Consider the following 61,517-nt stretch of genomic DNA (forward strand, 5'->3'; position numbering starts at 1 on the left):
CACCAGGGAGCTGATATCATCTGCTCTGTCTTACCTGTGAAATATTCCTGGTCCAAAAATCTGAAATTCAAAATGCTTCAGAACCCAAAAGTTTTAAGGAGTGACATGACTCCACAGATGGACAATTCCACACCCCACCTATGTGACAGGTAGTTCTCAAAACATGAGGGGTGGGGATCTGAGAACATTGCATAAAGTTAGAGCAAAGCTTGTTGGGGGCACATATCAAACACAGAAGCCTGTGTGCACGGGCACACCACCCAGTGAGATTCATACGTTTCTTTCAGGGATATGTCCCCTTCTCTTTTCTTACAGGGAACCCCCCCATATATGGCCAGTCAGACACAGTTTATAGCCAATTAAAAGTCTTTATTCTAGCTAGCTGGGACTATTCTCCATTATTTGAGACCCAAGTGTAGCTCTGAGCATTTATGGTAAAGGATTTTTAAAGGCAAAAAACGACATCTGCCAAGTATTTCACTTGGCAGCCTCAGGGGGAGGTACGCACAAGCAGGAAGTTAACAGAGGCTGAGTTAGCTGGGGCCTCTTGACCTTGGGCCCTAGAAGAGAGTTAGCTCCCAAGCCACAGGATCAGGGGATCTAGTTAACCTGCTTGTTTGTTTGTTTGTTTGCTGAGGCAAAACTTTATGCTGTGTAGCCAGCCTGGCCTCAGACTCCCTGAGAGCTGAAATTAAGCTGGACATTTGAGGTGTTTTGTTGTTGTTGCTGGTGCTGTTTTAAGAGAAGAGATAGTCTTTTAGAATCCAGATTGTTGGAGTCTGAATTAAGGTTATGTGAGGATATGGATTAGTGACATGGGCATGGGAACATATTTGGTGTCATGGTTTGTATATGCTTAGCCCAGGGATGGCACTATTAGGAGGTGTGGCCTTCTTGGAGTAGGTGTGTCACTGTGGGCATGGGCTTTAAGACCCTCATCCTAGCTGCCTGGAAGCCAGTATTTTGCTAGCAGCCTCTAGATGAAGATGTAGAACTCTCAGCTCCTCTGGCACCATGCCTGCCTGGATGTTGCTGTGCTCTGACCTTGATGATAATGGACTGAATCTCTGAACCTGTAAGCCAGCCTCAATTAAATGTTGTCCTTATGAAGACTTGTCTTGATCATGGTGTCTGTTCACAGCAGTAAAACCCTAACCCTAACCCTAGACTGAATCTCTGAACCTGTAAGCCAGCCTCAATTAAATGTTGTCCTTATGAAGACTTGTCTTGATCATGGTGTCTGTTCACAGCAGTAAAACCCTAACTAAGACATTTGAGAAATCAATATTTCTTTTCTTTCTTTCTTTCTTTTTTTTTTTTTTTTAAAAAAAAGATTTATTTATTTTATATATTTGAGTACACTGTTGCTGTCTTCAGATACACCAGAAGAGGGCATCGGATCCCATCACAGATGGTAGTGAGTCATGCTCTGCTGGCTAGGAATTGAACTTAGGACCCCTGTAAGAGCAGTCAGTGCTCTTAACCCCTGAGCCATCTCTCTAGCCCTCGTTATTTCTTAAGAAGGGAATTTGGAATGCCAGCAGATGTGGGAAGAAACACAGGAATGCCTGTGACCTTCCTCGGTTTTGAGAGAACAGTTAGGGCTAATGAAATTCCTCCGATATTTTTCTGAAGACACTACTGAGCTTTATGTAACTTGAACATGTGAAGCAGGCTTCTCTACTGAACTGTGAACTCCCAACTCTTATCTGAGGAGCTGTCGTAATTAAATCAGCCTGGTCCTGAACAGTGCACTCAAGTGGCCATGCTGACTTGAGACCCCAGGTTTCCACTTCAGGACTTCCAACATTAATCAGGAAAGGAGGTTTAGCCAGCCTCTCCCACCAGAAAGAAGCTTACTACTCTTTAAAAAAAAAAAAAAAAAAAACTGGTTCTCACTGTGTAGCCCTGGCTAGCCTATAACTTGCTATGTAGTCCAGGATGGCCTTAAATTCACAGAGCTCTACTCCTAGAGTACTGAGATTAAAGCTATAGTCCACCACTCCTGGCATAGGTGTACATTTTAAAGTTTACATATTTATCATTTTAATTTAATTTATCTAGTTAGTATCAGAGAAACCAATGTGACCAAGGCTCCCAAGCTTTTGAGCTTTTGGCATCTGCACTGTCAGTTCAGGCTCTTGATGGAAGACTGAGTTTTATGGTTCTCAGAAGGAAGGGAGTTAGGAAGAAAGAGAAGCCCGAGGGGGCACGCCCAGGAGGGTGCATGCGTCGTCCATTCCTGGTTCTCACCTGGAGACACTTAGCCATTGTCGTGATGTTTTGTATTTCTAAAAGTTTAAAGAAAGGGGTCAGGAGGGACTGAACTTTATTCAAAAGCATTTCCTACGCCCTGGATTTGTGTTCTCGGCCTCCAGGAGAGGGTGTGGGGTCGGCTTTGTGTGTCTGTAGCGGGCATACAGCCATCAGTGGCAGCTGATGATTTTGCCCAATTTCAAAATAAAAGAGTAATAACGGATTTGCCATTGGCCTTAAGAGTAGGTTGGTGACATTGGACCAGTTTCTACTGCCATCTAGTGGTGAGAACACACACAGACCTTGGAAACACCAACTCTAAACCACCCTGGGGATCCCCTACAGTCTGATATAATAATCTTGGACTGTTTTCCCCAAAAAGCTCCTCAGGTAATTGTTTGTTTGCTTGTTTGTTTGTCTGTCTGTCTGTTTGTTTGTTGAGACAAGGTATCTCTGCATAGCTCTGGCTGTCCTGGAACTTGCTATGTAGACCAGGTTATCCTTAGACATCCTCTGCCTCTCTGCCTCTCTGCCTTTCTGCCTCAGTGTTGTGATTAAAGGTGTGTGTGTGCCATCACTGCCTGGCTCTGATGTGATATACCTTTGTAAAAACCCAGTAAGCCTTAGTTCCTTCCTAAGCATTGGCATGTGCTGAATGAGTTTTTCTTCTGTAGAACGTGAAGTTTCTGTGATTAGCAGGCTGAGGGTGGGGCAGTGGATGCAAAGCAGGCCTTATCTGGTGGCAGGTTTGGATGGACGCGATCTTGAAAATGTATTGATCACAGAAACAGTGTCGAAGTGTATTGATGTGCAGATCCATGAGTAGAGTACAGGATCTAGAAACAGAGAGCTCTGGTCATCAGACTCTCAGCAACAGCAGTGGGAACACACAAAGAAAAGATGCGGGAACGAATGTCCATCCCAGCAAGAATGGGACTAAATCCCAAATCTACCCCTGTACGAAGATAGAATCAAATCCAGCAAGGGCCAGGGGCGAAACATTTCCTGATGGATGCAGAGACAATCTTCTGTCCGGCATTCTAACACCTGCAATGGCTGCTAAAGTCTGAGGGAAAGAAAAGGCTCCTCACATCCACCTCACAACAAAGGAAGCAAGAGCAGAGGGAGGAGTCACCCCACAGAATGACACTTCTGTGTCAGCCATTCATCCAGTGGGGGATTTGTAGCCAGAATATGTAACAAGTGAAAAAAAAAAATTAAACATCCCCAGACAAATAATCCAATTGATCATTACATGATAAAATAAATTGAATGATTTTTAAAAGAACACAAATGGCCATCATGTGAAACACATGAAAATGTTCAATATCTTTAGCTACCAGAGAAATACAAGCTACGGTAAGACTCCATCTCACCCCCAGTCAGAACAGTTTTACCAAGAAAACAGCTATAAATGTTGATATTAAAACAAACGCAGCTCTTGCTCCAAATAAGAGATCATATAAGGCCGGGCGATGGTGGCGCACACCTTTAATCCCAGCACTTGGGAGGCAGAGGCAGGCAAATTTCTGAGTACAAGGCCAGCCGGATCTACAGAGTGAGTTCCAGGACAGCCAGGACTACACAGAGAAACCCTGTCTCGAAAACAAACAAACAAACAAACAAACAACAACAACAAAAGAGAGATCATTTAAAGCTGGGTATGGTGGAACATAGTATAGTGTTAGCATCCAAGAGGCTAGCCTGGGCTACAGAATGAGACCCTGTCTCAAAAAAAAAAAGTAGTCTATTTTGAGCCAAATTTGAGCGTTCATAATTTAAGAATATGGATTTGGATTGACCTGAATGATATGTTCCGATACAGTATAGTCTCAGGACAGAAGGCAGACACGAGCAACACACTGACCAATACAATGTTTCATGTGTGGCTCAGTGGTAGAGCACCACCCAGCAATGCTCAAGGCCCTGAATTCAATCCCCAAAACTTCAAAACCAAATTAAAAGAAAACACTTTGTTGTGGATTTCACGTAGGCAGCTTAAGGCAAAGTGGAGACGCCCTGGAGCTAAGCTCTGGGTGTTATCTGGTATTTCTGCTAGTCTTGAGTTCCTGGAGGCACACGGAGTTTAGGAAGACATTGCAAGTGTGTAATCTGAAAGTGAGGAGTTTGTCAGATCAGACACAGAAGGGGATGATAAATAGCTATTTTAGGAACAAAAGATAGCCTGAGATTATCTTGACTACCTACAACAGTCCCACAGCCATGGGGTTCTTATCAGTCTGTAGAAGCTTCAACACAGACGAAGCTTTTTCAGGAAACTGCAGTCCACAGTGGAGAAGATGCACTAGTTACTGAGTAGGGCTGGACTTTTCCTTAGGGGAAAGTCCTTTATCAATGCACCTTCAAAGTCTTCTCTCTTCTGACTGTAACTAAAGATTTTCTTGGGAAAGAAGTCAAGCATGCACAGAAGCATCCCTATCTCCTTTCTTTCTTGGATTATGATATGTGTGCGTGTACAAGTATGCACATCTTAGCACTGGAAAGGTCGCTCAGTGGGTAAGAGCACTGGCTACTTGCTGAGAATCTGAGTTTGATTCCCAGCACCCACTTAGTGGTTTAAGGTTTACTGACATTTGTAACTCAAGTTCCAGGGGATCCACACTGACAGAGAGGTGGTGGGGGGAGAGGGAAAGGGAGAGGGAGAGGGAGAGGGAGAGGGAGAGGGAGAGGGAGAGGGAGAGGGAGAGGGAGAGGGAGAGGGAGAGGGAGAGGGAGATCTGTGGTTTTATACAATGGTAGCTGCATTTATAGTTTTGAAACTACAAGCAGTGGGGCTGCTAATTACCTAATTCACCTACTATAGGAATCATAATCCGTGTGGCAACGGTTAAGCCAGTGCTAAGTAAGGGGATGGGTGTGTGCAGTCTCTGGGTGGTTTGGGGAAGAGCCCTGTAATTCAGAAGGTCAGCAGAGGTTGGGAAACAATGTTTCAGGAAACTGTGGTTTGGCCCAGTTCAAAAGTTCAGCTGTAGATGTGTCAGACCTGACTAACAAATGGCCTCCAGCCTGGATTCAAGTGCCCGACAGCATGGCCACCTCATTTTGAATGTCTTCCTTAACAACAAACATACCAGCATATTCATATAATACTAATATGTCTATTTATTTTGTTGTTCCTAGTTAGCATTATGCTAGGAGGAAGAGTAATGTTTCCAGATTGTTTTAATGTTTGTTTTCAAATAATCCCAAATTTACTGGAAGTAGGGGATAAAGTGTAGACTACCCTTCTCCCACTTTCCCTCAATGGCAACATCTTCTAGAAGTGCAGCACACAGTCACAACTAGGGAACCCGCAAAATCACAATGTGTGTGCATAATTGCCTGAGAACTTAGCACATGTGTGGACACAACCCTGAAGCCACAGGGCACAGACTTGTTTTGTCCCCATGATGTTCCCTTATGTGAAGTCTTTAGGGTTGGTCAGACCTATCTCCCTACCTCCTGCATCCCCACCTCATCTGTTTTCTACCTCCAACCTTTAAGGAGATACTGTTTCAGTGTGATGTGGGAGACTTTCAAGATGACTGCAAGTGCTGAGCCCTCTTGAAAACAGAAAAGGAACAGGGCTGGTAGCCTAGCATACACAAAGCCCTGGGTTCAATCCTCAGCACTGCCTAAACTTGGTGTAGTGTAGCATGCCCGTGATCCCTGCTCTTAGGAGCTAGAGGTAAGAGGAGAGGAAGTTCAAGGTGAATCTTGGCTACAGGTAAGAGGAGAGGAAGGTCAAAGTGAGGAAGGGCTCCCTGATCTCCATGCACCCCTCACAAATGTATCCCTGCTTCAGGGAGAGACTGGGAGCTTGTAAGATCCAGTTACTGAGGGCTACAGCTCAGCAAGAGAGAGATCTCTAGAGAGCTCTCCCCATCCACAGCTGAGGTGTCTTCCCCTAAGGGAAAGTGAGTCCCAGCAAACTACAGCTGTCCTGAAAACGGGATTTGTCCAGCAAGTTACTTAAACTCACTGGTGTTCTATACTGTAGACTGTCTCAAAACCAAAACCAAAACCAGTGTATTTGTGGAAATGGCTTGTCTGAGAGATGTGGCCCTTACACATCAGACTTCTCACCCACCCTGTAACTAAGTTACAGGCAATGTGCTCTGAGATCATTAATAACAAGGCAGTCATTCAGATTCCATCATGGATCCAGCGTGGCCAGAATTAACTGACCTCTAAGAACAATGTAACAGTCTAACTATGGTTTGGATGACACATTGTATTATGTTCCTGCTTCCTCTCTGAGAGTCTTTTATGTTCCTAACTCTCTCTCTCTCTCTCTCTCTCTCTCTCTCTCTGTGTGTGTGTGTGTCTGTCTGTCTGTCTATGTATGTGTGTGTAGGTGTCTATGTGATGTGTGTGTGTCTGTGTATGTGTGTCCATGTGTATGTCTAGGTGCATGTGTTGATGAGTGTGTGTGGGTCTGTGTGGTGTATGTGTGTGTGTCTCTGTGTGTCTGTATGTGTGTCTATGTATATGAGTCTGTGTATATCTATGTGTGTGTGTCTATGTGTGTGTGAGGGGGGTGTCTGTGTGGTGTGTGCGTGGTTTGTGTGTGTGTCTGTATGTGTGTTTGTCTCTGTGTGTGTGTGGGTTGTCTGTGTGATATGTGTGTCTGTGTGTGTCTCTGAGTGTGTTTGTGTGTGTGTGTGTATCTGTATGTATGTGTTTGTGTGTATATGTCTGTGTGTCTGTGTTTGTCTCTTTCTGTGTGTTTGTGTGTGTGTGTGTAATGCAGTAATCAGGTCTAAGACCATTTGCTGGAAGCAGCAATGCATTGAGAGCACAACTCTCCTGCCTCCGCCATCCCCTACTATGTTGACAGTAACCTGTGGCTATAGAGAGGATCTGAGGGTGCTCTGTGTGTTGTTCTGAGTTAGCAATATCAGAAACCCATTTCTCCCTCATGATGCCTGTAAAAGATCGATTGAGCTGAAAGTTCCTCGATCCCTCTGGTTGCCATATTTGCTGTGTGGATCAATGCCTGAGAGGGTGGCCTTTGCTCAGGACTTAACTCCAGCCTCTTAGATGAGCCCTCTCCTGGAATAGATGGCTCTGGCTCTCTTTTAGATCAGGTCGCCAGCTAATACCAACACTTCCCCAACTGTTCCATGAAACAGAAAGAGACAAGCACTATCAAACTCAAGCTACAAAAATAGAAGAGCCTGAAACGTCCGAATAAACCAGGAACTCTCCTGGGCAGACCACACTAACAGCTATTCTTCTTTAATATGGCATTGCCATGGTGTTTCCATGTTTGGGCATGTGGTGTGTTCAGAGTGGGGATCTATTTCTTTAAGTTGTAGTTTTTATTTGTGTGTGTGAATGTTTGTGGGCACATGGGCGCTAGGGTGTGCTAGAGAAAATTTTTTGAGAATTAGTTTTCTCCTTCAATGTAGATCTGGCACCTGCTTCTGCTCTCCACAGGCAGCAGGCACCCACTAAATACACAGACATACATGCGGGTGAACTACCCATACATACAATTAATTGATTAAAAAAAATAGACTCATAAAAAACCCACTACTCAGCACACCAGTGCTGAGTATGATCTTTGCAGAGATATGATCACCCGGGAGAACAGCTTCAGGGAGCAAAGGCTCATGGTTTCACAGACAACATTCCATCAGGGCAAGGAGGGCATGGTAGAGCAGAGCCGTTTGCATCACGGTGGGCAGGAGGCAGAAGAGCAGACAGGAGAGAGTCAAGAATAAATATTCTTACCACCACTGGCTTGCTTCTTCTAGCTAGGCTCCATCTCCTAAAGATGCTAGAATTTCCCAAACACTGCCATCAGCTTTTAAAACACAACTCAGTTTTTTTTGGGGGGGGAATGGGGGAAGTTTATAATCAAATCATAATATCTGGTCTGTGGCATTCAATGGAAAATGTACTAAGAAGACATCTTTCTTGGATGAATAAGTGTTTTCTCAGCAGAGAATAGGCAGGAGAGATGGCTTACATGTTAAGAGCACTGGCTGCTCTCCCTAGGATCCCAGTTCAATTCCCAGTACCCACATGGAGGCGTACAATTCTAATTCTAGGGGATTTGATGCCCTCTTCTGGTCTCCATTGGTACTGCATGTATATGGTATGCAGCCGTGCATGAAGGCAAAACACCACACACATAACAAATAAAATAATAAGAACAACAACAAAATGCCAGTTGCTATCAGAAACAAGGAGGTAGAGTCCGTGGCTGGGTTGGCTGTCACTGCGATGTGCTGCAGTGGAGACCTGTGACCAAAGGTTGCCAGTAAGATGTGAGAGCTCATCAGCCTACACAGCTCCTTTGCCCTCAGAGCCACTGATGCTGACATGGAGCTGTAAAAACCAGCACCCACTGGTTACCACTGCTGTGAGCCACCTCACACGGAGGCAGCCTTAGTCCCTCTGAAGTGGCTGGCTTTAGCAGCATGTTATAAACATTTGTATACGTTGGTATACCAGATTTGGCCACAGGGAATCAGGAATACAAATCTAAGAAGCCATTGGCAGAGTAAAACAAAAACAAACAAACAAAACAAAACAAAAAACTATACTGGGAGAGGACATTATCAATACATACATCTTACAGAGGAGTCATACCTAAAGTTTTAAAAATCATATGAGTCAATAAGAAAGAAGACAAGTCCCTTGCTTCCTGTTCTTGCTGCTACTATGATGAACTCTGCCCTCCGTACTAACCATGAGCAGCTAGAAGGAGACAACAACGCAGAGGCCTCTGGGAGTGCCATTTCTGCAAAGCGGACCCTTGGGCAGCTGTCCTAGAGTGGAAACTCCCTGTTTGAGACAAAGGTGGCATTCTTGATTCTGAGAATAAAGGTGGGAATGAAAAAAAAAAAGAAAGAAAGAAGACAAGTGTAAGAATAGGCTGAAGGCTGCGATGAGAACCCTGCAGAGATTACCACATGCCCAGCACCATATAAATAATGCTTCCCTTCAGTAGTCATTAGGTATGGTGGTTTGAATAGGTTTGGCCCTTCTCTCCACCATCCCCACCACCCCACCCTGCAGACTCGGTGTTTGAGTGCTTGGCCCTGGGATTGGCACTATTAGGCCTTGTTGGAGGAAGTGTGTCACTGTGAAGACAGGCTTATGAGCTCAGGTCTGACCAGAGTGGAGCACAGTCTCCTCCTGAATCAAGATATAGAACTCTTAGCTCCTCCAGCACCATGTCTGCCTACATGCCACCATGCTTCCTACCATGATGATAACAGACTAAACCTCTGAACCTATAAGCCAGCCCCAGTTTAATGTTTTCCTTTATAAGAGGTGCCTTGGTCATTATATGTTTTCACAGCAATAGAAATCCTAAGAAAGACATTAAGGAAGACAGGGTCTATTACAAAACTCTGGCTGTCCTGGAACTAGCTATATAGCCCAGACTAGCCTTGAACTCAAAGAGAGCCACCCAATCAGTCTACCTGTCTCTGCCTCCAAAGTGCTGAGGCCAAAGGAGTGAGCTACCATGCCTGGCTGGGAAGTAAAAATGAAAAGCCTCCTGGATCTTACTGCTCACCAGCAGGGATGGCTACAAAGTAATGTCTGTGGCCCCGGTATTCTCATGTACTGCTGGAGGAGGGGCGAACTTGTACACTGACTTTGGGAAGGTATTTGCTATGGCTCACTTGGGCTGCTTAACTTTTTGACAATTTGACTCAAACCATATCGCCCAGGAAGAGGGAACTTCCGTAAGAATAGTTTTTTTTTGTTTTGTTTTTGCAGCCTGTTTCAATAAACGTTCAACCCCTCCTCTAGCCCACCACCCAGCAGAGGTAGTAGAAGAGAAAAGTTATTAAGATATGGGGAAAGTGGACCTATTTAGCAATAGTTCTTTAGGGGACAAGCTCATTCTTCTTTGTCAGAAGTTCAGTCCTGTAGCAAACACCAAATACAACTCAGCAGCTGCAGTCCAGGCCTCTAGAGAGGCAAGACACCAGGCATGAACCAGCAGCTGTATAGTTCAATCCTGAAGAAACCCTTGCAAGACTTGTCAAATGGCCCAAGGCTGCTGAAGTGGCAAGGAGCCGCAGGAACTTCAGGAGCAGTTTTTTTTGGCAAGTTTCTCTCAATGTTGGCATTACCACAAGCAGAGCTCAACAACAGTATGTAAGGCAAACCAATACATGTGTATCGCAGCGAAGAAAAGTAAGGCAGAGCAAAGCAAACCAACGTTCTAGCTCCCACTGTCTGTGGGGTCATATTTATAGTCCTTTATCATGTGTCCTTTCACTTGTCTGCCATAGCAAAACATCCTTTCACCTGCATCTGCTTCAGGAAAACATTCTTTCACCTGTGTGTCCCAACAAAACATTTGACACAACTGACTTTCCAAAGAAACTACAAGTTTCCACTTCAAACCTCCATTTGAGGAGCTGCTTCCATCAGACTGGCCCGTGGGCGTGTCTGGGGGCCCATGTTTTTGATTGGTGATTGATTGGGTGGGTCCAACCAATTGTGGACAGTGCCAACCTAGGCAGATAGTCCTGGGTTGGATAAGAAAGCAGGCAGGTGAGCAAGTCTTGGGGAAGCAGCCAATAAGTGTAGGTAGAGGTGTTTCTGAATGGCCTCTGCTTCAGTTCCTGCCTTGTCTTTCTTAGGACTGTAACCTGTTGGTCTAAGTAAACCTTTTATTTGACAAGTTGGTTTTGGTTGATATTTTATCACAGCAACAGAAAGTACATAGTGTTAGGTCTTAAACCTCAACAAATGGCCAAGGTTCCTATTAACATATCAAAGCTGACACTGGCTGCCAGGCTCTCCCAGCATCCCTCAGTCCCTACCGGCTCTAGGGTCCTCCTGGCCAGCATACCCTACCCCTTATCTTAATCTTCTCTGACCCAGGGACTGGGTTGGGCTTTCCTTCCCCAGTAGCTCTTTCCTATATAATCCAGTCATTTTGCTATGCTGGTCCTTTTTACCCTTTTGGCCTCTTGATCTTCTGGTCTCCTGGCTCTCCCTCTCCCTTCTCCCTTCCCCCTTCTCCTCCTGTGGCCCAGCTCAGGGTCAAGTTCACTGTGGACTCTTCCAGGTGTCTCTGCCTCTGCTCCTCCTCAGACGGCGCTCAGTTGGCTGAGCTCAGTTGTAGCTCTTACTGCACACAGGGAGAAATGATGCAAACACTCCTCTCAGATGTGTCTTTGTTTTGTTTGTTTGTTTTGGTGTATTTCAAGATAGGGTTTAGTCCTGGCTGGCCTGGAACTCAGGGATCTTGCATGCCTCTGCCCCCGTGCTTAAATCAAAGGTGAGCACCACACTGCTCGGTTTACCTTTGGTTCCTCTTATGTCCCTTTCTATGGTGTTCGTGTCTTTCCTGGAAGATATGAACAATTATCTATTCTCCCTTGGCAGGGCACCAAACCTAGACCTCATGTTTAGCTTGGTGAATCAGCGAGTTCGGTTTGGGTGGATGCTAACAGGAGCATGGAGAGCTCACGGGCAACTACGCCACTTCAGTCTCTGACCCAACCACCAGTAACTGCTCTTCACCCTGGGAGGGTGAGTCGAGTGCAGCGCTTTACAAGCCCGAGAGCCCACTCTCCTTCTACAGTGAATGTCAGTGGGTCCAATCTTGTGAGGGTCTCATGTGGGTAATCCCAGCTGCTCTGACAGCAGCAACCATGTGGTGCCAGAGCACAGCCTTCCATAGCTGGAGGCTACAGGGAACTTAGAGGAGACACGCTGAATGAAGAAAAGAAATAAAAAGGAGAGGAAAGGATATGGCTGCTCCTACGTATGTATGGAGAGGGAGACAGTTTATCGTAGATAAAAGGGAGAGTGTAGGTAGAGGTGGAGACATCCAGAGTGGAAAGGCTAGACTGAGCTGGACCATGTGGGTAGAGGGGGAGATGGGGTGTAGCTGTCAGGAGTCCAAAGGGACAAAAGGAACTGGTAATCAAAATGTCGGTATTCTATAGGGATGAGCCTGTGGGGGAAGGGTAGCCCAGCCTCTGAGCTGCAGAGTTCAGGTTTGAGGAAGGGTTGTACCAGCCATACCAAGTCTGGTAGGAACTGAGGGATGCTGGGAGAACCCCGCAGCCAGGTCAGCTTTGATATGTTAATATGCACCTCAGCGGCTAGTCCCGGTTTGAAACTTAATAACAATTAAGGCCTAGTGTCAAAAGAAGCAGAGACTGGAAAGGTGTAGCTATACGCTAAGGGATATCAGGGACTTTGGATAAAAGCTAGAAGCTAGAACAAGACTAGAAAGGATTCTTCCAATGACGCTTCAGAGGTGAATGGCAGAGCTGATAACCCATTCCAGGCTTGCAGCCTCAGGAAGGGACAGGAAGTCGGTTTCTACTGTGAAAATGAACTCAGTTTGTGGTGGTGGCAGAGAAGTCCTAGAAACAAACCCAGTGGAAACAGGAAAGAAGCTCTTGGCACTGTGTTAATCTTAGTGAAAACCAACTCTATTTGGGGATAACATGCTGTGCTCAAATACCTTAAATATCTTGAAACACCCATACGGTACTAACATTTAGGTTATCAACTAACAATAAGTTATAACAATAACTGGCATGAGTGGGTTTTAGTATTGTAGACTATCTGTCATAGAGCATGCAATGTAAAAGTGATCAAAGAGAACGTAGTTGATTAATAATAATGATAATAATAAGGTAATTTGAATCATTTGCCACGTTTGCCAAGTTATATTTTCTGCTGATTGTAACGTTCATTGGTGGAACCCCTTCACAGGTTTAACAGTAAACAAAAGAAGCCTTTAAAATATGCGCCATACCCAAAAACTGTTCCTCAAAATTTCCTTGAGAATTTCAGCGGTAAATAGAAAATTCTTCAGCTGCTGCCATTATTTAGCGAAGGGTAGCTAGCAGGTGATGCTGATGACATTCCAACAGTTTCTGTAATTCTAGCGTGGGTACTAGTCACCACCCAGAGCGTGGGGGGTGGGGTGCGGACAGTGGTGTCTTTGAACACGAGAATCAGATCACAGGGGGCCAGGACTCAGAGGCTGGAATGTAAAGAAGTTTCCAGGATTTTCCCGTGTTCAGCCAAGGCGGTCAGAAAAAGCGCCCTAGGGCAGGGGCAGGCTAAGGAAAAAGAAGTACTGCAAACGATTCTTTCTTTCCCGAGACAGGGTTTCTCTATGTAGCTCTGGCTGCCCTGGAACTCACTCTGTAGACCAGACTGGCCTCGAACTCAGAAATCCACCTGCCTCTGCATCCCAAGTGCTGGGATTAAAGGCGTGCGCCACCACCGCCCGACCGTAAACGAGTATTTCTTAAGACACTTTCTCAGATGTTTGTTTGTTTCTTATTGAGACAGGGTCTGTCTATGTAGACCAGGCTGGCCTCGAACTCTCATGGGTTCGTCTGCCTCCATGGTGCCGGTAATCTCACCATGAACCTTCAAGGACGTTATATCAGACCAGTTAGCATCTAAGACCTATTTTTCAAATTATAACTTAGGCAATATTGACTGTTCCTGTTTGGCGCCACCGGCAACCCAAGGATCGTTCCCGAGGGCTTTAATAGCACTTTACCGCAACCTGAGTAATGTATTATCCAGGACCGGAAAGACTAGACCCACAGCTCTGGGATCACGAGGCCCCGCCCTCCTCGGGGGGCCCCGCCCACTTCCGGACACGGCGCCCCGCCCACCCGCGTCTCCGGAACCTCGGCTTGGCCGGGCTCGGTTGGTCTGTTCTGTTTCTCTGTTCCGCGTCTGACTTACGCGCTGTTTTGTTTGCGACGCTGTCGCAGAAGGGTGCGCTTTACGGCCGCGGGGGACGCAGCGAGCCGGCGCCAGGGCCACTCGGCCGGGAAACAGGCTAGGCGGGCGAGGTTGATGCCCGGCGGCGGGACGAGCACGGCGCCTGGCCGGCTTCTCTCCCCAGCGGATCCCAGAGGGGCGCGGGAGGCGGCGGCGTTCCGGAGCATCCCGGCGAGCTCGAGCGGAGGCCGAGGCGGAACAGGAGGCCCCGGGCCGGGGATTGGAGGCCCCGCGGGCAGGATGAGCCTGACCCCGAAGGAGCTCTCGAGCCTGCTGAGCATCATCTCCGAGGAGGCGGGCGGCGGCAGCACCTTCGAGGGCCTGTCCACCGCCTTCCACCACTACTTCAGCAAGGCCGACCACTTCCGCCTGGGCTCGGTGCTAGTGATGCTGCTGCAGCAGCCGGACCTGCTGCCCAGCGCGGCGCAGCGCCTCACGGCGCTCTACCTGCTCTGGGAGATGTACCGCACCGAGCCGCTCGCCGCCAACCCGTTCGCGGCCAGCTTCGCGCATCTGCTCAACCCGGCGCCGCCCGCCCGCGGGGGACAGGAGCCCGACCGGCCTCCGCTCTCAGGTACGTCCCGCAGCCAGCTGTTCTACGGGAGCTCGTCGCTAGAAATATTCAGCCTCCTTGGAGAGGATCGACCCTCCGTTTCCATACTTTCTTTCACTAAAGTAGGGGAGGGGTAGTCAGAAGTTTGCAGAAGTTGCAAGCTTTTTTTCAGATTCACTGCACTCCAGATGATCCCTCCCAATCAAAAAGCCAACGCACCGTACAACCCAATGAAGGGCTGGGCATGTTTTAGTATGTCAGATACGGTTCATTTATTATTGTAAGGTCCTGAAGTATGCGAACTTACAGCCAATGGCAGAGTCAACACCCTTTTTAAGCCTCGGTGTAAAGAAGTCGACATTTAGAACCTGAAGAAGTGGCAGGTTGCAGTCCACATTACACAACATCTAAAGTCTTTGCAGCCGCCACCTTCCTTGGTCTGCTGTAATACTATGCGAGCAGAGGATGAAGTCGTTTCTCATTAACTGTTCGAAGATGCATGTGTCCTGGGCAGTATTGTGGAATACTTACTTTTGCAGCCCTGCTAAGATCAGGCATAGATTATATCTGAGGATGCTCCCCCAACTTTGGCGCCTCGGATGGAACTCAGCGTCACTTCCTCTATACCACAAGCTTAGCCCAGGACTCTCGGACAGCTGTACTCCAGTCACAGGCTGCATTTTAGATTTTTTTTTAAAGTATTTTTAAACTGGCCTGTACACCAAGCCCTAGAAATCATTTTGAATGCCAACATATGTACGCTTTAGCCTTTGCAGGAATCGAAATATTTGACAACAGAAAATTCTCAACAGTTATTAAACCGTACGTTTCATTGACATTTCCATAGATGACAGAATCTCAAGTGACATATTTGTTTATGGAGTACTGTGTATACTAAATGTATATATTTGACTAACTGGAACTCAGTTACATTTAGTTCATAAAAATGGCTCGGTGTGGTAAGTAGCAAATGCTGAGTTTCAAGTTAACTTTTAAAGTTAAATTTTAAAAATTGAAAAGTAATCATTGGAAAGAAATCGGTATGCATTTTTATTTGCAGGGTTTTTGCCTCCTATAACTCCACCAGAAAAGTTTTTTCTTTCCCAGCTCATGCTGGCACCCCCAAGGGAACTGTTCAAAAAGACACCTCGCCAGATTGCGTTGATGGATGTTGGAAACATGGGACAGTCTGTGGACATTAGCGGCCTTCAGTTAGCCCTGGCAGGTAAGGAAGGGCCAGTGATTTGAACATTCTGTCTGTTCTTGACAACCTCTATTTAAAATCAAGATTTTTTTTTTTTTAAATTTACACTTTTGCTTGTTTTTGTTTGATCTCTCCTAACCCACCCTGTCCTCCTTTCCCGGTCTGTCTGTCACCCCCTCTTTTGTTAGTTACTTTTTTTTGAGGCCAGGTTTCTTTGTGTAGCCTTGGCTGTCCTGGAATCTGCTGTGTAGACCATGCTGGCCTCTAACTGGGCGCTTGCTGGCCGACTCCTGAGTACTTGGCAAATGGGCATGCAGCCCCAGGCTGGCTCCCATCACTGGTCACGACCTTGAACCCCAGTGTCCTCTTTCACTCTCCTTTCTTTTTTCTTTTTTCTTTTTTTTTGGTTTGGTTTGGTTTTTCGAGACAGGGTTCCTCTGTGTAGCCCTGGCTGTCCTGGAACTCACTCTGTAGACCAGGCTAGCCTCGAACTCAGAAATCCGCCTGCCTCTGCCTCCCAAATGCTGGGATTAAAGGCGTGCGCCACCACCGCCCGGCTTCACTCTCCTTTCTGTTTCCTCCTTGCGTGCTTCTGATTGACATCCAGCCCTGCCTCAGCCCTGCTCCTCCCCGCTGTCCACCTTTTCTGTTGGGTTATCTTAATATTATTATTGGTTTATAGGAGTTAAAGATACTTACTTTATACCTCCGCTCTGTTCATGGTGTTCTCAATTTTAAAATGTTCTGTGTGTCTGCTCCCACCTCCCCACCCCCTCCCCACCCTCACCCCACCCCCAGTTTCAAATAGCAAGGCTGGCCTTGGATTCTTGTTGTCTCCACTTTCTAGATGCTGGGATTACAGGTCTAGCTTAAAGGCTCTAAATGCTTGTTGTCTGGCTCTGTTCCAGAACGCCAGTCTGAACTGCCAACCCAGAGCAAAGCCAGCTTCCCAAGCATCCTCAGTGACCCAGACCCGGATTCCTCTAACTCTGGATTTGACAGCTCAGTTGCCTCTCGGATCACAGAGTCTTTAGTCAGTGGACCAAAACCGCCCATTGAAAGTAGGTATATGTGAACTAGTTTTATGTTCTCAGGTTTATATTCTAGCAGCACTCTTGAATTTTAAGTTTTTTTGCAGTACCCGTTTTCACTGATGACAGACTTCCTGCCTCGCCTTCTAGAATATAGCTGGTACCAGCCAGTTATACACTAGGATGTTTATTGCTTGTTTGATAAACACACACACACACACACACACACATACACACACACACACACACATACACGCCGGCCTGCAGATAGAAATTCAGATTTTACCAAAATGAATGTTTTTGTTCTAGTGAGACAGTCTCACGTAGCACTGAGTAGCCTTGAAGATTCCTGTGTAGTTGAGGATGACCTTAAAGTCCTGGTCCTTATACTTCTGTCTCCCAAGTGCTATGGTTACTGAGGTGTGCCATGGACAGCTTTGTTTGCTTATAGTGTTTGGGCTCAAACCCAGGAGTGCTTGTGTAAAAGGAAAGTACGCCCCAGCTAAGCACTATCTCCAGCCCCTTAGACGACTCTCCTGACTTCTGCCCTTTTATACTTCAGTGAGCTTATCAACACCTTCTGTCTTACCATTAGCTGACTTGACACTTTGTATTCTGCTTTAACTGGAAACAAACCAAAACCAAACTGAAACCCATGGGTACCATTTGGTTTTAGCAGCTTCTGGGTGGTTTGAGTGATGAATAGGGGTAGGAGCATCATCCCCTGATCTCAGGACTTCCAGGATTTTGAAGCTTACAGCAAATGTGACTTGCATTTGGTTTAATCTCTGTGGTATAAGAGGATTTACTGTTTGAAGTTTCAGCTTGTTACAAGCCTGTCTACAGTTATGTGATGGTTTTGGGTTTTTGAAGACAGGATTTCTCTAAGTAGCCCTGGCTGTCCTAGAACTCACTCTGTAGACCAGGCTGGCCTGGAACTCAGAGATCCACTTGCCTCTGGGTTTGATTGCAAGACCATTAGTCAGCTATGTACATAACTGAGTAGCTGCACCTCGGCATCTGCACTTCACAGGACAAGTGCTTCCTTGTTCTGAAGGCTGTCTTTGTAAGTGTGTGAGGACAGACACAGGAATTTACTCCGGTGATGCTGGTGAGTGGATCCTGGAGATGTTTACTTGGTGATTCTTTGCCAGGAAAAAGCCAACTCCCCAATTTGCCTGAGAGTAGGATCCATAAAACAACAAACCACCTTCTGTCCTATATGGAAAATGATCTCTGGAAGGCTGGTGATGAGACTGGGTAAAATCTACCCTCAAGACAAAAGGAGAGAACTTAACTGCTCTACACTAGAAGCAGCAGAGAGGGACTGGAAATTTCTGTTTTTATCTCCTGAGCCTTTTGTGGAGCTTAGCAGGCAGACAGGACCCACAGCTGGATAGATAGCTGGGTATCTATCTTGTTAAGTACTGAGATTTATAGTCTAAGTTGTCTTTCTTGAGAGTGGTCAAATATTTGGTATACATAGCATGGTGGGTCACTGGAGTTAGGGTTCAAATATTTATATAAGAACGTAATAAGGCACTGGGGCAGGCTGTGTGCTTGGTTGTCATGGCGGAGGCTTTAGCGTTTCTTTCTGGCTTTTCATCTGTGTAGCAACCAAATGAAGTATGATGTTAGTTCAGAAGTACTAACTAGTTTATTGTTAACTAGTATGTCAATAATTGATAACTTACACATCAACCTTGAGTTGTGGGGATAGCCCCAAACATTCTATATAACATTCCTAGGTCTTAGGGGCCAAACAAAAGGGGAAAAAAATTTTAGTTATATGTTAGATGTGGTGACAAATGCCTTTAATCCCAGCACTCAGGAAGCAGAGGCAGACAGATCTCTGTGAGTTTGAAGGTAGCCTGGTCTACATAATGAATTCCAGGACAGCCAGGGACATGAGACTTTTAAGATAAGACTCGAAATCATCATCACCTGCCAGTTTGACCTCTGCGTCCTCAGCCTAAGTGCATATGCTTGCGTTAGAACTCAATTCATGCTCATGCTTTCCTGTCTCTAAAGAGCAGACTTGGATCTAGCATCATGCTGATGGAGTGTGTGCATGCATGTATGCACACAAGCTCGGTTATCATTTGAGCAGAACTCTGATTTTACATCATTACTGTTTGAAGCATGTTTTATCATGTGTCCTTATTAAAGGCACCCTTGTACTTCATTAAATGCGTATAGGGTATGTGCAAATGTTAGCTTGCTGACAGTCATGACTTATTCTCATTATAGGCCATTTTCGGCCAGAGTTTATCCGCCCACCACCACCTCTCCACATCTGTGAGGATGAACTGGCCTGGCTAAATCCTACAGAACCCGAGCATGCCATTCAGTGGGACAGATCAATGTGTGTGAAGAACAGCACTGGTGTGGAGATCAAGCGGATCATGGCAAAAGCCTTCAAAAGCCCTCTATCTTCTCCCCAACAGACGCAAGTATGTGTGTATTACTCGGTCCCATCTGTGCCCATCACAGGGGGTTCTTCCCATGAAGTAGTAATTGAGCAGTCAGCCGTTGATGTGAGCCAGGGGAAGGAGCATCGGAGGTCTTCACAATCCCAGCCGTGTGCTCTGGCCTTTCCTTGTTTGACAGTTTTGCTCTGAGGGGATAAGAGGTCTAATGACTGAAAATATCTAGACTCTTGAGTTTTGTCTGAGAGAGGTAGGCTAGAGCAGGTCTCAGTCAGAAGCACTGCTCCAGGTGCACACCAGTCCGGCAAGTCATCTGCATCGCTGACAGCTGGACAGGCTGGACAGCAACTCCAGAGGTGTATGGAGTTAGTAATGCTCTAAAAAATGAGGTTCAGGGAATGCTCTAGACTTTAGCTACAATGTTTAGTGGCAGACTGAGGTTATCTCTCCTGCTACGAAAGGTGGTTACAACTAGCTGGATCCCCTGAGGAAGAGCAAAGATCCCAAGTGGTTGTAGATTTTATTAGATTCACACACTTTCAAGTTAGAACTGGTAGGAAGATACTGTTACCTCCAACCTAGTTTTTCATTTAAAATACGGATTTTTAAAAAGATGTGTTTTATGTGTATGGGGGTTTTGTCTGCTGTGTATCTGTACCGTGTGCATGCAGTGCCCACAGATGCCATAAAGGGCATCAGATTATCTGGAACTGGGCTTTCAGATGTTGTGAGCCTCCACATGGTGCTGGGAACCAAACCCTGGTCCTCTAGAGAGTAACAAGTGCTCCTGATCACTAAACCATTTCCCAGCCTCTCCCAAATATTTTAAGTGACGTAATAACAATTGTTTGTAGTTTCAGTTTGCTCTTAGATTATCATGAAACAGAGCAGTGTAGAATACACAAGTAGATGAGAGAAGATAGAGTTAGAAGGGAGGGTGTGATGCACTCCCTGTAACCCTAGCATGTAGAAGGCAGAGATTGAGCCTCAGCAGTTACAGGCTCCATGAGACAGGGAACTTGAAGCCAGCCTGGGCACAGGGGACCTAGCTTTAAAATAAATGCATTTGTAAAAGAAAGAGAAAGTATATATTTGGACAGAGAAATGTTTTCCCATCTCTTGTATTTGCAAGGTGTAGGTATGATTCGAGCTATAAAGTACTACAGGTGGAAGTCGGAAGTGTTTCCTGTTCTGTCCCTTTCTAGGGTATTTCTGTTATCTTTTTGGGTAAGACAGAGCATGACTCTTGCTCTGAATTATTCCAGTTTATGGAGTCTTGTGTGGCAGAAATAGGGTCTCGCCATATACCTCAGATATCCTTGAACTCACTGTGTAGCCCAGGCTGGCTCCCTCCTGCCTTAGTGCTTATGTTACATGTGTGACAGCACACTCAGCTTGGTTGTGTGTTTTGGGAGAAGTTGATAACTAAAATGTTTAAGAATGACACTATTGTCATTGTATACTACCAGACAAAACCAAGGCTGTATGGATTTAAATTGTCCTTATTTTTTGTATCATTGTAATTCAGATCTGAAAATATATGAAGACATAATAAATACTGGCTTTGAGGGAAGAAATTTAACAAATTAACAAAGATAGTTTTTGTAATTTATATAAATCACTTCCATTTGTACGCAGGAAAATTTTCTAATATGACTTAGAACCTCTCAACTTGGTTTTTTTTTTAGCTCCTCGGTGAGTTGGAAAAAGATCCCAAACTTGTTTATCACATTGGCCTTACTCCAGCAAAACTTCCAGACCTAGTGGAAAACAACCCGTTAGTTGCTATAGAAATGCTGCTGAAACTAATGCAGTCAAGCCAGATCACGGAGTATTTCTCTGTCCTGGTCAATATGGACATGTCCTTACATTCAATGGAAGTTGTGAATCGGTAAGTTCTCATGTTCCACCAGAGGTGGCATACAGACCCTGATCAAATTACCCAGAAGTTTGAAAAGCTGTAGTAGTTTCTCTTCCCTTTTCTGATTCTGTTACCTTGAACTAATCCTTAGTGTTCAATGGATGTGAACTTAATCTCAATTTGTAAGAACTCAGTTGTTTACTTCACTGTCTTGTGCCCCTTACAGACTCAGGTTTTATGTTCCCTGACAGCCAGGAGTGGCAGCATGCCTGTGTGGCTCTTAGAACTGGACCTCTAGGCATGCTGTCCTGGTTATTAGTATTCTCCCAGCCCTGACTGTCCTAGAACTCACTGTGTAGACCAGACTGGCCTCAAACTCACGGAGATCCACATGCTTCTGACCCCCAAGTGCTGAAATCAAAAATGTGGACCAGCACACCCAGTTTCCCAGTTCTTGCCCAATGAACATCAAGGAAAGAATGCATGCCCCAGTTGTGTTCTGTATAGTTTTCATCTTATTTTCCTTATAGATAGAGTTTAGGTAAATTGTGAATTAAATATAGTGAGGTGGGTGTGGTATTATTTTTCTGAGGTAGTTTTTTTGTTTGTTTTGAGATAGGATCTCAGTATCCTGGTGGCTTCAAATTCATAGCAGTCCGTCTGCCTCATTCTCTGAATGCTGGAATCATGGGTGTGAACCAGATTACAATTTTTTGAGCATCCATGTATAAGTTGGCAGTTGTTTCGAACTTGAACTAAGGAATGTGCTGGTCACCCACCTGGTGACAGTAGCTTGGCTGGTAGCTCAGTGCACCAGAAAGGGTGGGAGATGAAAGGAAGCATGAGTTTTCCAGTTACTTTGTAAGACTCTCACCGGCAGAGCTGCCTGCCTGCTTGTGGAGAACTTGCTGTTTGCTTCTACCTCTCCTTGCTGGGACCTCCTTTACTATAGTTGCAGTTGCTGTTTTTGCATTGGCAAAGTTCTACCTTTGGAATGGAGAAATCTGAGTGTTTGTGGATTCCCCCTCTCTGCATTTCTGTAATACTGCCTCTGTCAATCAAGTCCTACTTTTGCTTGTTTCCTAGCACCTTCATAATTTATGATTTCCAAGGATCAAGCGGCCTTGCTGATGCACAAATCTCAGTGGGTATAGTGGCTGGTTGTAGCTTTTTTTTTTTGGTTTTTCAAGACAGGGTTTCTCTGTGTAGTTCTGGTTGTCCTGGAACTCACTCTGTAGACCAGGCTGACCTCGTGGTTGTAGCTTTCTTAAAGTACTTTAGTGCCTTATGTTTAAGGATGAATAGATTTAGAAAGGTGTGTATTCCTTCACCTTTTCAAAGTTTGTAGTGAAAGGTTTGCAGTAGCCAGCCCAGTGTTGTAGTTTCTTGGGCTGAACTTCAACTCAGTGTGGAATTCTTACCTAATTTCTTAGTATTTCATTTACTCATTTGGGAAAACTCTCTTGGTTTTAACCACTCCAAGCTTGTTACATAGTTGCCGTTTCTGTGTAATGGCTGACTCCAAGTCTGCTTCCCTTACTCAGTTCTCAGGAAGGCCTTTTTTTTCTAGGGAACAAAAAGATCAGCGAAGTATCTTTTCAAGGCTTTACCAGGTTCATGTTACTTCTCCAACTGCCTCTCCGAGTGCTTACACGTAAAGGACTTTTCTAAGTTTTAAATGATGGCAACAACTGCTGGTTATTTGAGGCTTAGAAGTGGGGAGACCGTCGGACAGTGATCCAGCCAGGTGCACTGAGGAATAGGATACTCATTGCTTAATGGGTCATTACAGAGTATAATTGGTAATATAGACTTAACAGAAGCATTAGAGGTTTAAGCCCAAGGCTGTGGCTCTTGGGTTTAAAACTAGAGAACTGGGTCAGATAAATTATTAGATGATCACAGTGAAGTCTTGACTTGATGATTACAATACTTCCCAGTACTTGCAAACACAGCTAACAGTTCAAATTTTCTTTTGTGAAACAGACTAACTACAGCTGTTGACCTACCTCCTGAATTTATTCACTTATACATATCCAATTGCATTTCTACTTGTGAACAAATTAAGGATAAATATATGCAGGTGAGTAGTATAAATGCTTCTAACATTTATCATCTGCCAAGAAAACAAGTTTCTAAAACTTTGTTCCTTTTTCTTTTCCAGAATCGTTTGGTGCGTCTTGTGTGTGTGTTTCTACAGTCTTTGATCCGTAACAAAATTATTAATGTGCAGGACTTGTTTATAGAAGTGCAGGCCTTCTGCATTGAATTCAGTAGGATACGGGAAGCTGCAGGCCTGTTCCGGTTGTTGAAGACACTGGATACTGGGGAAACCCCTTCAGAGACCAAAATATCAAAATAATACCTCACCAGAACTGCCCCTTCTATTGTTCACAGCTGTATTTGGATTGGTTTTTAAACTGTTGTAACTCTTGAGTGGATTGCTTGCTTTATCTAAGAAATATAAATGACACTTTATTTACTTAAAGTAAAATTTCCTTTTTCCTAGATGTTTCCCATGGGTGAATTTTGGTAAGAACTTGGAAAAATGTATCTTTTAGCTCTCTTGCTGAAGACAATCCATATGAAGAATAGTTATTCTAAATATAGTTACTGTAAGAAAGGAGGTATAGATGTTTCTCTTTTGAATTTAAAACACAATACCTGTTTCTTTTAGAAAACAATCTGTAAGTTTCTGAAAAACCAGGAATTTGCTTTTGTAGCTTCTAGTGTGAAGCATGCTCAGTGAGTGCAGACACTGAGAATTTACAGTGAGTGTGTTTCCTACCAAGCAAGGTGTGAAACGAGGGTGCACACTTGACAACATGTTCTTGGCCCACTGACAGGCATGAGCGCTCAAGCCAGGCTGATACTGTGACGGTATATGATAGGCGTGGTTTTTGTGGTCTTAAGGACAAATATGAGCTGGCACACTAGAAATGTATACCCTAGATGTCTGTTTGGTGAGGAGGTAAAACACAATCAGTAGAGTGTGCCTTAATATTTAAGACAGGGTACATCTATGTAATCCTGGAGCTCACTGTGCAGAGCAGGCTGGCCTTGAAATCAGAGATCTTCTGCCTCTGCATGCTGTGATTAAAGTGTATACCACCAAATCCAGCCTTTTTTTTTTTTTTTAAATTTTGTCTGACATACCATTTTACTTGAAAAAATTATGAAGAATTCCTTTTATGGTGGTATCTCTAGAACCGGTTTATGGGAACAGAATCTGTTCTCCCACAACTGGCAAGAGTTAAAGGAAGCCAAGCTTGGTGATTTTGTTTTATTGTACAATTACAATCTTCTAACAGTGGAGAAGGAATAAGAAGAAATGACCCTTGAGCCCCTGTAGGAGTGACCCCCTCTGAACTAAACAGGTGTCTTCTCTCAGTGTCCCGAAGTGGCCACCACTATTTTGCAGATGGCACTGGGTGAAGAACAGCCCATGACCAAACCACTGTTTTAGAGAGACAAGTTTCAAAGACTCATTTGGGCAACAGCTCTACAGCTGATAGGCATGCCTGCCACGTAGCCCAGATTAGCTATGGCCACAGCCCAACACACAATCGAAAAAGTAATTAAAATGACAGTAGACAGATGTAGATACTTACTCCCGACCACTGGACTGAAGCTGGGGACTCCTATGGTTGAATTAAAGGAAGGAGCTGAAAGGGAGGACAAACCCATAGGAAGACCAGCAGTCTCAACTAACCCAGACTACTGGGAGCTCCCAGAGACTGAGCCACCAACTAGGCAACATATAGGGCTTGTCTGAGGCCCCCTCCCGCAGCCCCCCCACCCCGGCACATATATGGTAGAGGGCTGCTTGGTCTGGCCTCTGGGAAAAGATGCACCCAATCCTTGAGAGACTTGAGGCATCAGGGAAGGAGGGGTGGTGGCACACAACCTTTTGGAGACGGGGGGGGGGGGGGGGGGGGGGAGGGGAGGTCTGGAGGAACAATGGCTGGAATATAAATAAAATTTTTAAAAAAGGAAAATTATGACATTTTCTTATTTAGGGGAAGGTTATATGTGTGCATTTATTTCTGAAAGTTGGTTGTGTGGCTCTTGAGCATCTATTTCATAGATGACAATTATCCTGTCAAGATGTCCATGAGTTTAGTAAAATACCTTTACCCTGCAGCCAACAAGGACACAAATGGGATCCATGAACAAAAACCCCTGAAGCTTTATTTAACATGTACTTTGTCCATGAAGCTTGTCACAGCTTCATTAAGCTTACACCAGGAGATGGTAATTCTTTATATGTTCATTCATTTTAAAAAATGAAATTGTCAAGACAAACACAATTCCCCCCCTTCACCCCCATAGGGTACGAGAGCTTGGAAGAGATCTTTGCAGTGAAAGCTTCAGCAAAAAGGCACAAGCAACACAAAATTTTTATGCTTTTGTGTATCAAAAACAAGCTGTGCTGTGGCACACAGGAAAATTGCAAGTTGTCTGTTGATTTTGGAATCCCAAACAAATGTCTCAATTAAGGACACTACAATGAGGAAGGTCAAGATCACAATCTTGGTGTTCACTAGGAAAACAGACTGTTCACAAAGAATAGTTGTGCTTGGCAAACATTAGATGTACATACGTCAAGCTTGGAACACCACTACATGGCTCTTAGCGTGTATAAAGACAAGGTGCACACACTGGTGCAGCCCTGTAGTCCCAGCTACAACCGATTGTTTTAACCCAGAAAGTTGAGGGCAGCCTGGGCAACAAGTTATAATCTTGAGGTTGAATAACTACAACCAACTTTTAAGTAAAATTGAGTGAGTTTAATATGGGTTAAGTAACTTCATCAAAGTTTTTTAATCCAACTTCAGTCTTCAAATCACCTGTTCAAAGAACAGAACATTATCAGTAGCATTTTAAGAATAGAACTTTTTAAAAAACACTTTGGAATTCCAAAATGGTCAACCACTTATATAACTCTCAACAGCATTTACTACTGATTTAATTAAGCAACTTTACAGAAGTAAAGCCACTAAGTCTATAGGGCATGGTCTCATTTACACTTAATTTTAAGTATCACACATTATATATTTTAGATAACATTTCCATAGTAATTAGTTGTGGGCCTGCATCTTACAGTCTATGCAACAGACTATGCAACATTTTGAGTAGCTCTTGATTACAAGGGTATCTGAGAAATTAGTACTAGGAAAAAACATTCTATATCTTTATCAAATCTTAGCAACTGCCAATTTAATTTCATCGTTATCTCTTTTCTTGCTACTACTGTCTGTATTAAGGAATATCCAAGATTTACTAAAGCTTGAGATTTGGAACTACAATGGGCCTACAGAAAATACTGCTTTCCCCAGACATCTCACCAGCCCAGCACACAGCCTATCATTTGTCAAAAAGATGGACTTCTGCTCCTCATATTTTCAATGAATGGGCAAGTACTTCAACTCTGGATTCTGTTCTATACTTTGCTATACGAGGAGGCAAGTGGGTGCATGGCAGAGGCCTCACTATAATGAGGGATGCAAATACCATCTTTGGAAATGAAATGTTGACCAATGTTTCTAAGGCTTTAGAAGCAAGACTGAGCTAGGAAAGGCATAGGTACTTTTCTAATGTGTTGAATCATAAAAGCACAACATTGTATTTTACCACAAAGCTATCCCTACTTCAGGCCCACATCTAGTGCTTAGGAAAGAGCAAAGCAATGTTTTCCTGATCTGTAAAAACTGCTTTTGTCTAAATGTCCTCAAGTCCTACCTAATGTAGGGACGTGCTGATTAAACCTCGTCCTTTCTTGAGCAAGAAACATCAACTTTCACCACGAGAATTGCTGCCAAATTTAGCTATCTTGTTCTAGAAGGGATACTGTGACTTACAATTCTAGCAGTCCTTGATTTGTAAGAGTATCTAAAGGTACACTGACACTGCTTTTCTTGCAACCCGCCCTCCTGCACTCAGCAAGTAGAGCACAGGCAGGAAGTTTGGGCTCTGGCATGACTGAGGTCAGACAGTGACTCGCTTCAGGGGGTTTTGTCATCGTGTGCCCACAGAGAGCGAACTGTTGATGGAGACACTGCAATTCGGCCTTTTACTGTCATCACTCCTCAGCAGCCATGGTGAACAGTCACTGGGAAGAAAGGTCCAAGACCCCAGTCAATTCAGCAAGTGAGAGACAATTACCTGCAAGGTGAGATCACCTGGTCACAGCTCAAGTACTCTGCTGGGAGAGTCAAGGTCAGCGCTGAGAGTGAAAGCCGGGAGAGCAGAAACCACAGGAAATAGCTTCTGTGTCAGGACACTGCCTCCAGTTTTCACATCACTGTTCAGCTAGAGGTGATCTCACTGCTGGGAAGACGGAGGCACAAGGATGCTGAATTCAAACTCAGAATAAGCAGTGAGACTCTGCCTTAGAAAGTCTTCTGTAAACTAAATGATTAAAAACATTTTACCTTGATCTATCACAAGATCCTTCATTAGCTGTTAGAAAGATTACAGGATTTTCCCTGGTATGTCTTAAAAAACACAGTAGCACTGATCTACTTGACACTGAATTCATGCTTTCCTGTTTGCACAGGACACAGTGAGGTTAGGTGATAACTGGTAAAGGCAACTTTGAGACTCTAAAAAGTACTCAAAGTAAGGTTTTCTACTTCTAACACCTCATTATATTCATCTGGTTATACATTTCTTTCAATAAAACTCACCACATATTTTACTATGAGTAGCTAAAAAACTGGTGAAAAATGGCTAGGTTAGACACTTTATAAAACACTATGTCTTAGAAATGGCTCTAAGGATAAACTTAGCCTTTAAAGTTGTATTTTCTTGGTGCTGGCTTCCTGTTGGGACAGCTTCTGCGATTTTCTGGAGACCTGGGAACAAGCCCTTGGTGCAGATGTTCTACCTGTGAAGACGGTGTATGGTGCCATGGTGCTGTCCCAAAGCCAGCTCTGAGAGATGCTGTCCACATACAGAGACACATGACATAAAACTGCCCTTATTACTCTACACAAAAACCTCAAAATTGTACTGGACTTTTTTTTTTTTTTAATGATGGCAGTTCCAGGGAACCAAACCACATGAATAGAAACACCTCTTGTCAGATTTTTGGAGTTTATTTAGGTCATGACTGTAGTATTTGGAGAAGGACCTTTCTCAGTGTTCGCCATCCTGTCATTTCTACATACTAGCCTTTGTCCCTGAAAGCAAGACCACCAAAGACCTCCCATATGCTGGGTGTGCCAAGTGGAATCTCTGTATACCTGTCTGGATACCTCCCTCCCAAACCCCAGTGGTTATCTCAGCTATCCTTACACCAGGTAGTCCACACACTGCCACAAGTTCCCAGTACCTTTTCGAGGCTCCTGTAACTACTGTTGGTCCCAGAGGTGATGAAACTTTCAGTGAGGACACTATCCGAGCATCCCTCAGCAGTCAGATGGATCACAGTTAGTTAAACTAGAAGGACTTGTGAAGAAAGACAAAAGACCAAGTTTTGCCCTGGAGAAGATGGAAGATAGATCTGAGAATGGTGAAGTTATTCCTAACTTCATGCTATGAAGACATGTATCTTTTACTTGGCAGAAGCCTTCACAGATAGAGTAACAGACCTGGATGTGTTCCTGACTCATGTCTGTCTCCTGTCCTGTAGACAGTTCCAGCTGAGGACATTAATGCAAAGCACAACACAGACCATGCGTCAGTGACCCCCTACTGAAGTGTGCTGTCAGCCAGAGACCAACTTCTTCTTTTTTTTTTCCCAAAGGGGAGGGGCAGAGACCAACTTCTTAAAGCATTCTTTTTTAGGCTGGAGAGATGGTTCAGTGTCTAAAAGCACTGGCAGCTTTCCTAGAGAACTCAGGTTCAATACCTAGTGCCCACAAAGCAGTTCACAGCCCTCTGTAACCCCGGTTGCAGCAGATCTGACAGCCTCTTCTGGCCTCTCTTGGCATTAGGCATGTAGATGACGCACAGATGTACATGCAGGAAAGTACTCATATACATAAAGTCAACTTTAAAAAAATAAAAGCTTTCTCAGTTTATCACTGAAGTGTAAAATATTTTGATCAAGAACGTATTTTCTTTCCTTTGCATAAAGACTAGCTTTTATTAATGCACTTTCTATCCTCTGTAAACTTTTTGTGCTCAACATTGGGGCTGATTATGTTAAATAAAATTTGTTACATAGAAAAATTTTTGTCAATAAGCATTTATTTTTGTCTACAAAGTAGACATACAAGTTTAGAATCAACAACAAAAGACTCCTCGCTCTTGAAAGTGTGTATCTAAGCACTATATAGAACTCAGACAACAGTCTTTAAAGACTTCACGGTGAGAACATCAAGCAGGAAAGGATACAAGGTCACAGTATTGACTCGGCTTAAAATCTCATTAGGAAAATGTTACTTCAGTCTAACAACAAAATAAAAATTTTAATTAAATATTTTTACTTGTAAAGATTAAACCCACTGAAATATACTAATCATTTAAAAACATTACAGTATGCCTACTTGATTTTCTTAACGAATCAATATTTTAATGCTTTTTAACATGCAATATGGCATTTTTGCCAGTATTTTTTAATTTGTAGAAAAACATGGATAAATTCCCTTCTCCTTCCAAGTGAAAAGAAATTAGGCAATAAAGGTAAAAATCATAAAGATTTTATAAAGGTAAAGATGCGAATCATAAAATCATCTAGTGTTCCTTTCACAGTTCCACATAATAAAAACGCAGGCGCGGTTCTAAAGTCTCTATAGACAATATAGTGCAAGACACTTCTCTCTCCCTTTAACCCTCCGTAGCAGTCTTGCTACATAGCCCAAGGTAGGCTTGAACTCAAGATCCTCTTGCCTCAGGCTCCTGAGTTTGCAGGCATGTACCACTGCCCATGGCAAGTTTCTCATGTACACCTTCTACAGTCTCTGCTTCAGGGAACGTTCATGTGATCAATAAGGAACTACATTTCACAATTCAACTTAGTGAGCTCTGTCTTAAAAGACTGAGAAACAGAATCTTGTTTTATAGTACCACAGAAGCTAGTCTAGTACTCAGGAACAACCCCTCCATATACATCTGTGACAGTTTGACACAACAAAATCTACGATAAACATACTTTAGTAGATAAATAGGTGAAGGCTAATTAAAAGTCTTTTAGGAATAAAATATCTCAGCCCTTTGTATATCAAACCTGAATCTGAAAGGTAAAGTAAAATAAAATCCACTGTTTTCAAGTATACAAACTATGCCTTAGAGTAAAAAACTGAATGTCCTGTATTCAAGCCAAGGCTCTGTCGGTGAGGCTGTCAGTGAGGACGGTGCTAGCATACGGATCCTCCGTGCTGAGGGTCACTCCTGCTGGCTCCTACAACAAAGCATCAAAAGCCACCCTAGGTCAGTTGATCTGTCCAGCCTCAGGTACACATGTGGACATAATCATTCAAGAAACAAATTATAAAAACATTTAAATAAAACTTACATGTAAAAAGACAAACCATTTCAAACACAGCCAGTAAGAGAAATACAGAGATACCCTTTCATTAAGTATGACAGACAGGCTTTCTAGTGTTATCTGAGGCAACATTCATCTGGTGACTGCCTTTAAAGGACCGCTGTGCTTACATATCTCAAGTTGGGTCATGTTCTTAGCAAAAGAAATTTAGTTTTCTTTCTGGACTCAAATCACAGTACTATATACGCACTTTGACTCAAAAAGATTCATAAAAGCAAAACTCCTTACTATGTTGCTTTATAATGTGGTTAGTTAGAGAACTGATGAGGTCAAGCCCCAGCTTTATGATCCTGTGAAATCCGTTCCCAAGAGCCACCATAATGTATTCTTTTTTCTCTTCCCTCTAGTATTGGTGTAAAACTTAAGCTCTCGGGGCTTGGAAGCTAGTTAAGCTCCTAAAGTGCCTTCCACCTCAGCCCGATCTCCAGAACACCCATAAACAAAGTTGGGTGTACTAGTGTGCTTATAATCCTAGAGCTAAAAGGAATGGAGTGGGACAGATCCATCCCTGAGACTCCCCAGCCATTCAGCCTAGCTTTACTAGACAAGTCCAGGCTGGTAGAAGATCTTTCTCAAAGAATACAGTGGATGATGCCTTGAAGAATGAAGCTTGAGTCTGACCTCTGACCTACACACACATGTGCACATAGCACTTACACCTGCATACACACGTGCAGCACACCCTCCCAACAAACACATATACAATAAAAACGAAAGTTCTAACCATTCCTGTAGGTTTTCCAAAACAGGTTAAAAAACAATCTGATTCAATTTGAATCTTGCTGTCTTGGAAATCTTTTTCAGTATAGCCAAATTCAAAATTAGAAGCATCAATTACTCTCAATTAAAATAATCTACAAATTATTTTATCTATAAATTTATCTATAGATTATTTTAATTCTAATAAAAATGGTGAGACTTTAATTGACAAAGTAAAATTTTTATTTTATGTATATGGGCATTTTGCCTGTATGTATGTATGTATATATGCATGCATGCATGCATGTATATCATATGTATGCCTGGTGCCTGTAGAGGCCAAAGAGGGTATCAGATCCCCAGGAAGTAGAGTTATAGATAGTTGTGAACCACCATGTGAGTGCTAGTAATGGAACGGATCTTAAGGCCTCTGGAAGAGCACCCAGTGCTCTTAACCACAGAGCAATCTCTACACCCACCCTTTTCTTTAGAGAGAGGGTCTTACTATGTAACCCTGGCTAGTTTGGAACTCCCTATATAGACCAGGCTAGCCTCAAACTCAAAAGATCTTCTTGCCTCTGGCTCTAAAGTGATGGGATTAAAGGCACACACTATCACACTAGGCCCCAAATAACTTCATCTTTAAAGAATAGAGAAGAGGGGCCAGCAAGATGGCTGATAAGTACAGAGTTCCTGCTGCCAACCCTGAGTGTCATCCCTGGGACCTATGGTAGGAGAGTACTGACTCCTCAAAGTGATCCTCCAACTTCTACACTTCCGTGATGACACACATGGGTATCCCAATAAATAAGTGAGTCAACATATTAATTAAAAAGGGGTAGATATGGGGATGCAGCTCAGTTGGTAGAGCGCCTACTTGGCATGCAGACAGCCTGGAGTTTGATCCCAAGCACTGCATCCAATCAATGTGGTAATGCATGCCTATAACCTCACACTCAGGAGGTGAGATCAGAGGATCAAGTTCAAGGTCATCTTCAGCTATCTAGGGAAGTTGAGGTTAGCCTGGCATACATAAGACACAGTTTCAAAAAGGAATTTGGGGAAAAAAAGGAAACCCCACAAATATTACCAAAACATAGGTCAATAATTCTCTAACAAACCATCACCAACCAAGAAGAAAAAGACTTTCCTATTTAGCATGCCATAAAAGCCCCAAGACACTAAAAGACAGAAAAAGTACAAAGAGGCTAAGAATACAGAAGTCAGGCACTGGAATACAGCCAAGTGGCAGTGTTTGTGCTTAGCATTCCCCAACACAAAGAAGAAATGAAGAAATAAAGAAAGTGAGGGAGAGGAGATACAATATATGACAAAAGTCTTATACTTCCCATATTAAATTTTAAAAGTTCTAAGAAAGGGCTAGAGGTACACTTTGTCAGGCAAGCCCAAAGCCCTAGGCTTGGGCCCACTACAATTAAAAAAAAAAAAAATTCTACAACCTGATGTTTGAATGAGAATGGCCCCACAGGCGCAAGTACTCCACCACTTGGTCTCCTGCCTCTGGGATTGTGTGTCTGAGAAGGATTAGTGGTGTGGCCTTGTTGGGGGAAAGACACTGGGGATGAGGGGCTGCAGTAAGCCAACACAGCAGGCCCAGTCTCTCTCCCTCCCTTCCTCTCACTGTGGGTAAGCTACTGCTCCAGTGCTTGCCTGCCTGCTGCCACACTCCCCACCATGAGGGCCACAAACTCTCATCTTCTGGAGCAGTGAGCTCCAACAAAGTTCCCTTTTAAGTTGCCTTGGTCATGGTGGTTTGCCACGGCATCAGAAAAGTAACTAAGAGCTTGAACTAAGAATTAGTAAGAAAAGGCAATTGAATTGAGAAGCAGTGGCAAGAAGACCGTGACCGACGACGTGCTGCACCATACGACCAGACTACAGAAACCACCGGAAACGTAAACATGAATTAAGCAACTCAAAAGAAAATTTAAAAACTTAAACACAACATGGTCATAAAAATTTATCTACCAAGTGATACAGAAACATCAAAGAACAGTTATATCATATATAGAAAGAACATCATATATCAAAAGAAGTTTACCAAACAGCATTTGTATGATACTCCCCCATTCTTGAGAATGTATGTATCAAAAGGTTAAAATGGCATCTCTACGTGTGGGACTGCAGTTTTCATTTATGCTTCAATATCTTCCTGCTTTTCATTTCACTCCGTCACTGGTAACATCATGGATTTACAGCTGCAGCCACATACCTAGTAATGCTGTGTCTTCCCCTGCATCTTCTTTAAGACAGGGGCGGTGTGGCCCAGACTCGCTTGAGGAAGATGATGGAAGGTTGCTTTCACTCCTCTCCTCATCATGGGATGTCACACTCAGATTCCCAACAGAAACATTTCCTGGGGCAGCTTCCGGGATGGGTAGCTCCTGTGGATCCTCAGGGTCCCCCTTGAGAGGCAGACAAAAGGCAATGAATGGCTTTCTCAGTGACATGATCAGTGGAGGGTCATATTGCTAGTAAATTCACGTGAGATCTCCTTGACTCTCTACAGGGAACCTGGTGGGAAGCATACCCCCTCCTGTATCCAGTCAGTAAGACCTATAAAGTTTGGCTTGTTTTCCTCTAAAGAGTTTCCCTACTTGATGGAAGTTGTAGCTCACCTTTTAAAGTATTTAAACAAAGTGGCTACTCCATGAAACTGTCTTCTTGCGGAGTCTGTGAACCTGTCCAGCCTCACTGTGGCTCTCTCAGCCCCAGTAACAACCCTGGGCCATTTCACAGCACAGCACCAGGGTGTCAGACACAAACAGGCTCTGAATAGCTTAAGGCTTCATATTTCTGTTTTAAAAAACTGTTCTGTGTCCTTCCTTATGTATCTTTTCTCCACTGTGGTTTGTCTCCAACTCCCCCACCCCCTTCTCTTTGTTGCACTGAAGGAAGATAAAGAAAGCATAGCCAGAGACTCCTTTAGTCACACTCCATTAAGGCTCAACACCAGCGGGTGGGTGTCTCAGACATTCTTTTTGGTTAGCCTAAGAGCCACAGACGCACGTAGGCGGATGAAACTCCCGGAAAGTGACTAAGGGTTGTAGGCTGTGAGCGTGGGGTTCACTGGCACTCAGACGTCTCTGCTCTGTTCTGGAGCCTTTTAAAGTCACCCCCTCCTCCCTCACCAGTAACGAGCCATTCTAGACACATCAAGCAGAATTCCTGTTGTCATGTCACAAAACCAACTCCTATTTAGCCTCATCCCAACCTACTTTTCAACAAACCTGCCAAACCTAGCTCTCCACCAAGCTCCACCTGAGTTCCCATCCCTGTGCACGCACCATCCACCTCAAGTGTCACTGAGGTGACAGTCCCTCAGAGTCCCACTGAAATACACTCCTCTATTTCCTTTTCTGACCCAGATGACATCTACTATGTTCCCTTGCTAGGCTATATCTCCAGATATATCCTGCCTCAGTTGGCCTGAAAGTGAAATCCCCAAGAACCCTATACCTTATTTATCTCTAAGCCAAGTAACATCTTAGACAGCATTTGGTTTTGCCCAATGAATGCTGTGGACATGGTTGCAAACCAAAAGACTGCTTTCAAGTCTGTGTAAGGGTCACTAGGGACTCTACTGGTGATAGGGAAGTGAACCCTTTAAAACTGAGACACTAAACTCAAGACACACCCTTAGTGCTGAAGTTGCAGTAGCTTCCTGACCTTCACAAAGGACACATATGTTACATACACATTCTCTGTATTCTAGTAAGAAAATAATTCAACCTCATATAAAATAAAGACTCATCTCTAATACACGAGTATAAGTGGGCCTATATTCTCTGAACAAAATGTACAAGGATGCAAGCCTTTGCTTATTAGCTAAAAACAGAAATTGGTCTCACATAAATGTCAAGAGTGGAAAAGCTGGTTTAGGATCACTAAACAAAGACAACTTAGCATAATCTTGCAGTGCACCTAAGGAAGGGAATTTAAGACTTTGTCAAGAAAGCAATTCATCAGCCTCTGTGTTTTCTCATTTAAAATTCTGACCCGCGAAGGTTCAGCCTCTTGTTGAACTGCAGTTTCTACATAGAGGGCCTGAACTAAGTAAGTCAGCCCACGAGGGATGTATGCTATCCCAGGCTAAAGGGACAGGTAATTAAAAGCTGCCAATAAAAGGAGTTTAGGAATTCTATAAGGAAGACACGTTTCAGGACAAAGCAGGACGAGGCTGTAGCATAGCAGTCCTCAGGTGAAACAGTTTTTCCCTGAGGGGCTAAGCTCAGAAACAAGAGACACACCAAGCTAAAGAATGATGTCAGACCTGAAGCCCATAAAGCCACCCCGTTCTATGCGTAGCTCTTAGAGACACCATTACAGACGCATACATGGCTATTGTAGCTTTAAGTTGTATATAATGTTCACCCACTCTATGTGCTGGGGAGACTGAGTCCAGGACTTTAGTGCAAGGTCTTGTAGCATCCTGGGCTGCATTCCCAGTCCTTCAAATGTTAGCTAAAATACGCTATGATTTTATCAATAGTATTTTTGAGGCATAATAGAGTATATGCAAATCTAAAAAACAAAAAAAACTGTGGCGGCCAGAAACAGTGAGAGCAGATGTCAGAAACCAGTGGGTATAGTATGTGTAACATGTGTCTCTTACATTCTGTGATTCAATTTATATAAAACCAAACACACAAGCGTCTGCACTCATGCACAAACACATGCATGCACAAGCAAACACACACAGACACAGAGGATACTAGAGTATACAGAACTATATTTAGGAGTTACAAATTGGGGAACATTCATGTTATAGTATTCTGTTATAAACTCAGTTCACTGATTTATGTGGACTACTCTACAAATTCACTTTTAATACTGAAAACTTCTTAAATAACAGTAAGGATATCAGAAGAAACATTTCATCTGTTCACCTTCTCTCTGGTCAGTAATAAAAGGGAGATACTCAGGAAGAACTGGGGTAGAGATTGAATATAAACAAAAACGTAACAAACCCAATATCCCAGGGCTTTGATGACATCAAGTTTACACATTGGACACGTTCGGTGATCCAAAAGCCATGGGTCAATGCATATTCTATGAAAAATATGCCTAAAAAAATTAAGTATGTATTAATGTCTTAAAATAAATGTTTGCATATCTTATAAAGGAAATAATGCATTTTACCAACACACCCTCTAATAAAGTGAGCCAACCATACATCAACACTCAAGTCCACCCACTTGTCTAAGCTATTTTCCAGTCTACTTTACACTTAGACTTTGGACTTAGTAGTGATTTTTTTTAAAAAAGTGAAAAGTTCCTCATTAAATAAAAACATGGTGCATGTGCAAGTGTGTGTGAGTCTATGGTTTTGAGATTAGGTTCTTGCTATGTTATGCAAGCTGGCCTCAAATGTGCTATGTAGTCAGTATTGGCTTGAACTCAGAATCCTCAGACCGCTGCCTCCCAAGTGCTAGGATTCTGTTATGCACTACAAGGCCCAATCATTTTGATGTGCCATAACAGAATATTTATAAACCATTTAGGCTAGTAAAGCCCATAAATAAGGTATCAGTAATAAACTGATCTCAAGCTGATAGAATCTTCTAGTCTATAAAGTGACTCGAGTGGAAGTACATACTAGTTATCCGAGCAGCAGAAAAAACAGTTATTTCCACTTGCACATTCTATAAGCCTCCTCGTGAATAAACATCTGTGCTACCAGAAAGGCACATATACTTTCTTTTCTTATTGGTTTATCTTGGTTTCCTGCCCCTCCCACATAATGTGTGAACTACAGGCTTTGAAACCAGACAGACAGGGCTCCAACCCCAGCTGTGTGACTAGACAGCACTACCACAGGGAGCTGCGTGTCTCCTAATCTCTCCACCTACACCTACACCGCGAGTTGTTCAGTGTCTACATTACTACTCATTACTATTATTACTCTGCTGAAGACTTCCTTAACACAAAAAGCTGCCAGTGCCATTAAAAACAGTAATTCTTAACTGTGAAACACTCTAGTCCAGTTTGTCATTCAACCACAAATTAAAGCTCAATGACCCAGAAGAAATTGTCCAAAAACAAGAAAGAAACTTCAGTTTTGTTGGGGGATGTTTTAACTTGCTGCTCAGGAGAAAAGTGGACAAAATAAAAACCCCAATAAGGAGAGCAAGGAATGTACACACCTAACACACCTGCAGGGGCCAAGTGTGAGCTCAGTGAAGCAGTGGTAAGCACATACCTCCACCTCTCTTCTGTGCAATCATGAGCATCCCTCTGAAATCGAAAGATCTGTTCTAAAACCAGCCTAAAACTCTTTCAATGTTTGTGTGCAGAGCATGATCAACCTATACTGACCTCAGTTCATTAAGTACCTACTGTGCTGATTGTGTATAAATACTGACAGACTTTAGCCAGGCACCCCTCAAGGAACTGTTATTATTGTGGTACTCATTTTATTTCCTCAACAAAGTATCAAGAATTCAATCTACTAAAAATATCATATACATAGTAATATTTCTTTAAAGAAAAATCTAATACAGTACTTTATAACTTGATTCAAAAATATGTAAAGTATAATTGACATTTATTAGAATTTTTTTTTTTTTTTTTTTAGAAAATCTAATTTCTATACATAAACCCTTTTGCTAATCAGCAATTCTTTTATAGGGTTGTGTTTTTAAGATAGGATTTCTCTGTATAGCCCTACCTGTCCTGGAACTCACTCTGTAGACCAGGCTAGCCTCAAATTCAGAGACTCTCCTGCATCTGTCTCCCAAGTGTTAGGATTAAAGGTGTGAGAATACCACCTCCTGGTTAATCAGCAACTTTTTAAAACAAAATTTTTAAGTCAATTAAAGTAGCAGATTATTCGAAGTGAAATGGCTACTTCCCAGTTTGAAGTGCAGCTGTGCTACTGAAACCTCAGCAAAGGGAGGATACTCATTTCATACAGCCTCGGAAGCAACCCACACCCAGCACACAAGTAACGGCAAACTGCTGTGGGTCTGAACCTGCTTCTGGGTCACTTGAAGGCTCTCAGCCAGATGTTCTTGCTTCTCTCCTGCTAGCATGTACTCTGCCATACTGGGTGTATAAAGAAGTCTAAGCGAGCTTTGGTAAGACTAAAAGCCAATGTAAGACAAAGACACACAGCAGCTCTTAGTGGTCACCCACAGGTCTCTGAAGATAGTAAGGAAAGATGAGGCAATCCAAGATCACAAGAACTTCCTGTTAGAGAACATGGAACTCTCTGTCAGAACAGTGAAACTTGTTAAGTAATTTTCAATATCTTAGTAGGAAAAAAGTATTCATACTTGCATGGCAGGATTCTGATAACATCTTTGACTTTAAAGTTTTCAATACACACTGCACAATTCTCAGCATCAACATCAATTCCCTGCAGAGAGAGGGAGAGTGACATGTACACACATTGCTTATACAGCAACAATAAGTTAGAAAACAATGAAAGTGACCAAAACAATGGATCCTACTACTCTATGTTGCAACAACCCCAACCTACAACACATTTCCTTATTACCACTATCAAGCAGTTATATGAAGACACTGAATGAAAGGGGGAAAGAAAACCACTGTCTGCCTAACCCAGGCATTAACAGCGTTTTAAATAGTAAGTGTTTGAAGAAATATTAGATGATTAAGGGCTGCAGAAATGCAAGTCACTTCGTTTTTAGAGGTCTTGTTCCCAGCCTGGCCTCAGGCTCACTGTAGAGCCAACGGTGACCTTCATTTTCTCATGTTCCTGCCTCCATCTTCCAAAAACCTGGATTATACTTGGGAATCACCAGGCCTAATGTATATGGGGCTGGATACTGGGTTTAGGACTTTATCAATGCTAGACAACACTCTACGAAGCTAACTACATTCCAGCCATGCCAGCTGTTATGAAAAAAACAAAAAGAAGTATTTTCAAGTATAAAACATAGAGAATGAATATTCAAACAAGCCATTTGGATTCTGGAATTATTTAAAAAGAAATTTGTGTCTCTGGAAGAACATGGAGACAACTTGGCAAAAAGTACAATGGCTACACAGCTGAAATTTTACTTCATTATTGTTAACTTCCCGCCCCAAATTAAAACGAGTTAACACCTTTGCCTAAAAAATGAACAAACATATAAAGAAACAGACATTGCTAGCGGTAGGGTGGGAGAGTTGGCAACACTTCTACATCTAAAAGTCTATAGGCCATAGGCTTTCTGTGAGTTACCACAGGTCAGTGGAGATGGGACAAGCTGAGGTTCTGAGACAGGAATTCAGAACCTCACACAGCATGTACTTCTGAGGCTGCAATGTTTGGCAACTTCACATTATGAAACACAGCCCCACTACCCCTGAGTTATTATTTAAACATACCCTTACCTATAGCAATTAATGAGGAAGCAGTAAAAAACAGATTTTATATGTATATACCATTATCAGACTATTAAAATTAACTTTATAACAGCATTTGAAACTCTCTGTTGTGTTATTTTTGTAAGAAGATTCAGTTGTTATTTTTATATATAGCACCCTTGCATGAGTTTATACACACCATCTGCATGTATGACACTTTACAGGCCCAAAGCAGGAGTTCCTCAGAGGCAGAGGCAGTTGGGGTGGTTCTGAGCTGATCCAGGTACAATAGATCAAAGCCAGGCCTCTGCAAGAACAGTTAGCACTCCTGACCTCTGAACCATCTCTCCAGCCCCTTAAATTATATGTTGTGGGCTGGAGCAATGGCTCAGCAGTTAAGAGCACAAACTGCTCTTCCAGAGTTCAGTTCCCAGCAACCACATGGCGGCTCACACCATCTGTAATGGGATCCGATGCCCTTTTCTGGTGTGTCTGAAGAAAGTGATAGTATACTTGCATACATAAATCTTTTTTTTAAAAAATATATGCTGTGACAAAATACTTTAACTTATATATCATATATTATACAAGAAGCCATTTTAAAATTCTTTAATAATTTATAAGCTTATACATTATAAATAAATCCACAAAAAATTAAAAAAGAATAATCACTTGTCTTCAGGACTCGGTAAGATGCTGACTGCAAACAATCCTATTCCTGTGTCAGTTCACAGTATAAAAAAAAAGCTCCTAATCCAGGTGCATACTTCACAGACCAGGCCTTGTTAAACATTATTTTGACAGTTTTAAAACAAGTTCCTTGTATCATACAAATGTTTTATATAGGAAATATTTAACAAATGTTGGGTACAGGAATACTATCAATTTACTTGTACTCTCAAGGGCTTGGCTCAGTAAGTTACACATATGAATATGTCTTCTCACAGGCAAGGTATGAGATTTCCTGCTAAGGAGGGGAGAAAACAGCAGCAAGTAGAGTGGAGTTTTAATACTTTGTACAAAGTACTAATTTCCTTCCTGCAAATGAAATGAAGAACAAATAAATTTTTAGAAGTCAATTCTCACAGCCTAGGATCAGCATCTAATTTATAAACTGCTAGAAGAATCTTTTCTATTAATTCCTATGAAAAATTCTACACATACTCTTCATGACTAGTTATTAACTGGAAACTCACTGGGTGATTTGCAGAGTAAGAAATCAGTACCTTGCACCAACTATTAAAATTCCACTGTTACAGTGTAAACATTATCGGGGGCTGGGTGTAGTGGCATATGCCTTTACTCCCAGCACTTGGGAGGTAGAGGCAGGCAGATCTATATGAGATCTGGGCCAGCCTGGTCTACAGACAAAGTTCCAGGACAGACAGGATACATAGAGAAATCCTGTCCTGAAAAAACAACAACAAAAGTTATTGGGGTTACTGGGGAAGGAATGACCCACCACACAATCCCGAGTATATCTTAATCCTAAATATACCACAGAAGCCATTAATAACAGATCTTAATTTTTTTAAACTCAAAGGTCTAAAATGTAATGTCTTTTAAGAAAAGTCCTTTCTGTAGGCAGGGGAAGAATTGAAGTAGTTTCCTTTTTCTAGTCTTCCTTTCATGAAGGGAAGTGAAGACTGGAAGGTGAAACAGATTGAGTCTCAGAGCTTACTGGGAGCACCGGAGTGAGCCCACACACAAGGCAGCAGGAAGTGCAGAAGACGCCCGCGACAAGAACAAATACTTCCACACCAGGAAAGTTTCTCTCTACAGATCTGTCCTTGGGAGCCAGGCTCTGCGCTGCTCTCTAACTGCTTTCAGTCTCGGAATGAGCAGGCCAAAATGGCTCCTTTTTAAATGTGTAGTTTAAAAAATCTCCTTTCTCTCAATATGTCTTTGAAGGAACTGAAGGTCTTGGAGAGAATGCATATACAGACTCAGATTCAACAGAACACATTTACAGGTCTCAGGTGCATACTTTTTAAATGCATAGTATCTTTACAGTCTTCCCCTTGGCCCACGGGGACTTTCAATGATGGACTACTGGCACACTGACATTAGTAAGCACATGGAATGTAGGTGCTATCTTTTAAATCGGATTCAGCTCATTTAGTCTTTTTGGGAAGGAGTGCTGGAGCCATCTAGGACTCCATGCATGCTAAGCATGAGCTCCACCACTGAGCTCCACAGCGGGCCTGTGACTATAACTCATTTACAAGTAACTGAGGGCTGCTGTGGTGGCCCTTCAGTCATTACACTGTCAGCTCTCCTTACAATCTGACACACACATGTGAAGGCCTGATGAAGCATCATAGCTTGTTATTGCTGAACAGTAGCCTGAGAAGAAGACACTTGTCAAACTCATAACCATCCTCCAGTCTGAAGCAGACAAAGCACAGGAAAGGATTACCTTCTCTCCGTGCTTCACAGTGTGGAGTGGAAGCTGGCCAATGACCTTCTTAGTTTCCTTTCTATGATTCTTGGGGAGGAAAACAGTATTATTAAATAGTCTTTTCAAAGTAACCCACACACTACAATGCATGAAAATAACTTAGAAGAAAACCTTAACTTTTAATGTATAAAACAGCCATATAAACTTATAAGCTACTCAATAAGAATTATTATTATTATCACTATAATAAAGTGCTTCACTTTAAAGCCCTGACTGGCCTTGAGCTTGAAGCAATCGAGGATTACCATGCCCAGCTTAGAGTATATTTACTTACTTACTTGCTGATATGCAATAGTAACATTAAGTCTAGGGCCTCACAAATGCTAAGCAAGTACTACTCTACCACAGGGCTATATCCCCAACCCAGGAATAGTTCCTTCTAATTCCATATCTGAAAAAGAACACCCGCCTTTTTGTGTGTGAGAGAGACATTGAAATGGAAGTCAGGAACTCTAGTACTCTAATCATGAACTGTCATTTAGCCATACTTTTCAAGTTCTAGAAAACAATTCCTACACTTAAATATTGGCAAACAAGTAATGATATCCAGGAAGAAGGTATCATTCACTCTCCACCAATGATGCCCAAGAGGAAAGAGTCCTGCCTGGTTATCAGGCTAAGAACCATATTGTACATTAGGACCTAGTGTGCCACTGGAAACCTCCAGTTCTTCTCTGTGCTGTTATGGAGAAAGGGCCTGCCTTCAAATTGCTTGTCAGCCACGGCAGTGGATACAAAGCAGCCCTTGGCCTTATGCCGAGCAGAAAACAGGGACACACATGTTCATGCTGTCACATGCCCTTTTGCTAGTCCCCTCTGCCTACATAAAGACAGAAGGTACAGGTACCTGCAGAAACCAAATGTACAAAGAGTAACCCAATTAAAAATTTTATCAAAGTCATATGACTTCAATGAGTAAACTGAAATTAGTGTGGTTAAATGTAACTTCAAGCAGTATACAGACTATGTTTATGAGCAATCATTTAAAAAATCAAAACGAAGTTATTCATAACTACCTGACTTCCAAACTGTGAGCCAGTATATAGGAAACGCTGTATATAATAGAATATTAGCCATGCTAATGAGATAATCATCATCGTGATGAAGGCAATGGCCACAAACACCACAGACTGACCGCTGATGAACTCCTGCATATGGCGAGCACCAATCTCTATGCTCATTTTTACTGGAATTCCTTTTTGCACCAGATCAAAAATTTCTCGTCCTTTTGGGTAGCTAATCATAATGACGACTATCTTTCCTGTTCCTGCACAAAAAAAAAAAAAAGAAAAGAAAAAGAAATGAATAGAGAAGACAAAGTTTGGTAAAGTTGAGTATGTTCATTAACATGTACATTTGAAAACTTCAATAAAAATGAATAATTTTCAGAAAAACATAAACTGCCAAAACTGATTCCAAAGAGAACACAGTCTGACTGAAGTGAGAAAATCACCATTAACTATTCTCCCCAAACCTATGACACTGTGAAGATTCGCAGATGGTTCTATCATCAGACCTTTAAGAAGCACAAAATACTAGTGTATTTAAACAGTTCCACAGTTAATTAAAAATAAGAAAAGGACACTTTCAGGTGTGGTCAAAATCTAACCCAGAGGTGGAAACAAACAGCAGACTCTCAGCGTTAAGCTAAGCCTGGAATGTACAGTCAGTGAAGGCCAGCCCAGCTACACAGCAAGATCCTGTCCCAAAAACCAAAACCCAAGAGCTAGGGCTGGAGCTCAATGGTAGAGTACTTGCTGAACTCCAGAACTATAAAGACTATCAAGGATTATAAAATCAAAAACATGGTAATAAAAAGCAAAAGAATCACACAGATTAATTTCACTTATGAATATGAATGTAAAATGCTTCAAACATGCCCATCAGAATTAGGGAACATGTCTATAGAGTAAGTCCTAGGATAGCCAGAGCTGCACAGAGGAACCCAGTCTCAGGGGAAAAAAAAGAGGGACTGAGAGAGCTCTTCTGTGATCACTACCATTTTTTTCCTGAGCCAGTGGCTAACTATGTAGACCAAGCTGTCTTGAAACTCACTATTTAGTCCTGGCTGTCCTGGAACTCACTATGAAAACCAAGCTGTCCTGGAACTTACTAAGTAGACCAGGCTGTCCTGGAACTCACTATGTAGACCAGGCTGTCCTGGAACTCACTATGTAAGCTTGGCTGGCCCGGCACTCACTCTGTAGATCAGGCTGGCCTGGAACTCATGGAGATCCATCCGCCTTTGCCCCTGACTCCCCCAGAGCTGGGATTAAAGGTGTGCACTACCCTGCTCGGTTTGTGTTCACTACTACTTAACACTGCTTTGAAGACAAGCAGACCTGAGAGAAAAGAGACAGAAATTTTCAGTTTATTATGACTCTAGCTATAAATACACAGCAACCACAACATATCAACAGATAAACAAAAATACTCCCTCTAAAGTCACAAAGGGGCTAAGAAATGATCAGGAATACTTTTTAAACAATGAACCCCGGACAATGCTTTACAGGTAAAGCATTAAAACAGCAAGATGATGGCAGATAAGAATGTCCACAGAATGAGATGGAACAGAAAGTTCAGAAATAAACACAAATACACAAAAAAATCACATAGCAAGTGATAACAGAAATCAATCAGGAAAATGGACTATTTTTAAAAACCAAGTGAAGGCAAATGAATATTATATTGGGGAAAAATCTGTATGTTTTTCTCATAATGCATGCAAAAATAAATTGCTAAATCAAAAATGCAAATGTGTTTTAAAAAGAAATATACAAACTAGAAGAAGAGAATTACAATATGTACTATTAGAGAAAAAATTTCAATTATAAGGCCCGGAGAGATGGCTTGGAGGTGAAGAGCACCGACTGCTCTTCCAGAGGTCCTGAGTTCAATTCCCAGAAACCACATGGTGGCTCACAACCATCTGTAATGAGATCCGATGCCTACTTCTGGTGCATCTGAAGAGAGTGATAGTGTACTTACATAAAATAAATAAATAAATATTTTAAAAATTCAATTATAAAACTCCACCTAGAGGTTCTTAAATAGCCGTGATGGACATGGGAGAGGGGAGAGGGAGAGAATAATAGGAAAATAAAATGTTTTTCAAAGTCAAAGCTAAAATAACAAATGGCCAACTTGGGAAGAATAGTTATAATACATACAACAAAGTAGCTTTTATACAAAAAAGAACAACTTTGTGTTAATTAATTTTCAGAAAACTCTTAGTTTTAAAAATGGTTGTTTTACTGAGACACTAATTCAAATACCACACCAAACAAACAAACAAAACAACAACAACAAAAAACCCCACCAACTTGACAGCACAATTGGGTGGCTTAAAGACTGATAAGTACCACAATCTAATGCTGTCCCATTCCAAAACCTGAAGAAATCCTGGGTCCATCCATCTGCAGTCAACTCCCAGGGAGTGAGTTTTAAATATATGAAAACGTGTTTCAGCTATCTGTAAGATCAGCAAAGATCTATGTTTCACATATTCTACTGCCAAGATGCACGAGTCAGCATGTTTGCATACTCTGTGTGTGTGCAAGGGGGGTATTATAGAGATGGGGTGGGGCGGGCAAGAGGGAAGGGGAGGGGAGATATGAATTACTCTTGTATAGGAGACCATGGGTTACCAAAACAAGTGATAAACATGATATATAAAACACATATAAACATGATAGAATACCTGTAAAGATATTTTATTCAGCGATTTAAAATGTAATTAAAATGTTTATTTTATACATGTTAGTGTTTTGTCTGCAAGCATGTTTGTGTATCACATATGTGCCTGGTTACTATGGAGGCAGGGTGTCAGATGTCCTATAACTGGAGTTACAGTTGTGAGCTGCCACAAGAGAAGGAATGGAAGGATGGCTCAGCCCAGGTGCTCACCTGCTAGGCAGAAAGAAGGCTGACCTCTTCAAGACCATGAAAAAAGGTTAAATCCACTTATCCATACTGATCAGTCTATCGAACTGTCTCCTTCAGTTAATTTTTTTTTTTTAAAGATTTATTTATTTATTATATGTAAGCACACTGTAGCTGTCTTCAGACACCCATATGAGGGCATCAGATCTCATTGTAGATGGTTGTGAGCCACCATGTGGTTGCTGGGATTTGAACTCATGACCTCTAGAAGAGCAGTCAGTGCTCTTAACCGCTGAGCCATCTCACCAGCCCCTCCTTCAGTTAATTTTGAAGGCGCTGATATTAAACCAATCTAAGTGCAAAGGACAGACAGGACTAGTGTCTACGGGGCTGGGGATACCTCAATGGTACATGTGTGCTTAGCATGGAGAGGCAGAATTTAAACCCAAGCACCTCTCTAAAAATGTGTTTATTTCATGCGGTAAGGATGAGACAAACTCCTCAGTATGCCCGAGACCCCAATTTCAGTCCCCAGAAACAAAGATGGGTAAGACAAAGAGAGCTAAAGTTGCTAGATGCCTCCCTCCAGCTTGAGTCTACAGAGTCCTGCCAAGTCTGGCTGTTAACTGTGCCCAGATCTCAAACACACTTAGTCTCCCTCACTGACCGTGCTGCAGACAACACCAGAACAAGGCAGTGCTTTGCTAATGGTTATACTGATTGGGATAGAAGAATTCAGAAGCCTGGGCTTGGGGACACCATAAACATCATTTCCCTGGTAAGCAACAATGAAGTTCTGGTGTAGGTTAAATGGTGCAAAAATACTTAACCAGACTCCCCAAATATCACTCCAGAGACCACTTGGAGGTACAACTTTCTTTTTTTTTTTTTTTTTCATATAAACAACTTTAATGTAATAACATGGAATGCAAAAAGATTAGAACCATTATTAATAAAGTATCTGATTCTATTTTAAAAATCATTAAATAAATAAAACAGGACAGTGACCAGAGTAATAGTACCATTGTAATCACATTAAATAGAAAAGCTACCATCATTTTAAAGCTGTACCAAAAAGGCAGTACACACATTTTTTGTGACTCAAAGGCTTCAGATGTCGATGATAACAGGAACCAGGGTAGAAGCTCCACTGGGAGCTGCTCACTGACTGATGAAAAGGACCGTGAATCTCTGTATCTGCCCGTGGATAATTCTAACATCGTGTGGTAGATGAGACAGGTAGTACAGTATCTGCACAAAACTATACGCTTAGTAAAATAGTTATTTAAGCTGTTGTACCTTTTCCCATTTTTCTTCTCTTTTGTTGCTTTAAAAAGACTGTGGAGGGATAGGATTATCAATGTGCAAGTATGTATCTGGTGGTTCATAATAACAAGTGTCCAACTGTAATGTGAGAAGTGGTGCACCTTAAGTCTACATAGATGTATGAGACAAAAAGTAATTTTATGGTAAGAAACACCCTTATTCAATATATATACATATATTTAAAAATGAGCAGCATAGAGCAGACGTAACTGTTCACTACCCATACTCTTGACTACCAAGAAAAGAAGACAAACTTTAGAAAAATACAATGCAAGAAAAGATTCAAGTTGAAAATATATTCCTTTGGTTAAAAATCATCCCCCTTTGTGATCATTTGTACTCCCAGCAGCCATGGGCTGCTCCTGTGTCACGACACTGGCATACTATAGCATTTTCTCAGTCTAGTAGTTAGGGAGCTCACTGGGTTGCAGCAACAAAAAAGAACTCTAAAACAGTAAAGCCTTGTAGCATTAACCTCTTGGTGGTGGTTTTTACTTTAGGAACCTCCGACACATGTAATTTTCTTCAGATACTGTAAAGTCAAATTTTTTGTAGAAACCAACATTTTGTGGTAGACATTCAAGGGTGATCTTGTAACAGTTCAGTTTCTTGCTTAGCAAAGTAAGAGTTGATAATAACAGTTTGCCGAGCTGCTTCCCTCTGCACTCATCACTAACAACGACATCTTCTACTCTCCCTCTCTTAGCACATGAATGGATAAATTTATGTTCTATTATCAGAGTTGCTGTAGCCACAATTTGTCCTAGGGTCACATCTTCCACAACTGTAACATAGTAATCCTCAGACTTCTTCATATGCTCAAAAGATTTTATGAACTGCTCCTGGCTCACAACACCTGTCTCTGTCAGCTGACCCAATACCTTAAAAAAACCTTTATTTAAGTCTGCAGTACAGAGAGGCCTCAAAACCAAGCCTTCTCCAGGATGCGTTGGAGAAATGGCTGGAGAAAATATAGCTGTATTCTGACTCCAGTCCACCTCTTTGAGCAAACTTGGGTCAAACATAGGAGTTTCATCAGGTTTCATCTTTCCAGTAAAGTCACACCGGAGCAGACCACGCTCCCATCCCGGCGCGTCAGTCTCCCTCGAGGTACAACTTTCAAGTGGCACGAAAAGCTGTTTCTTCCACACTTGCAGGAATGCTTCCCAAAAATCATTCTCTAGCTCTAGCCTCAGTGTAACAAGTGTTAGATCATACACCTCGGGGACTAGTTAAGAAAAGAGTCTGTAGCCATTCCAGGTACTGTAACTCTAGTTCTAGGGGATCTGATGCCCCCCTGGCTTCTGTGGGCACTTGTGCACATATGGCGCACATAAACAAGTGCAAGCACAATATGTACACATAAAAATAATACATAATTCCTTAAAAAAAATCAGATCTTTCCCTGACAACAGTGACAGACATATGTAAATGAGGGGAATTGTTCGGTCGCTGCACTTAATGAAACAAATCCTTGATCTGCCATTTTTTCCCCTTGATTTGTCTCTCCTTGACCTGCCAGTTTCCCCTCCTCTACCAAGGGCCTGCTATGACAATCTAAATGTCCATCAAAATGACAGGGCTATATAGAATACATATGTGCACAGGGTGAAGCAGAGAACAAGACAACAGGTAAAGTTGCTCTATCCTTAAAAATCTCCAAGTGCTTCCTTAACCTTACCAACAGAGGACCCACAGAAGGCTGCTCAAGAGCTGAAGACTGGGACTGGCTCTAAGATGAGTTAGAAGCTTCTGGATGGAGGAGTCTCACTTTGCTGAGCAGAAAGTCCTATGATGAATAGTATAATGTGTTTGGTCTCAAAGAAACTTGGGACAAATGGCTGAGGTGCATATTTAACATATGACGTAGACTCTGGCCAAGGTCGCTCCCTACTCATAAAACCTGTTCCAGTCACCCAGGCTAACTGCCCCTACCCGAGACCTCTCCAGACCCTAAGGCTTGCTTCCCTTTCCCCAAGTCCTCTCTATAAAGCCTAGCCACTGTGGTTCTGGTCCTCTAGGTGCGGCTCTTGGTCTCCTGGCTCACTCCAGGTTCCTCTGTCCTCTTACTCTCCCCCCTCTCTCTCCTCTCATGGCCCAGTTCAGTCAGGCTGTGCTCACCCTCACATCTACAGTAAACCTTTTCCTCAACCACACCTTGAGCATTATGTTCTCTTTTTTTTATTAATTCATCTGGTGAAGACAGAGCATAGACTCTGTTATCTTAGTGAGATATAGAGTCCATAGCATTTCCACTGTGATCTTAGCCACAGGAACTTTGTTACTGAAATGCCAGAAGGGTACCCTTCTAAGGTAGCCTCTGTCTGCAAGGTGATACTGGAACTAGTTTGAGCCTAACCAGAGGAAACTGTAGTTTCCTCAGCATTAATGTCTAGATTGCCACTGGGAAGACATACCTGGAAGCAAGTACTAACTATCTCTAGGAAAATAAGAGTTCAGCAGTCCAGAAACAACTAGGACATAGCTATAACACACCTAAAATTACAACAAGGTACAAGCTAAAAGCCTTTTTTGTTGTTGTTTTTGAAGACAGGGTTTCTCTATGTAACAGTACTGGCTGCCCAGTAGACCAGAATGGCCTTGAACTCAGAGAGATGTACCTGTTTCTGCCTCCCAACACACATGCCACCACCACCTGGGCTGCTAAAACCCTTTTTGATAAAAAAAGAAACTTGTAGAACATTTCGAAAGAAACAATGGTACACTGCTGCCATCTTGGTAAAAAGCTTTTATACAGAATCCCAAATGGCTTCTATTCTATAATTATCAGATGATACAATTTCTGGTGCTAATATCACATTCATATTGTGATGATGTGGGCAGAGGGGTGAGTGTGTGTGTGTGTACGTACAACCTCCATTACTGAAGATTTCACTTAAAGGAGAAAGCTGCCATATTGTCATTCTACAGCTGAGGGCTCAGAAACCTTCAAGGAGTTATTCAGTGTTACATACCACCTGGAAATGCTGGTTCTCGGGGTCAGAAAGCTCAAGTCCAAGTCAGTATTCATTTCTTGAATCTTCTCCATAGGTTGTATATCTGCAGAGCTGGACTTGTGTTCAAATCTCACCTCATGAACTGCCAAAGGGAAGGTGTGCGTTCCTGGACAAACTCCTCTCTGAGAATGTTTTTCAGTTTGTCTGTTTGTTTTAAATTAGTTCGAGGATGATTCTTCTTTGGACTACCACTTACTTATTAACAACCAATTAGAACACAAAGAACTATAGATATGTGGAATAATCTTGTTCAGAGTAGAGGGAAATCTTTCCCTGAGAGGCGCATTTATATGTTTTATCTTCAAGAATAGAAAAAGCTTTACAAACCAAAGGATAGGAATTTTTCTAGGTTATAAAACCATCTTAGAATAGTATTTGAGGGACTAGAGAGATGGCTCAGTGGTTAAGAACACTGGCTCTTGTTCCAGAGGACCCAGGTTCAAATCTCAGCACCAATGTGGAACTCACAACCATCTATATAGCTACAGTTTCAGGAGATTCAATGTCCTCCTCCAGCTTCTGTGGACACTACACACATACAGCACACACATATAATACACACATACAGCACACAAATACAACATGCAGAAAAGAAACTCAAATAAGGGAAAATAAATCTTTAAAAAAAATTATATTTGAGATAGTGATGAGTCTACTTTGGCCAGTTACTAAAAAAAAAACAGGCCATTTTGTTGAATGAAAAAGAAAGTGAAAAGTTAACCAAGATGAGGAAACAGCATACTTAGCTCACTTAGTGAAAAAAAACAGGGTTTTTTTTTTTTTTTTTTTTTTTTTTTAAAGCTGTGGCCTGTAGAGACAGTAGCTAGGACTGGGGCTGGCTTCTTGTGAGACAGTTCCAACAGCAAGACAGCTTCCAGAACCTACTGTAAATTGGTAAAGGTCAATGGAGACCTTTTCTACTCTGTGATGGATTTGCTTTTCACAAACATTTTCAGATGTCCCAACATCTGTAATCACAGCTGCTCAGGAGGCTGAGGCAGAGGAGTTCTCAAAGCCAGCCTGATCAATATACCCAGAATAATTCTCAAAGCAGGCCAGGCAGCGGAACAAGCAGCAAAGCAAAAGGGTAAAAAAAAGTGCTAGCTCATCTCTAAGCTACAGGACGCAGAACACATCTACCAGATCACCATAAGTCTACGGTCTCTCCACTGGCTCTCTGGTCCAATCTGAAAGAGCTAATCTGCTCAGGCAGTTCTGTACAATTGTGCCTACACTGTACAAGAGAGAAAAATCTCAGCTAAACGGGTGAATTTCTTCACAGAAGGCTCAGAGACTTGAAACAGAAGAAACAAGCCTTTGGAATTCTTTTCCCCCCAGGGCTTAGTGTTATCATTCTTGCTTGACTAAAAAAGGTCATCTTGAAATCTCACCCACAAAGTAATCGCTACACTTTACCTGAGGCAGACAGGCCCCTGAGGGGTGTTTCTGTTTTATTTCTGTCTGACTGCTGAGCACAGGGTCATTGCACATAGTATCATCATAAACCTCTTTGAGTAACAGATACAGAACAATGTTTTTACCAGGCCAAATTAGTAGTAACAGAATTTCAAGTTTTTATATGCCAAAAATAAAATGGCAACTGTTCCTTCTCAAATTTCTGTGCTCTCCTTGCTACCTTGTCAAAAACTAAACAAACACACCAGTAAAGGATTTGTACTTACACAGTAACTTTTAATTTTAGTACCAAGACATATGAATGCAATGTAACATTTTTTCCTCCCAAGGAAACTAAAGTCTACTTCAGTATTGTCTTGAAGAAGATAAGAACTACTGAAATATTTAAAGTAGTAGGTTAAATTTCTGGTGGAGAAAACTAATTTATCAGCAATAATTGATCTTAAGGTTCCAGTAAAAGAACCTCCTAAACGTTCAGGTTTTCTTTTTTTAAATACACTGCCACATTCTAGCCACTTCTACCCCCTGGAGAATCCTCAACAAAACCAAGGTATGCACAAACTCAGTGAAACTCTACCGTGAATCCTGCTCTACCTGTACACAGTCATCCGCTTTTTAAATTGTGTGCTGAATACACACATGCATTCAAGTGAGGTGCCCAAAAAGACCAGAGGAAGGGCGCCGATCCCCTGGAGCTGGAATTACAGGCACTGTGAGTCATCAGATACGGAGCTGGGAACTGAACTGGGAGCCTCTGCTGTCTCCCAGCATCAGACAGGCCTCCTTCCACACCTTGTCTAATTTGTTTACAGGTCTCTCCTCACTAGACAAGTACTACCTGTTCAATTTATCAGGTTTTTGAGGCATTCAGCAGGGATGGCCCATGGAAGGTTTCTTTATGAATGAATGTACTTGAAAAGCTGGCTTATCTTCCAGGACCACAACTGAAATGACCTAGTAAGAGGGGTTGCGTTGCGGTGGAGGAAATAATCTGGAATGTAAGTGTCTTGTTATACAAAATGGAAATTTTTGGATGGTTGGGCTAGGGTGAATGAGGAGGACAAAATTCACAATGGGACACTATATAATTATAAATATTGTTTAATTTTGTTTCATAAAAAATTTAGGGTTGCCAGGCAGTGGTGGCGCACGCCTTTGATCCCAGCACTTAGGAGGCAGAGGCAGGCGGGTTTCTGAGTTCGAGGCCAGCCTGGTCTACAGAGTGAGTTACAGGACAGCCAGGGCTACACAGAGAAACCCTGTCTCGAAAAACCAAAACCAAAAAAAAAAATTTAGGGTTGGGGGAAATTTAGGGACTTGCAGAAATGGCTCTGTGGCTAAGAACACTTGCTCTTCAGCAGAAGGCCTGGTGATTCCCAGGGCATAACTCTAATTCCAAGTGCCCTCATCTAGACTTCACAGGCATCAGCCATGCACTTACATATAGACAAAATACACATACACATAAAATAATAAATTAATACAGAGACTAAGAGTTAAGATCCAGCATGAGCTATTTATTGAGACACTATCACAAATAAACATAAAAACACAAAACAACCCTTTACCTCTACCTCCTCCAGCAAAATGGATTTCTTGTAAATAGTACAGAACACTCTTACTCAGAGAACTCTTTTGCAGCTTTTCTATGTGAGTTCATTTTAGACCTTTTAACCTTTTGCAACACTACTTCTGCTACATATAAGTCCTAAGCCCACCTACCACACATACACATAACTTCCTAATATACTGAACCTGTCAGTCAACATCTTTTTGGCAGTTGTCTTAGCTGGCCCCATCTTCTATAAGGCTGTTAGGGTACCACTTCTGGCTCCTTATGGTACCAAGATACATTTTTAAATTGAAATGTGAAGTTGTAGATCGTTTGAGAGTATAGTATTATGCATAATCAATAATTGATTGCCTATGCATAAAAGACCATTTAATATGCACTGCTGGTACAAAATGAATATCTTTTAATATACGGCTTCTCTAAAGTTGGTTGCTTCTTTTTCTTTTTTCCAAAACTACATTCTTGGAACTAGTCACAGTGAAATTTTAATTAAAAGTCTTATGCTTCCCATCATTGCACTATCGTGGCCATTTTCAGTGGTCTTAAAAAGACTTGAGTAGTCTTTAAGGTTTGAAATGTGGCAATGGTAAATGTCTGCAGGACCACTAGGGTAAGCAGATTAAGAGGCTGGCTAAGCTGGGTATTCTTCTACACGCCCTTACTTACTGCAATTCAAGCCCTTTCTCCACCCCTCTGTCAATTGTTTAGCACTTAGTAAATAAGATTCAAGGATGTAAAATGTCATACCTAAAAAGTCATGGCAAAATTTAAGCTGGAGGAGCGCGTTATTTATTAACCTACAAGAACTACAGTAAGGCCAACTCTAAGACTTTAATGACTTGGCTTTTATCTTCTTTCACCTATCTTGGTCAAGATAATTTCTACAACTTACCTTGGTCACCAACACCCAGTCACTTGATAGGCATTCTAAGCACCAGTGCTTATAATTCAGCTCAGTATAAACTTTTCTGTCCTGTGAAGTTATGTTTATCACTACTGACAGACCATAAACCCATGACAGGCAGACACTTGTCTTAGGTATTTCCAACAAGCAGGTACAATGCTTGGCCCAAAGGGGCTGTTAAACCTAGGTCTGCTAAAGCTAGAATGTAAGGTATAACTGCAAGTCCTACTGCTGTTCTGAGAGTGTGATCTTAAAATGTTGATTCTTTAAAACCCTCAACTTCAATAATGACTTAAAATGTAAAAGCTATCTAGTGCTAGATTCCAGTGAGAGAAGCAATGAGTTTCAGAAGAACTGGAAAACTCCCCACAACTTGGGAAGGTTATCAGTATTCAACTTCAGAAGCAAACATCTACCTTTTTCATAGAAATCCAGTGTTACACATCAGCATTAAGAACAGCTCAATCAGTGGGTTTTCCTGGCTCTAGCTACATTCTGAGGAAACATACATACAGAGGAAACTAACTTAAGTCTAAACAGCCTCAGTGGCTCTAAAAACAAAAACAAAAACAAAAACAAAAAAACAAAAAACCTTCAGCCAAATTTAAATAAAGTCTGAAAAGCTGGCTTCTCCCATCTTAATTCTTCTCAAAGTATCATATTACCAATACCTGGTACCCAAATGGACTAATGAGAGCTAACTTTTCCATCTCTACAGTGTCTACAACTGAAGACCAAGGGTCTAACTTTATTTCCAGCTTTTCCTGTTTATCGATCATACTGCTACCAAATTGATTTTCTTTTGGTCAGTGGTTCAAAATGCCAGATAATTTTGTTGCTTCCTGAGGTTCTGGCAAAATTTCAAGGCATTTCTGGTTGTCAAAACTATGGGGAAAACTTCTAGAATGTGGGAAGACAGGAATATAGCTAAACATCCTATAGGTCACCAAGTGACCTTGACCAAGTTTTAAAATGCTTTTGAGTATGTTTCCTTAGGGATGTAACTTAAAGGGCCCTCAGGAAGATTCAGTCACTTGCAAGGGTACTTTTACACATTTTCCAAAAGGTGATAATCCTCTCTTAAAAAAACAGCCAGGCAGTGGTGGCGCACACCTTTAATCCCAGCACTTGGGAGGCAGAGGCAGGCGGATTTATGAGTTTGAGGCCAGCCTGGTCTACAGAGTGAGTTCCAGGACAGCCAGAACTACACAGAGAAACCCTGTCTCGAAAAAAAAACAAAACAAAACAAAAAAAAGAAAAACAACAACACAGAATTATTATCATGCTAAGGCTAGAAAGAAGGCAGGTAATGGGGAAAGACATGTCCCTCCACAGAAGATTCTAATTAACATGATTGAGGTGTTTTCCTGGGCCCAGATAAATTGTGTGTCAACAATATAAGCAAGAAAGATTGCTGAGCCAAATTTAGAACAAGAGGTGTCTGCTTGGGAGGATGTCAAGGTCATTATCAAAAAATGCAGAAGGGTAGAGTTTGAAAATTGTAGGGTGATGAGGCTGTCACTGAAAAGAAAACTGTCTACATTAGATGTGTGTGCATCCACACATAGGCACACCCAATACCGAGGAGTCAGCTGCAGCACCCTAGCCTCTCTTCCCTGACAGAACTGAACTTGGGAACATATATCTGGAATGCTAGGATCTCTCAGGAGCCGTATGGAAAGAGGGTGTGTGGACACTGACAATTAGGTTGATGTGCAATCACTAGACTAACTGCCTGACTCAACACCACCCTGGGGACACCGGTCTATTCTCACCCACCACTGTTGTCCGCGGCCAACCAACTCTTGTGTTCTCAAAGACACCCAACTTCTCTGGGCAATTCTCCATTCTAGCAGATGACTTCCACACCATGTCAAATATCCCTTACCTTCTCCTACTCCACCCCCCTATGCTTCTGCAATTTATACCCATTTCTCTCCTAATCTGGAGTCAACCTTGGAAAAAAAAGAGTTGATCTGTAAAGCATAGCTCACTTCCTTGCCATCAAATGGCCATCATTCACAACCGTGTATAAAAATGGTCACATCCAATGTCCCTTTTCTGTCTTTATAATAAACTCTGTGTTGCATGTACACCAAAACAGAACGAGAACAAAAATGCAGGCCAGGAAAAAGGATGTCTTAGCTAGCAGCAGAAACTTAACAAAAACCGTAATCACAGGAAATTCAGAATGAGTCAACCGTGTGACGCCTTAAAGCTAATGTGATCTTTGAAGGCACAATCAAATTCTGGGTCCCCGAAGAGAGCTGTGTCCCAACGATGACATTTTGCCAACTCATCCCTGTTTGTCCCTGGAATATCTTGTTTAGGAGCAGCCTTCTGACAGAGGTAGCAAGGCCTTTCTTTTCTTCAATGAAAACAGTAAAAAGATTTCATCTGAATGTAGAACTGCCCAAACAATGTGCCAGTGCGATCACCCTACATGCGTCGTTGAGAGAAACTAGCAAGAAAACCCAGGTTTTCTGGGGTTTTGAAAACACTCAGATACCTTCGTCAAGAGAAAGAAACCAAAATGAGGATCCACGAAGCCATCACTTTAGGTTGGTGAAGAGACAATGCGAGTCTGGCGTGCTCTAGCCGTCCACTCCTACACAACTCCCCACTCAACCAACTTTGGGAGACAGCGAGCAGACCTTATTAAAAGCGACCCGTGATCGGGAATCTGGAGACTTACTGCACTCGGTAAGACCTTCCTCCGGTGATTTTGCTAGTTCCCGACCGAGGGCCCTTCCCTGCCTTCGCACCCTCCCGAGGTGAAGCTCCGATCCAGCGTGTGCCCGCACTTCCCTCTCCACACCACCCGGGAAACCACCAGGCTCGCCCCAGCCGTGGACGGCGGCGCAGAGCCCGGCCTGCTCACCCGGGTGCGACATGGGCTCGGTGGCGTTTCCGTAGCGCTCCTGGTTGTAGACCACCACGGCCGAGGCGTTCCTCCGCGCCGCCGCCAGCACCTTGTCCTTGAAGGTGCAGCCGCCTCGCGCCACCAGCGCCACCCAGGGCGCGTTGCCGAGGGCGCCGGGCGCCACGAAGCGCGTGTCGGGCGCGCAGCCCTCCGCGTCCGCGGGCGCGCGCGGGACGCCCACCAGGCCCTGCCTCTTCTCCCTGAGCGAGCTGTCGCCGAAGCGGCCGCTCTCGGACTTGATCCACACCGTCAGGTTCGACTCCGGGTCTACGAACTCGATGCTCACCATGGCCGAGTACCACTCGAGCGCCCCGCCGCCCACCCCGGGAGCACACAAGGCCAGCGCCAGCACCGCGAGCGCGTCCCGGGCTCCCACGCCAGCCGCGGGCCGCCGCCGCTGCGCCGCCATAGCCGCACGGCCGGGCTGCTGAGGAAGAAGAGCGCGAGGCAAAGAGAGGCCGCTCGCTCCAGGCCGGCCAATAGCTCTGAGGACGCGGCCGCGGCTCGCGAGAGACCGCCGAGAGCGGCGGGGGCGGGCCCGCGGCGCACGCGCACCTGGAGGGGCGTGGCTGGGCGTGGCGATGGAAGGGGTGGGGCCCTGCCCGCGGGCGTGAGGAGTGCGCAGGCGCGAGGGTCTGTGCTGCAGGGCTGTGGGCGGCGGAGCAGGAGCTTGCAGATGTTGCTGTGCGTTGTGCAACCTCACTGCCAGAGTCCCCAAGTCTGGGGAAGTTTGTGCGCTCCAGGCTGGCAAGCGTGGGACTGCGGTTGTGTAAAATCTCTCAGAGGGTGGAGTTGGCTGTATAAGGCACGCGGCAAAGCCCTGGCTGCTTAAACCACTTAAAAAAAAACATAAACAAGAAAGTCAAGTTGTCCGGATGCCTTTTGTTACCAACTTTGTAATAGATTTGATTCTTTGTTGCTCTTTTCTCAATGGTTCGCTTCAACCCTTTTCCTTAATGTGTAACGTGTAGGCCTCTGGACGAAGACACAGGTGCTACATTAATCAAAAGAAAAAAAGGTGGGGGGAACTTGTTTGGAAATAAATGCTGGCTGATAGGTTGTCCTAGTATAACACTGTGGGTGGATACTTTCTGCGTACCATTAAAGACCCTGAACACACTAAACATAGTTCAAAGCATGTATAGAAACTTGGGTAGAGCTGAGGTTTGAGATGCTCTGGTAGATCATCCCCCGAGAACTTGAAAGGTGTTTCTTTTGAAGAATGTGAAGTCTTACTAGACCCCAGTAAACATAGGAGATCTCTCCTTAACGCTGAGGAGACATTACACACATGAGTTACCAAATATGGAAATACATTTAAAATACCTTTTATATATGAGCTACCGAATATCAAAATCTATTTAAACCTAAGAACTAGACACTTAAGAGCGTATAGCTTAGCTATGCATTGCCAGGCACTATTCTGAAGACATGCACACACAGGCATATGCTGTGACCTATCTTCAACTCATCCCTAAGCCTGACTTACATTATCCTCTATATCTGCGGGGCCTCAGGTCACCTCACAGATCTCTACTGTATTGGTCAAACCAGTTTCTCCTGAGAACCACTTATATAAAGGTACACCAAGTCTTTAATTATACTGGACTTTCAGCAGAGGCCTGCTTCTATCCCAGTGGAACAACTGAACTCATGATTTCAAAATTTACTCACTGTGAGGTTGTGCCACATCTACGAACCATGTTCCCTGTGAGGTTTGTTCATGTTGTTCCCCCTCTTTAATCAGTGTGAGCAAAAGGCAAAAGTTCCCTTTGTGTGGCAATAAACTGTGTGACTCGTGAAATCATAGTTCATTCGTCATTTATTTCCACCAAACAAACCACTAAGGAGCTGGAAATGAAGTTTAGGGCTTTGCTTTCTGATTGATTCACTGGTCTTCCTTCTTTGTACAAGGGTCTATAATTATAGGAAGTAGGTTCTTGCTGCCCAGACCATAGGTTTTAGGTTTCTGGACATGGTTCTCTTTGTCTTTTGGATTGCATCTGTGGTATGAGACACAGCCCGAGTTCCAGCTAGGAGTAGCTTTGAAGTTAAACCTCCTCTCCCACTCCCATTACTAAAAAATTTATTTTTTTATTCTATGTATGTGAGTGCTTTGCCTGCATATATGTTTGTGTACCATGTATGGTTGGTGCCCCTTGAATATCCCTGAAACTGGAGTTATAGACTATTGCAAGCCACCATGTGGGTGCTTAGAATCGATCCTAGGTTCTTAACCACTGACCCATCCCCCCAGCCTCAGTCAAGCACTTTTTAAAGGCCAATAGGATTTCCAGGTTAAGGCCTTTCCCCTGTTGTAGACCCAGAATAAGATGGTGTGTTTCGGCTGAGGAACAATCCTGAGAAACCGTGCACTGTGCCTCCACAATACAAATACTCAGAGTTCCCAGAACACATCACTGTGGCTTCTTTCTGTTAGACACATTTCTTTCCTTCTTCCTGAAATGACTTCTTCCTTCTGCTTCTTGTTCTGGCAAACACTACGTTCGTCTTAAAACGTTAACCCCTCAGCTGTTTCTTCTGTAAAACCTGTTTTGGCTGACCATAGGCTAATGGAAGCTCTGTTTCCCATGTCTTGTGCATAATATGTACACATATTAATTTCATGATACCGATACTGACTTCCAAATAGGGTTTGGGGCCTTCATAAGAACCAGGATTTCTCTGTTGCTCTTTTCACATGCCTACTTCAACTAGCAGTACGTTGAGCTTGTTATATGAATAAAGTGGCCTTTTACTATTTCGTGGTACAGAACTCATGATTAATTAAACACTCTCTCAAAGAAGTCCAAAGGACTAATGGGGCAGCCCTTGATGCTTTTGAGCTCTTAGACCCTACACAACCTCTTGGTTTTTACTCTTTCTTTTCTTTCCCTTCCTCTCCTTTTCTTTTTTCGCTGCCAACCCCCAGTAGGGTTTCTCTGTATAGCCCAGGCTGTCCTAGAACTTACTCTGTAGACCAGGCTGGTCTTGAACTCAGAGATCTGCTTGCCTCTGCCTCCTGAGTGCTGGGATTAAAGGCATGTGCCACCACCTCCTGTTGGGTTTTTAATTTTTTTGATCATCAAACCAAGCCCCAGATGGCTTTCCCTGCTGTTACGTGCTACCACTGACTCACACTTCTGAAACCTTCTTGTATCCTGACTTCAAGTACCACTCCAATTCCCCTTCTGTAGAAGAGCTGACAGGACTTATCCTCAACATTTATTTTTGGAAGGGAAAGAACAGAGAGATCATTACCTTTTAATCTTTTGAGTATAGAAATATTCAAACAGTTCTCAGAGTGGAGAAGCTAATGGAATGAAGCTCTCCACATTCCTAACTTAAATTCAAGAATGGTCAACATGGGCTGGTGAGATGGCTCAGGGGTTAAGAACACTGACTGCTCTTCCAGAGGTCATGAGTTCAAATCCCAGCAACCACACTTGTGGCTCACAACACCTGTAATGAGATCTGATGCCCTTATATGGGTGTCTGAAGACAGCTACAGTGTACTTACATACAATAAATAAGTTTAAAAAAAAAAAGACCAGAGCATGGCTGTCAATTTTAGGTTGATACCTACTTCCTTTCTCTTCTATTACGTCACTCTGAAGGACACACCAAACATCACAAAATTTTTGTAATAATTTTTAATACATACTCATGATTATTACCTTTTTTTTTTCCTTTGAGTTGATTGGTTTTCGAATCACCAAGCAGCCGGGCAGTGGTGGTGCATGCCTTTAATCCCAGCACTTGGGAGGCAGAGGCAGGCAGATTTCTGAGTTCGAGGCCAGCCTGGTCTACAGAGTGAGTTCCAGGACAGCCAGGGCTACACAGAGAAGCCCTGTCTCGAAAAACAAACAAAACAAAACAAAACAAAAAAAAAACCAAAGCAAAAAAAAAGAATCACCAAGCAAACACCCCTGGGTATGCCCATGATGTGTTTCTGGAAAGATTTAACTGAAGATAGTGGCTTAACTGAATGTGAGTGGTACCATCCTCTGGACTAGGAGCTCAAAACAAATTAAAAAGAGAGAAAGCAAGCCGAATAATAAGACTCTTTCTCTGCTTCTTGTCTGCAGGTGCGGTATGACTAGCTGTTCCATACAGCTAACATTATCATTTCCCACATATATAAAACACATTGTACCCTCAAATTGTGAGGCAAAGGAAGCCCTTCATGCCCTTGTTAGTGTTAGGATACTGAGAGTCCTCTAGACTCCTTCCAGGGACCTAGCGATAGTTTAAGTCATGCAGCCACCATCCCCTCTGCTGCCAAGTCCCCTCTGCTGCCAAGTGCGGTGGCATCGCATAAAAGGACTGTCTCCTACCCCAGTTCGTTCATTCTCTCTCTCTCTCTCTCTCTCTCTCTCTCTCTCTCTCTCTCTCTCT

At 42.9% G+C, this 61,517-nt stretch overlaps 2 protein-coding genes, 1 non-coding gene and 1 pseudogene across 4 annotated transcripts; 1 reads left to right on the forward strand and 3 right to left on the reverse strand.

The window, feature by feature from the left end:
* The first annotated feature begins 14,017 nt into the window (after positions 1-14,017).
* Positions 14,018-24,201, forward strand: Cnot11 (CCR4-NOT transcription complex subunit 11). Its single transcript, XM_028775395.1, has 7 exons — positions 14,018-14,581; positions 15,621-15,785; positions 16,673-16,825; positions 19,046-19,248; positions 20,913-21,115; positions 23,072-23,168; positions 23,250-24,201. Exons 1-7 carry the CDS (start codon positions 14,083-14,085, stop codon positions 23,445-23,447), a joined length of 1,518 nt encoding a protein of 505 aa, XP_028631228.1. The 5' UTR covers positions 14,018-14,082; the 3' UTR covers positions 23,448-24,201.
* A 1,049-nt stretch (positions 24,202-25,250) lies between these two features.
* Positions 25,251-57,528, reverse strand: Rnf149 (ring finger protein 149). 2 transcript variants are annotated; one of them, XM_028775380.1, is made up of 10 exons: positions 57,078-57,528; positions 43,095-43,345; positions 42,037-42,105; positions 38,579-38,661; positions 36,272-36,368; positions 33,514-33,706; positions 29,429-30,434; positions 28,422-28,528; positions 27,251-27,415; positions 25,251-25,935 (listed from the first exon to the last, which is right to left on the reverse strand). In XM_028775380.1, the coding sequence occupies exons 1-7, from the start codon at positions 57,526-57,528 to the stop codon at positions 30,391-30,393; spliced, it is 1,188 nt and encodes a 395-aa protein (XP_028631213.1). In that variant the 3' UTR covers positions 25,251-25,935; positions 27,251-27,415; positions 28,422-28,528; positions 29,429-30,390. The 2 variants fall into 2 exon arrangements, with proteins under 2 accessions (XP_028631213.1, XP_028631212.1); XM_028775379.1 differs by having other exon boundaries at positions 28,422-30,434.
* On the reverse strand, positions 27,067-27,179 carry LOC114627641. The gene has a single exon (XR_003712389.1). It is a non-coding gene; the product is annotated as a small nucleolar RNA SNORD89 (small nucleolar RNA).
* LOC114627537 lies at positions 47,752-48,335 on the reverse strand (annotated as a pseudogene).
* Positions 57,529-61,517: the final 3,989 nt, after the last annotated feature.

Source organism: Grammomys surdaster, unplaced genomic scaffold (genome assembly GCF_004785775.1).
Source record: "Grammomys surdaster isolate TR1022 unplaced genomic scaffold, NIH_TR_1.0 255, whole genome shotgun sequence".
In the NCBI taxonomy this organism is placed as follows: Eukaryota; Metazoa; Chordata; class Mammalia; order Rodentia; family Muridae; genus Grammomys; species Grammomys surdaster.

What these genes read in the sequence shown, in the direction of transcription:
- Cnot11 (XM_028775395.1), top strand. Translation starts at nt 14,083, where the DNA reads ATGCCCGGCGGCGGGACGAGCACGGCGCCTGGCCGGCTTCTCTCCCCA. An exon ending in ACCAAAACCGCCCATTGAAA is followed by an intron (nt 16,826 to 19,045) that starts GTAGGTATATGT and finishes TTCTCATTATAG; the next exon opens with GCCATTTTCGGCCAGAGTTT. An exon ending in TCAATGGAAGTTGTGAATCG is followed by an intron (nt 21,116 to 23,071) that starts GTAAGTTCTCAT and finishes TTTGTGAAACAG; the next exon opens with ACTAACTACAGCTGTTGACC.
- Rnf149 (XM_028775380.1), bottom strand. Translation starts at nt 57,528, where the DNA reads ATGGCGGCGCAGCGGCGGCGGCCCGCGGCTGGCGTGGGAGCCCGGGAC. An exon ending in CGAGCCCATGTCGCACCCGG is followed by an intron (nt 43,346 to 57,077) that starts GTGAGCAGGCCG and finishes TTTTTTGTGCAG; the next exon opens with GAACAGGAAAGATAGTCGTC. An exon ending in CTGTGAAGCACGGAGAGAAG is followed by an intron (nt 38,662 to 42,036) that starts GTAATCCTTTCC and finishes CTCTCTCTGCAG; the next exon opens with GGAATTGATGTTGATGCTGA.